General features: G+C 33.6%; 3 protein-coding genes, 1 long non-coding RNA gene and 2 pseudogenes across 6 annotated transcripts; 5 read left to right on the forward strand and 1 right to left on the reverse strand.

The window, feature by feature from the left end:
• The first annotated feature begins 1,189 nt into the window (after nt 1–1,189).
• On the forward strand, nt 1,190–3,173 carry LOC144575647 (momilactone A synthase-like). The gene is made up of 3 exons (XM_078325857.1): nt 1,190–1,303; nt 1,761–2,017; nt 2,434–3,173. The coding sequence occupies exons 1-3, from the start codon at nt 1,263–1,265 to the stop codon at nt 2,955–2,957; spliced, it is 822 nt and encodes a 273-aa protein (XP_078181983.1). The 5' UTR covers nt 1,190–1,262; the 3' UTR covers nt 2,958–3,173.
• An 11,222-nt stretch (nt 3,174–14,395) lies between these two features.
• Nucleotides 14,396–18,011, reverse strand: LOC144575813 (uncharacterized). The gene is made up of 4 exons (XM_078326058.1): nt 17,836–18,011; nt 15,679–17,658; nt 14,761–15,577; nt 14,396–14,689 (listed from the first exon to the last, which is right to left on the reverse strand). Exons 2-4 carry the CDS (start codon nt 17,641–17,643, stop codon nt 14,505–14,507), a joined length of 2,967 nt encoding a protein of 988 aa, XP_078182184.1. The 5' UTR covers nt 17,644–17,658; nt 17,836–18,011; the 3' UTR covers nt 14,396–14,504.
• A 15,413-nt stretch (nt 18,012–33,424) lies between these two features.
• On the forward strand, nt 33,425–34,911 carry LOC144575570 (uncharacterized). The gene is made up of 2 exons (XR_013518469.1): nt 33,425–33,728; nt 34,198–34,911. It is a non-coding gene; the product is annotated as an uncharacterized LOC144575570 (long non-coding RNA).
• Nucleotides 34,912–47,849: 12,938 nt separating this feature from the next.
• On the forward strand, nt 47,850–50,483 carry LOC144575542 (G-type lectin S-receptor-like serine/threonine-protein kinase At2g19130 pseudogene; annotated as a pseudogene). The gene has a single exon (XR_013518466.1). The product of XR_013518466.1 is annotated as a G-type lectin S-receptor-like serine/threonine-protein kinase At2g19130 pseudogene (transcript).
• A 7,421-nt stretch (nt 50,484–57,904) lies between these two features.
• LOC144575545 (G-type lectin S-receptor-like serine/threonine-protein kinase At2g19130) lies at nt 57,905–59,136 on the forward strand. The gene has a single exon (XM_078325730.1). It carries the CDS (start codon nt 57,981–57,983, stop codon nt 58,962–58,964), a length of 984 nt encoding a protein of 327 aa, XP_078181856.1. The 5' UTR covers nt 57,905–57,980; the 3' UTR covers nt 58,965–59,136.
• Nucleotides 59,137–64,703: 5,567 nt separating this feature from the next.
• Nucleotides 64,704–67,355, forward strand: LOC144575543 (G-type lectin S-receptor-like serine/threonine-protein kinase At2g19130 pseudogene; annotated as a pseudogene). The gene has a single exon (XR_013518467.1). The product of XR_013518467.1 is annotated as a G-type lectin S-receptor-like serine/threonine-protein kinase At2g19130 pseudogene (transcript).
• The last annotated feature ends 2,042 nt before the right edge of the window (nt 67,356–69,397 follow it).

Here is a 69,397-nt window from a genome sequence, read left to right on the forward strand (position 1 = left end):
ATGTAAAATTCGTACAATTTTTTGTTAAGCGCTATACATATAACTTTGAAATTAAATGCACATGACCTATTTAAGCGCGCATATTTGAATTTGTTTTTGATAATAAATAGAGATGCTCCCAATTACTAACAGCGCCAACGACGATTCCCTGTATTTGTACAATTCGGATCCTCTGTCACTCTAATCAAGCAATAAATGTCATTTTTTTTTTGTGATGATGATATTATGAGTTGTTTTGTGCTGCTTTTTACTTTTTTTTTTTTTCCTGTTTCTGTTTCGAGGTGACTGTTCTGGACTGATTGATTTAGTTTTTAATTTGGTTTAATTCAGTGCCTTCTCAGCTGATGGGTGACTGTCTTGGTCCGGTCGATTCTGTTCTCGGTCTGGTTTAGATTCAGTGTCTGCTCGGCTGTGATATGCTTACAGATAACACTATCGCTAGGCTCCTATCACTCTAATCAAGCAAGAATGATCAATTTACATCTACATGATGTACATATCTCTGTGTTTTTTATTTTTTTTAGCTGTATATTTTTCACAGACACTGATTGTCTAATCTCATGTAACAATTACTCTGTAACTTTTTCTATCAATGAAATAAAACTGTCTACAAGTTTTCAGAAAAAAAAAAAATTCAGATCCCCTAAAGTAAGCAAGTCGGATTGGCCCGAATTTTTTATCAACGGTCCGGATCAAAACTAAAAAATTGGGTTACTTTAGGATAATGCTAAGGACTCGTATTTCTAATGCAATAAATCCTTATTACTCCCTTGAGATCCGTGATGCAATAAATGTATTAATTTGTTTCGCAGAAACAAACTTCGAGGAACGACAGATGAGCTAATATTTTAGTACCGTCCTAACATGGATTTGCTCGGTCCCGCTGATCCAGTAGGCACTTGCGCACTACTCGAAGTCAACTGTTGTACAATATAATATTATTATATAGAGTAGATCTACAGTGTCTACGATGGGCAACATAGGGAAATAAATCTGCTGTGATTCTAAAGGGATCGCAGGACCCTGTGATTCCAAATCCATCCTTTCACTTTTTGGAATGCACAAATCTCAACAAAACTTATTTTTTTATGCACGAATCGTCAGACAGATAAATGGATGGATTTGGAATAACAGGGTCCTGCGATCCCTTTAGAATCACAGCAGATTTATTTCCGGCACCATAGAAAATATATGGAAAGCATACGACTAAAAGTGAAAACTGAAAAGTACACAAGGTATCGATCCAGAAGTGATCTCCAGCCATGGCAGCAACAAGCTTGGACCTGCCTACCAGCAATCAGAAGTAAGCTACTAACTATATTTTCATTAGCGCACACATTTCGAGAGATGAATACGAATCGCGAAACAATCTCAAACGACGGATTCGAATCGGACGGTCCCGATTCAAAACCCAAAGATTGGGTTACTTTAGGGGATCCGGAACCGGGGGGGTTGGGTGGGGTGGGAGGAGTTGTTCTAACCCTTACATGTAACAAAGGGAAACAAAATAATGACATACCAGTACCAGTAAGGGAAACTTCAAGTTCCCAGTATGGGGTGCCAGATTAAAATCAGGAATTATATATATTTTGTTTTTATCTTTTGATAGAGGGTGGTTCAATCCCTTTTCCTACCATCTCATAAATACCTGATTTAGTGCTACTTTGAAATTCATACAATAACAGGAAGGAAACAATATCAATAATTCATGCAAAACATGTGCAAGTTGATGGTATTAAACTATTAATTAATCATTACAGGTTACATGGCAAAGTAGCATTGATAACCGGTGGTGCGAGCGGGATAGGTGAGTGCACGGCCAGGTTGTTCAGCTTGCATGGTGCAAAAGTGGTTATTGCCGATATACAAGACGAGCTTGGTTGCTCTGTTGCCGGTGAACTTGGTGCAGATGCTTGCTACGTTCATTGCGACGTTACTAATGAGGATGATGTCAGTAAAGCTGTTAATCATGCCATCTCAAAATTCGGGAAACTCGACATAATGTTTAATAATGCTGGTAATTAAGCCTCTTACATGAATTTATTTTGTGTACAAATTTGCTAGATCGTTGAATTTGTTGAGTGTTTTTTGTCTTAATTAATTATTCCAATCTCCAAATTAGTTTGATTGAATGGTAATTGTATTCATGGAATTGCATTTTCTCTTAAAGAAATTTATTGTAACTATTTCTATCAGCTCTTTTTTCGGTTCAGTAACATGCCGGTTTTAATAAATAAATGGCCCCATATATTTTTGTTAAGTCAAGCAAAACATAGTATTTCTTCATACCATGATCTTAAAAGAAACAATTAATCGGTTCAGGAAATAAAGACCATGCATTATTTGATCCACTTTTCATTCTTATGTAGTTGTGAAACCGCAATAACTGCACTGCCAAATAATTAACGGTTAAACCGTAATTATTGTATACAGGTATTGGAGGTGAAGGGGTACACAATATAACAAAGACCTCAAAACAAGACTTCGACCAGGTAATCTCTGTCAATCTGGTGGGCCCATTTCTCGGTACAAAACATGCGGCACGTGTCATGATCCCTTCACGCTCTGGATGCATCATTACGACAGCAAGCACGGCATCGGTAATAGGCGGAGCCGGCTCATACCCCTACACATGTGCAAAGCATGGCATAGTCGGGTTGATCAAGAATGCTTCGTCCGAGCTCGGTATTTACGGCATTCGGGTCAATTGTATCTCACCTTCGACAGTGGTCACACCATTGGCTACAAAATATTTGGGCCTCACAGGGGAGGAATTTGAGGAGATGATAGAGCACAACGCGAACTTAAAAGGGGTTCGGCTGACGGTTGATGATGTGGCGAAAGCGGCATTATACTTGGCAAGTGATGATGGGAAGTTTGTAAGCGGGCATAACCTTGTGCTGGATGGCGGGTTCTCGGTTGTGAACCCAACATTTGGTATATTTAAAGAGGAATGATGCTATTCATCTGGTTTAATTTTCTTTGGGTTGTGTTTTAGGTGCTGAATATCTGGTATTTAGATTGCACAAAATAAGTATGTTACCAACTGGATTTTATTTTTCATTTCCGAATAACGAGCGAGAAGGTGAAGTTTGTGGAATTTACTTAGGATTAATTCATGTAAAATGACAAGACCGACAGAGTGAATATTAAAATTTTTTCAAGCTCTGAAATTGGTTTAGAGATTTTTTACCAAGTTTTTTTGTTTGGAAGAATTCTGTATACTTGTATTTGGGCCTTAAGAAGAAAATTGGGCTTTCTCCATAGGCCCATAAAACACAGACACTGTACAGACCCAATCTGTCATTACCTTTCTTCATCTGCTTCATTTATTTTTGAAATTTAAATTCCTTTTCTTTTCCAATATTTCTCGTACCTCTTCTGAAAAAAAAAACACACAACTTCTGTACAAGCCTTGAATGACATAATTTGAACAATTTAACAAGTATAACATGAATTAAAAATCAAAGATGTCATCATGTACGCCACCCCCCTAATTAAGAGATTTGTATCATGTAAGCAGTAAAAGAGTACTGGGACAGAGAAAAGGACTTTGACCAATATATTGCTGCAAGTGCGTAAATGATTTTTGGAGGACAGTGCAAACATTAAAAGGATAATTAAAATGATGTTATTATGGTTGCATCTAAAATGGCCAGCAGCATCAAATTTTGTATTAATTAAAATGGTGGGGATTTTAATGGGGGGTTTAAATAGGGTGTGCCTGCTGTTCTGTTGCTCTCTTAATTTTCTCTTCTATAGGCTGGCAGCACAACAATTGCCATTATGATTCTCTGTACTACCTTTGCTTCTATCTACCATTCATGCACATTGCATATACTGTTTTTTTTTACCTATAGTGCCCTTGTTAATAGGTCTCTTGTCTCTAGTTATTTGCACATCCCTAAAATGGAGTGTTTAGTTATGGTGAAATAGCTTAATTTCTAGGACTCTACTTCATGTTTTTCTCAATTTTAAGACTGTTTATGAGTATGGTTATAGCTATCCATAATGCAAATAACCCTATGCTATGACAGGCACCTCAATTGATTCAGCACAAATTTGAAAAAAAAAAAAAAAAAATGTTGTCATAGCTTCCAATAAAGTCTGCTCAGGTGTCTTTATAGTGGCTTATTTGATTTTATGAGAGTAATAGAAGGACAGCGCAGAGCAAGCATCTATTGTACCTCTCTATTTATGTTGCAACATTGTTAAAGAAAGATCCTGAATCCTAATATTATATCAATGAATTAGGAGGAAATTCATACTATCTTCGTATCAGAAGAATATAACAGTTGATTCTAACTGTTAAACATGATCTCCATGTAAAATGTACTTGTAGAGCAAATTTGATATTTTTTTTTAAAAATTTGTTTTACTTTTTTTTGTTAAATAGTTAGTAAATCACTATTTTTGAATAGTTCATCATTTTCAAATAATGTGATTTCACTTATTGGAAAAAATAGTAAAAAATTTGGTTAACTAATATATTTTCATATGAAGATCTTGTTAAACGACTTAGACTGACTGTTTAAACTTTAAAAGACAGAAACATAAATTTATTGCGTGGACCATTGTGTAATATGTATATTACTGTAATGAAAGAAGAAATATGTATACTTCAGTTTTTTTTTCTTTTCTTGATCAAAGATATAGTGGGAAGTGGCGTAGTCAAGAATAACTAGCAGGATGGGACAAAATTTTAGAATAACATAATTTTATAATTATTTTTTTGAGAAAATTATAGAAATATAGAAGCATATTTTTGAAAAAATATTTCCAAGAATAGACAGAGTTTTATAATTTTTTGAGTTTATGTATATTTCTATAAATTTTTCCAACAGAAGTATAAAAAAAGAGAAATTTTTTGAATTTTTTTTAGTCAGGAGTCGGCAAACTGTGCCCACTCTCAAAATATGATTTTCATCCCCGTAGAATAAATAGTTTATCAAATTCAAAATGATTTCGAGTGATCCCACAATATAAAAATGCAAATGCAATAAATTATGTGAATCAGATGTTAAGATCATTTGCAGACCTATTAGATATTGGCTACATTTATGATCCACATGCGATCGAATTATCAGATTATGCACACTGTTTAAAATGTAACTTTATGGACCACATATTCTTCTATAATACACAACCGCTTGCATAAGACCATTCAATATGTATTCAGTAATATAGTCTATTTTTTTTCAAAAAAATAATAATAATTTTTTGAAGTTAGACATAAAATTTGTGAAATGAATCTATCACATTTTTTTTTGAAAAAGTGGTCACCCACCGATTTCAATCGAAACCATAATAGTGTTTGCTTCCAATCTCCAAATAATCGGAGAAGGAAACGCATACAGTTTGTACCAAGAAAAAACAAACATAAAAAATCAAAAAGGCTGGTCCACAGAAACAACCCTAGGCTAATAAACGTCCAAAGAATAGAACTGAAACATCAAAAACAATTAGCAGGCAATAACAGAAACTCCTAGCAATAGCAGACAACAAAAAATTCCTAATAATTTAGAAACTCTAACCCAAGCATATGGGTTAAATCTTCTTGTGTCAGCATAGGGTGCTTATATACATCCCATTGTGTCATCATTTAGAATGAATCTATCACATAATAACGTTTAAATTATACTTATATACATCCCATTGTGTTTTTGTTATTTTTGATTAAATTTAAAAAATATATTAAATTCATAAATAACTAGAACCAGTCTTTGGTCTATTAGCAAAGACACATGATATCTATGTGAGAGGTTATGGTTCGAAATCCAGATAAGATAAATCCTTTGTTGTAATAGCAAGGTATTAAATAATTGAATGACTTGACCTCCAACTTTTACTAAAAAAAAATAGAAGAAATTCATAAACAACTAACACTTTTATTTTGTTAAAAATATACATATGCATTCATATATATATCTTATACACTATCCAGTGTATATTGGAATCATATTATCTAACATTGGGAGTATGAATATATGTTAATAGATCTAGCCATACGCCTTCATCCATAACGCAGTTTGGTTGAAGGTGCTAATTAATATAGTTTTGTGAAAATTAGAGGAAAAATTTCAAATCCTAGCAAAGCTAGAATCGAGATTATAAATTTAGATTGAGAGAGCTAAATATAAAATGAACAATTTGTGATAATTGAAACTTGAATTCAAGTTTTTAAAAAGTAGAATTCTAACAATCGAACAACAACTACGTATTTAGTATTTTAAGAGGAGAATGAATTATATAAATATTTTTGATACTTGTAAAATATAAAAGATAAAATTACTAATTTGTATTTATGGGGGGTGGGGGCGGTTTAGTCACTCCTAATACTAACCTAAATCCAATCCTGACTAGCTAGAATGATTGTATCTACATTTCTTTAATGATCCTTGGAAAAATTTTCAGCGTGCTTCTCCTTAGATTGTTGAGGGGAGGGAGGAAAGGTTTTACTGTATGCATAGGCAGAATCAAACTTTTAAGTTATGGAGTTGAAATATATATCATAATTAATTATATAAATTTTTTATACTGAGTATGAAGATTAATTTGACAGTACCAATCATATTTTATTGTAAACTATATAAAAAATAAGGGGCTCAAATGTCCCGTTGTTCTCATACATCAATCATATTTCACATCATTATCTTTGATTTTAAAGTCCAAATAGACGATTTGAACCATTCAATACGATATCCACATTAAAATGTGCTTGGAGACCAAAATTTTATATATTTTTTAAATTCTTTATTATTTTTTAAGATGGTTACAAAATTACTTTTTAAAAAAAAAATGGACTATCTGTGTGGATAGGGGTGTCAATGATACCCTTTTAACCGTTTATTCGATCCGTACCGTATTCGATAAGACGGGTATGGGTCAGGCTTTTTTTTGTTAACTTATTGGATATGGGTAAGTATTTTTTTCATTAGCTAAACGGGTAAGGATACGGGTAAAGGCTATTTCGTACCAGTTATATAATTATATAAAATATAATAATAATATGATAATGTTTGAGCACTAATTAGTTAATACTTTTGTTATTATGTATTATTTTTATTGTAAGAAAAATATTAAACATATTATTTTTATTTGCATGTCTTGTTTTTTAATTAAATAATTGAATTTGTCAGAAGATATATTCTTGTTTTTGAATTCTCTTGTTTTAGAAAAAAAATACAATTTAGTTAAAATTGATTACACATTTTTTTTATTTTTATTTTTTTTATTAATAATGTCATTGTATATGTGCGAAATAAATGAGTTTTGATGTTCTATTTGTAAAATATAATAAAACTAATTATTATACTAGTATTATTCGTTATTCACCAGCTACCGTTTTGTTACCCGATAATTTTAACGGGTAAGGATAGGGTAGGGTAGAGTGGGAAAAATGGAACGACAGAGCCGGCTCTGTCATGGAACAACACGATAACGGCATGGAACGCCGTGGCTCGCGTGTCTCGTGCTGTGACCATCCTTTGAAACTCTGGCACGACACGGCACGGCACGTCACATGAAAAATCTAGTCACAGCACGGCACGGAGTCACGTGTAACTAGGATCATTAGATATTGATTAAATAGTGAATTTTGAATAAACTAACTTAAATTATGATTAAATGGTCACATGAATCACAAAAGGCACGTTTGGGCACGGCGTGACTCACATGGCATGACTACCTCTTAATATTTTAGTCACGACACGTAAAAAATTAGCTTGGTCACGACACGAGACCAAAGTCACGGCATGTTAGTCACAGCACGACACGACATGACACGACACTTTTTTTCCACTCTAAAGTAAAAGTCAATTCTTAATAAATAAAGGTAGGGATATGAACGGCCATTTTTATTAATACCCAAAAAAAAAAACATTTTTACAATAATAACCTGACAATTTTTTTTTTTTTAAATCTGACCAGACCGCCGGTAATTGGGGCGGTCCGATTCCATACCAGACCGCCAGGACCCTGGGCGGTCCAGTAGGGACCAGACCGCCGGTAATTGGGGCGGTCCACTATGCTGCCAGATACCCGACCCGTTAGCCCCCCCTCCCCTTCTTCCTTTCTCTGTTTACCGAACCAGAACGAAAAAAAAAAAGAAAAGCGCAGCGCCGCGCCCCCCACCCCGCCCAGCTCCGCCACGCCCGCCGCTCGGCTCCGCCAGGTGCACTCTCTCTCTCTGCTGCCCCTCTCTCTCTCTTCTGCCTCTCTCTCTCCCTCTCTCTCTCTTTCTGCCTCACTCTCCCTCTCTCTCTCTCTAACCAATTTTGAATATTTTTGCCCCTCTCTCTCTCGTAGGGGTGTCTTTGTGGTACATTGATCGTGATTTGGTGCTTTTGGGAAGGTTTGGAGGCGAAGCGAAGGATCTCGAAACCGACCGCAACCCGCTGACTCGTTGTGTGTTCAAGCTATCTCAGGTAATTATCTAAATCAAAACTCGTTATGAATTGGTTGTTCCGAATTGCTTGTGACCTTCCCGGGTTGTTGATTTTCCCGGAAGGCGACCCGATTAGGGTTTAGGGTTTGGGTTAATTGGTTAAATTTGTAAATGAATTGTGTTAATTGGTTGGTTTTGTAAATTAATCGGTTGAATCTGTAAATTAATTGGTTTAGTTCGTAAGATTGTTGTTGGTTGAATTTGTATGGAATTGGGGCCATGACTTTGTTGTTGGGCTATATTTGAATAAAATTAGTTGGATATCGGCTTTAGAATTGTAAAATTGTGGTCGAATTTGTCGAATTGGTTAAAATTTGGGTTATTAATAAAAATTTATGGTTAGGGTTTACGGATAAAAACTCAAATTGATAGTTTAGGGTTTTAAGAACAAAATTGATAATTTTTAAGAATTTGTAAGAATTGATTAGGAATTATAAGTCATAACTCTGTTAAATTGTATGTTTATGGAAGCTTCTCCTTTAATAACTATTTATGTATCTATTATTCTATTTATGCACTTGTAATTGGTTATACTTATAATTTTAAGCCTTATATATCTGATATGAGGACCCTACTATTTGTAGCTTGGATTGACCACTTAAATACAAATATTAATATATTATATCATTTAATATAATGGTTCCGAATATTCTTAGGAAAATCATAATTTTTTTTTATATTATGCAACATTGTTGTTTGAATTTAGAAATTTAAAAATTGTAAGTATGTTATTTAGTTAATTATTTTTTAAATATTTCTTTTAATTATTTGTAAAAATTGTAAATATTTCTTTTAATTAATTTTTAAATATTTATTTTAATTATTTTTAAAATATTTATTTTAATTATTTTTAAAATATTTATGTCAATTATTTTTTAAATATTTTGTAATTATTTTCTAATTAGTCGTTGATTACTGTACAGTTAGTATTTAATTACGCACATAATTAGCCTTCCTAATCAATTACTGTACAGTTAGTATTTAATTACGCACATAATTAGCCTTCCTAATCAATTGTTGTCACTTGAAACCCTAGTTATAATGGCACCCAAAGTTGGAAAAAATAGAGGAAGAACTGAAACCGAACGCGAAGCAAAAAGAGCACTCATTAATAATTTTTGGACGGCTGAAGCCTACGCGATGCGGAATTTGGAAAGATTGTTTTCACCCAAAAATAATGAAGAATTTCTGAGCACTCTTGATTCATCAATTAGAAAAATGCTGATGGAAGGCTGGGTGGACAGGGTCCCTCCACCTGGATGGGGACAGTGCTGCTTATGTGAGCTGAAGGGAGATATGGTGGATATGTTCTTCTGTTATAAATGTGGCAAAGCTGTTCATCCCAATTGCATGGACCTGCATGCAGATCTGCTGAATGACGCTCGTCTCACTACGTGGGAGTGTCCTGCGTGCGTGCGTCGGGGTGAGGAAAAAAAGGGAGCAAGCTCCTCGTCTCGTAAGGCTTAGACCCCAATTGTATGTTGTTGTAGTATTTTATGTTTTAACTGTAACGGTTTGTATAATTGCTATTTGAACTGGTTGTTGCTGTATTAATTTTATGTTACCTTATTCTATGGACTCGACGGTTCTGTATTATTTAGTAATGTATATGGATTTTATGAATTTTAAATTCCTGGTATTTTAGTTGAACATGAGCTGCATTATTTTTGAATATGCTAGAAATAAGTGTATGTGTATGTGTATATTATACATATAGTTCACCAAACAAATAAAAATAAAAATAAAAATCAAAGTTATAAAAATTTACGATATCACTTCGTAAATATATCAAATATTTTATCTTTTGGCATACACATACACATATACATAATATTTTATTTTTTGAACTGTTTAATTTTTTTTTTTTAAATGTAGTATGCCTAAATCTAGACGGTGGGGACTACGGCCTACGCCTGGAGCGGGTCCGGGTGGAGCGGGCCCGTCGTCTGATGAGGATGTGGCTGGAGATGGAGCAGGATTTGAGCATCCGACTGGAGCGGGTCAGTCGTCTGAGGCCGAGCCTAGTTATCGCTGCCACGATCCTGACACCTTCAGTCCTCTTCTGTGGACCCATCATGTTAAGCACCGTGTCTCATTGGCATCTCTTGAGGTACGTGATTATTATGCGTAATGTACATATTACTAAAAAAATAACACGATTTGAGTCTCATAAATTTATAATAAATACAGGACGATGGCTTACTTATGGTGAGGCACCGCAGGTCTGAGATTCCGTTTGTTCCCCATCCGCTGATGACCCAATGCCTCTTGCAGCTTGGGTTGTATCAGATTGCCATGATGCCACAGAGTAATATCAATCCGTATCTGATGCACGGTCTAGCGGAGAGATGGCGACCTGAGACGCATACATTTCATCTCCCGCCTGGGGAGATGACAGTCACCCTCGGTGATGTGAGCGCATTGTGGGGATTGCCTATCGATGGCGAGCCCATAGGTGGCGTCTCAGACCATCCAGACCTGCAGAGGATGATACCGGAGTTGTTAGGGTGTCATCCGAATCAGCTACAGAAGAAGTTCAACAAGAAGAAGGGGGAGGAGGAAGAGGCCCGGTCTTCTGCTTACTGTATTTCTCTGAGATCACTCCGGGCTCACTTCTTCCAGAATCAGAATCAGATATTCCCTGAGACAGACGATGTTGAGGCGGTCAGGAGGTACCATTACGCTTTTCAATATTGTTAATATTGTTCATATTCGTAATCTCAATAATTTCAATGTTTTATATTGATTGTTTCATGTTGCAGGTATATTAGGGCTTTTGTGCTGGATCTGTGCGGTGCCGTCATGTTCGTGGACTCTAGCGGTGATTCGGTCCCGATTATGTTTCTCTCATTGCTGAGGGACCTTGATAAGCCTAAGAGGTGGAACTGGGGTGGAGCCGTTCTCGCCCATTTATACAGATCCCTGTGTCACGCTTGTTTGGTAAGTCTGTACTAATTTTGTTGTTACTTTAAAGTTGAAAATTCATACCGAGTTCATATTTACAGTTAAAATTTCAGGTGAAGAACAAGCAGATTCAAGGGCCACTTCTTCTACTCCAGCATTGGTCGTGGTCACATCTGCCCATATGTCGGCCAGATATACCACATCCACCTCCCCGTTGGAGAGTTCCAGACCCAGACAGATGCCCCGCATATGCTGCTATATGGGGCAGGGATCACGACTACCAGGAGACGGGCAAGGGGGTTTCTTATGTCCGGGGTCAACTCCAGATGCTCCGACATTGTAACATCGATTGGTTCCCGTATCGTGCATTTTATCGTAGCGGTCTTCTGAGTCGGTTGACATTGGAGCAGAGACCACTCTCGTTTTATCAGGGACCGTTAGTTTGTTACTGGATAGTGGAGTACCATTATCCCGATCGGGTGTCCCGACAGTTCGGCTTGGATGCCTTCATCCCGGAGTACCCGCTGATTGGTCAGGATGAGACGGACAGGTTCCACAAGTAAGTACTATCGTCAAAGGAACAAATATCGTTATCACTTTACTATTGTCATTTTAATTTCGTTTCTGGACTTTCTAATTAATTGTACTTGCAGAACGACTCACTGCAAGCCCAAAGTCGACTGGAGGCAGCGTTTCAGCTTGGAGTACGACTGGGCTGGACATCCGGAGCAGCACTTATGGAGTCCGCCATCTCCTGAGTCAGTGCCTGTAGGTCCCGGACGTTTGAGATATGAGGTCTGGTACCAGAGACACGGCATGCCGTCAGTCTACCTTACAGGCCATTACGGCGACACCCTTCGACGTAGACTGATGGAGGATTCATCTAGGAGTTTCTTGCCTTGGGGTCCGATCCATGCTCGTGCGGTAAGTACAACTGAAATATACTTTAATTAAAAATTGCAAGTTTTAATTACTTATTGTTGTCATAATCATGATGATATGTTGTGTGCAGTTACTGGCAGCTGTGAGAGGGGTTGGACACAGTTTGGTCTGCATGGCGAGGGATGCTTGGCGAGCCATAGGATGCCAAATGCTCGAGCACACGGCACCAGTCGTGGAGGTAGGCGGTTGGGAAGGCCGCCTCATTGGCATGATGCGCGATGCTGGAGAGAACATCAATTGGCGGGAGGCGATCAAGACTACCAGGCGAAATCCGGATGAGCCACCAGTCCCTATCTACGCCTCCGAGATGCCGCCACCTCCTGCAGGTGATTACAATTTAATATTACAAGTAGGACACACATAATCATTTCATTTTCCTCGAATTCTCGGTTCTAATTAAGTTAACTTTCAATTATGCAGCTGATGACTCAGGTTGGGCATTCCACGAGTGGATTCTGAATACCCAAGGATGGGACGCTTACTACAATAAATATGGAGTTCCGGTGGAGATTGGCCCGGTATGTCAGCTTTCTACATTCTATAGCAGAGTTTTTTTTGTATATATTAGATCTGACCTTATTTAAATTTAGGATGGAGTACCTGCTCGGCAAGACCCCCTCGGTTTTAGCACGAACGACCTTCCCTGTGAGGATACAGATGACGAGGTGATTGCCTCTTCGAGACCGAGATACAGAGATACGATGCAGCACGACTATGAGTCTGGTGGGAGTGCATCTCAGACCACAGATGGATTTGTATCTGCATTATTTGGCGCACCGCCTCCTGCCACCTATGCACCTAGCTGGGCTGAGGATCCATGGGAGATGCGTACGCAGACCACCGATTCCAGATCAGTCATTCCATTTGATCCATGGGGAGCCGATACGGGTACGCCGTACATGTATACACAGGGCCCGGGGGAGGTTGACCTCACTGGTGATGAGAGTCAGGGTGGAGAGGAGGACTTAGGAGATATGAGTCCTCACTCCCAGCAGATACCGAGGCGTGTGCAGCCGGACAGGGAGCTCAAAGGCAAAGCAGCTGCTAGGTTCAGTCCCTCGGGGAAGAAGCATAAGAGATGATTGCAGTTTTTAATGATGTTTTTATTATGATTGCAGTTTTTTATGATGTATTTTGGACTGTAGTATTATTATGATTGCAGTTTTATTTTATGTTGATCCATGGTTTTTATGTTTTTTCTACTTTACATCGAAACGGTCTTATGAAACTACAACATATCTGTTTCGTCAAATTATAAGTAATCAAGTGTTAAAACTAAGCAATTTCATCGAAACGGTCTTATACCTGTAGCAATCGCCTCAAAATCGCCCAAAAATATGTGCATTATCAAATCAAATTACATCAAACTTATAAAGAGTTATGACACCACTTATAATTATAGTCTACCATAGTCTAACAAGTGAAGTTCACGAATACAAAATCAGCTGCTACGGACCAGACCGCTGGTATCCCTGGCGGTCCACTAGCTGTCCTACAAAATCAGCATTTTCTCTCTCCAACACACACTACAAAGAAGGAGAAAGAGAGCGCAGACGATTGTTTCGGCGATTTCAGACGATTTTCTCCACTACTAAATCCGCAGGTATTTTTTTTTATTTTATAATTAGTCTATGTTTACTGTACAATTAGTCTATGTTTGTGGTTCTGTTCAACAGGATGGACAATAGCGAAAGATGTACTCATGCTACCAAATGTCACTGTGATGCAATACTTCTTTTGAAAAGAGTTGGTGTCAAATGTCCCATTGAAAATCCACCCCTTTCAGACGATGACTTTGTGGAAAATCCATATGGATATGGTATGAAAAAAAATTCGGCGAGCACATCGTCGGGTGTCACCAATCAGAAGCCGGCGGCTAAGAATACGGCTGTTAAGAATTCGGCTGCTACGAAGTCAGTTAGTAAGAAGCCGACTGCTAAGAAATAGGATTTTAAATTCGTCAATTTGGTTTTTTCGTTGTGAGATGTTTCTTGATGTATTTTATCATCTTGTCAGACAATTTATCAGTTATCTCTGAATTAATTATTGAATATGCTAGATAATATAACTGTAGTTCGGAAGTAGTCTAACATAGTCTAACAAGTAAAGTCCACGAATACAATTAAAGTTCAATGATACAACTGAAGTTCACCAATATTCATAAGTTAGTTCAAACCAAACAAAATAAGTTCTCCCAAGCAAAATAATAAGTTCATCTTTCACGACGTCGGAATAGACCCAATAGACGGGAAGATTTTCTGGTGCCAGCTGCAGGTGCAGCAGTACTTGTAGACCCTTGGCTACTAGATGATTGGGTCGCAGGAGGTGGTTGTCTTCTACCAGTTGCTTCAGCAACAACTCTCGCATTTTCTCTTTCATTGTGTTCGTTTATGGCATCTGAACATAACAACAGAGTTCAGTTATCAATATAATAAAAACATAAATTAATTCTGAAAAATGCTACCTACCTGCCCTGCGCCTGTCAGAAACGGAACGGCGAGCCTGATTTCCCGATGGCCTCCTACCACCCATCTCGTCCATGGTCATTATAGCACGTTTGTGTCTCCTCCTCCCCTTCCTTATCCATCCTTCTGAAGGGAGTATTCTATCACCGACATACGCAGGCCACTCATGCTGGTTGGGATAAGAATGGAAAGATCCACCCCAAGTAGAAGCAAGGTAATCGGTACGATACATGTCGGCGACATAGTGATCCTCGCAGAAGTTTCTCACTCGGCATACCGCCATCACGTGACTACAAGGTATTCCAGCTAGTTGGGGTCCTTGGCATGTACAGGTCACCTCTCTTGCCTCTCCGAATTGCACTACGTACTTGAAAGCCCTCTTCACAAACTCCATAGTGCCATCTGGTCTACGGCTGGAAGGAACGTACTCATTTGGATTGTGCACTTCGAATTCTGTACCGTCATTACCCATCGGGATCACGGTCATAGTTGCACCTTTATTCCTGTGTTTTTTTAGTTTCTCCTCCACCCTTGTTGAAAATGACTGGTTCATCCTTATTAATTCTGCGGCCTTAGCACGCCGTTCCTGAAACCATGTATTTAACTTGTAGAAAGTGTCTTCTACAACTGCAGCCACAGGCAACGTCCGGCTCTCCTTGAAGACTGCATTCAGCGATTCAGAGCCGTTGGTGGTCATAATTCCCCAACGGTAACCTCCATCACGTGCTTGAAATATTTTCTCGTATGCTGGTGGCTCTTGGACATCTCTGGGGTTATTTTTGCCCACCTTCATTAAGTACAGATTTGCTTTCGGCATATACTACATATAAATAAGGAAATAAAATAATATAAGTAAACAATTAAAATAAAAATATGTTAACAAAGTACAATAAGACATGTAAACAATCAACAAACACATACCTTTGCAAATTCTCTACTCATCTCTTCCACCCTTCTTGGCTTCTTCTTTTTGCAATTACGTCTGAATGTTTCTAGGACCCAGCTATTGTTTCCGGTTGCCTTGCTAAGGTTCTCCGCAACGTGTTGCATACACAACCTGTGCACACACTCGCCAGTATGTGTTGACCAACCGTATTCTTCATGATCAAAAACATATTTTATTCCTTTGTGCTGGTCTGATATTACAGAGAAAAACTTTGTTGGCCCAACCACCCGTCTTCTTAAAAATTGCATAAAGAATCCCCAGTTCTCACCATCCTCTTTCCGAACAATTGCAAACGCCAAAGGCAACAGCTGGTTCTCAGCATCATATGCACATGCTATCAGTAGCCTCCCCTCGTAACGGCCAGACATGAAGCATGCATCAATGCTGATAACGGGTCTGATGAATGGCACAGCTTGGATACAAGGACCAAAAGCCCATGCAATGCCCTTGAATTGTTGAACTCCCTCTATTAGTACTCCATTCTTATCATAAATGGGGCCATGCCACCGCTGAAATACAGTGCCGGGATTTGTACTTGCCATAGCCTGGAGCAATGGTGTCAGATAGTTGTATGAATCCTTCCAACTACCGAATATTCTGCAAATCGCAAGTTCACGACCTCTCCACAACCTGTTATATTTTGGGATTACATGTATGTATTTGTGTCTGACGGCCATAGCCACCGCCTTGATGCTCATCGATGGGTCCAACTTAATGTCTGCCTCAATTGCATCGGCAATTAGTGATGCTGTCAGGTTTGAATGGTCTGTCCTTGTGGACGCAGACTTGCATGTATGAGGTGGTTCACACTTTTTAATTATCCATGCTTCCCCCGAACCCGCAGGGGTTGCATAAAGGCGAAACTCACAACGAGGGGCATTTTTGCATATCACAACCAATCTTTTTGATTCTCTTTTTTCTAATATACATTCCCAGTTGCCGTGAACGTGAGTCTCATAGATTTTCTTTACAAGTTCATCTATGTTGGTATAGACTTGCCCTGGGGCAAGTTCACGATTGTATACAACACGAGGACCAAAGAAACTAATGTCAGCCTCTTCAAAAGCTGTGGTATCGTTGAATGTGGCGACAGGATGCCTATTCCCTCGACCCCTGATTGGGAATTTTTCTTCCCTGGACAAACCTGGTACATTTGCATCACCATCTGATAAGTCATCAGATTCCCAAATTCCTTGGTATTCATCTCCGGTTTCCATTTCTCTTTCCGGTATGGCATCAATAGCATCAACATCAATATTAGTATCATTTGGATTAACGGATAACTGTATCGGTAATGACTCTGGTATAGCTGGAAATGTAGGGATTATGGGTGTCTGTCTGGGCGGTGGTGGTGGTGGTGGTACAACTTCAGTAAACTCACGGGAGTTATGGTACCCCGGGTTGTCATAACAGGGACTGTGGTACCCCTGGTTGTCATGAGGGGAGTGGTGGTACCCCTGACTGTCATGAGGGGAGTGGTGGTACCCCTGGCTGTCATGAGGGGAGTGGTGGTACCCCTGGCTGTCATAAGCCGAATTGTCATAACCTGAAGGTCCAGCAGGGGGAGCCCTAGAAGGTCCAGCCCCAGCCGCACTAAAAGGTCTAGCCCCGGCCTGGGGAACCCTCCTGGAATATAAGTCTATCATAGCGACCCCCCTAGACTCAAATTGTTGGTACACAGCCTTCCACAACTCCTCATCTGTTATAGGAAAACTCACAAAGTAAGGTCTACCCGCCCCAGCCCGTTGTGTGTCAATTCGGGTAGCCAATTCTAATTCATACCGGTCGGGGTTCACACCAGTCTTTTCATATACTAGTTGCTTAAGTTCAATAAATGTGGTTCTTTCATTAACCTGCAAGCCGAATGAGGCATCTTTCGAGTAATACACGCCATCTGCACCCTTAATTAGCCTACCGCCCACGTACAGTGCAACCAGCATTTTGTCCTTAACAAACTACATTTAAAAAAAAACATTCATAAGAATTACAGTATAATAGATTCATTATTTTTTGGAATTTAAAAGTTAATTATAATATTACTTAAAGCCTAATTTATAGTTTTTACAGACTGCGGGTATAATAATTATTAATTAAAAATTAAACATAAAATAATTAAATAAAAAATAATATACCTGTAGCAATCGCCTCTAAATCGCTTAAAATCGCTTCAAAATCGCTCTCTCTTTCTTCTCTGTGGTTTAATAAATGATACTGTGCTAGAGAGACAGCAGACAGAGCTGCTATATGGCAGCATAGTGGACCGCCCCAATTACCGGCGGTCTGGTCCCTACTGGACCGCCCAGGGTCCTGGCGGTCTGGTATGGAATCGGACCGCCCCAATTACCGGCGGTCTGGTCAGATTTAAAAAAAAAAAAATTGTCAGGTTATTATTGTAAAAATGTTTTTTTTTTTGGGTATTAATAAAAATGGCCGCTACTTGAATAAGATCATTTTTAATAGATATGGTATGACAATACTTCTACCCTACTCATATCGGAACGCTATCCTCTACAGAGCTTTTAATTTGGTCCGTTCGTTTTGATTGGACGAACCAGATCAGATCTCAAAATTTGGGCCCCCTCTGACCTGGTCCGTCCGATCAAAACGAACAGACCAAATTAAAAACTCCGCACAGCTCTGCAGAGGATACTCTCCCACTCATATCGTACCATTGACACCCCTATGTGTAGAATATAATTAGCATGAAAAAAACAGGGCATTTAAACCCTCATAAAAAAAAAACCATGTTACGCATAAAATGTCAATTTGGAAAGAATGTGTGTTACGGAGGGTTTGGAAAAAGAAAAAAAATGTATGTACTGAATCGTGTCACGGCCGACTTGAAATTAAAAATTATAAAAAAAACAAACATGTCGTACAGATTGATTTAAATCAGAATAAAAGGAGCTGACAAGTCCGGCTAGATGTCCTTACCCTCTTTACTGCTAACCAAAACAAAACAGTTATATATGAGAGAAGGTTTTTTTTTTTTTTTTTTTTTGAGAAAAAATAAGGATCAAAGTCCTTATTTACTTTATTGATGATAAAAAGGTTTTAGGTTACAAATTGGAACCTAATTGAACAGATTACAAAACTAAACAGATTCAAAATACTGAATCTTGACCTTAGCTTTGAAAATTTTAAATAAAATTCTAAAAATTAAAACTCTTCTGAGTAACCAGCCTTGAAATCACAGCTCTTACTATTTTTTCAGTCATTTCAACCATGACATTTGATCTATCACTTCTTGCTTCATGTATTCTGTAGATTTAGACTCTTCCTTGAATATTCTTCTACATCTCTCCCTCCAACAAATAAACATTGTAATTAAAATTATGTCCTCCATCTTACTTCCTCCTCCTTTTCTGACAATCCAGTTTTGAGCTTGCATTTCCTGCAATGTTCTTCTCCAATCCCTTTGTGGAAACTTGAAATGAAAAGAGACCTTGTCATATACTTCCAGAGTTAAAGTACACTCAGAAAACATGTGTTTAATGTTTTCACAAGCATCTCTGCATAAGAAGCATATACTTGCTAATTGCCATCCCCTTTTAGCAAGATTGTCCCCAGTAAATATTTTGTTGTAAAATACGAGCCAAGCAAAAACTTTCATTCTTGGGGGCACCTTCATCTTCCAAACTTTGTGCACATTGCAAGATATAGTAGGTTGGTTCTTCATGCCTAGGTAAGCTGATTTCACTGTAAAATTTTTATGATTTGTCTAATGACCAAAATACCCTATCTTGCTCTTGAGAAAGTGGCCAGATTGCAGAAACCATGTGTTGTAGTTTGTGAAATTGTAGTCTTCCTTGATCTGAATCTTGTATTAGGGAAAAATCTGAGAACAGGTCAGCAAGATTCTGGATATGTAAAACCTCTTTTACATATCCAGAATCTTGCTGACCTGTTCTCAGATATATGAGAGAAGTTATTCCCAGCGTTCTGTTTTCAGCTGTAATTTTTTTTTTTAATTCTAATTCCACAAAATGGAGATGTGAATTAATTACCAACGTTATCATTTTTAAGTAAAAATTGGAGATATACCATCTAGCAATACGACTATACGAGTGAGGTTATGATAATATGCATATTACGGATTAATCCGTGCTATGAAATTATATTTTTATTTTTATAATTGAAACAATCGATCTAAACTGTAAAACATAATTTTTATGTGAAAATGTACTTGTAGATTTTCTTTTACCATTTTTAGATCAAATATTGAAACTTTCTTTTACTATATTCCACACATAGGGGGTCGATCTAAACTTATTGTTTTTGAATGGTGTAGAATTTCAAATCAAAGTGATTTTCTATCTATCTAAAAAATAATAAACTATTTTTATAAAAAATGTTAAATTTAGTTTTCAAATATATTTTCACATAAAGATAATTTTCAATTTTAGATCGACTATTTGCTTTAGACTTTAGGGTTCAAAGATATAAATCTATAGTACAAACTGTTGTATAATATGCATATTATCATAGTACGGACTGTTGTGTAAATCCATATTATCCTAACTATATAATATCTGTAAAGAACTTTGTTACTAGATTAAATGTTGATTCTCAATCAGTAATGTTATTAAAAAAATGCTTATATTCATATCACTTGGACAAATGATTTTGATCGATCATACCTGATTTGAATTCAAAGAATGGATTAACGAATTTGATTATCTAATGAATAATCAGCCTCTGCAGGGGCGGACTTAGGATTTTCGTCCGGGGGGTTGGGGGGATAAAAAAATATCGAATCAGATTTAAATAACTTATCGGATTTAAACTCATTAACTAATTAGGTATTCGATAAAAAAATAATGTTTTGACTTATATTTTCCAATACTATGTCTTATAATTTCTGATCCTATAACTTATAATTAATATTATCAATCATAATTCAAGAAATTTATTTTGATTTTAACACTAAATTTAACCCGAATTACAAATTAAATATCCAGAGGGGGGAAATTTTTTTTTCAGGGAAAGGCAAAGTCGATTGGTACTAATAGATCACCACTAAAACTCGAAATTCAGAGAGGGGGGGGGGGGGGGGGGGGGGGGGGGGGGGGGGGAGCTGCCCCACTGTGCTGATCCGCCCCTGAGCCTCTGCCAAGTTTTCAAAAAGATTATCTAATAAATATTTATTTTGGACAATATTAAAATAGTGATTCTTGACTTTATTATATTAAATCACATTTTATGTGATCAGGCTGCCTGTAACAAATTTCCTCTTTTGAACTTGTAATGAATCACATCTATATATTTCTGTCGATACGAGCAGTGGCATTAGCAGCATGTCATTTTAGAAAGAGGAGGATGTCCCTGTTTGGGACAAGGGAGAAGAATAAAACACAACTATTTGGGACAATTGAGTTTGAAGCACTTGAATCAGGTCCATTTAGAGAATGTTAGGTGTAGATTTAATAAGGATGAGTTTATCGTCTAAATATACCAATTTTATATCATATAATATAATCAATTTATGTGAGAGAGGAGATTCATTTACTATTTATTATGACTTGTTCCTAATAACACTATAAATATTAAAGTTGGGGTCAGACCCCCTATTGTTTTTAATAGGATTTCCAAACATTATATATATTATATTAATATTTTAATCTTTGCAAAATTTAATGACAAATGCGAACCTACATGTTCTATAGCAAATAAGAGCAATGAATACGAATAAAAAATATTAAATTAAAATTTATTTACCATAAAATTAAACATCGAAAAAAATCAATTTTAGTTAAAAATTACTTGGCTGAATTTAATTTTTCCACTTTCAAATTATCTTGTATCAAATAAACTTAAAATTTATAACTTTCAAATGTACCAATAATTTTCGTGGCACTGAAGAAAACCTTAGTTTGGTCATATGAATTTCAAATTTGAATAAGGAATACTGCAAAGCATGTTGTCACGACAAAATAAAAAAGAAAACTATAATTTAATCTCCTTTTTTTCAACTGTATAGATTTACTTTTGCACGAAATAAAAATGATTTGATCTATATATTCTCAAGAAAAGTGTTTTTTTTTCAGTAGTTACTTTCCATACTATTTTTATTTTTTTAAATAATTTTACTGATGTCCATTATAATACTTTAAATGTACCTAGAAAATATTAAATCATATTTAACAATTCTGAATTTTTTTTTGAGATAGAAAAATGAAGATCTAGCCTACTAATTAACTTTTATTTAATTGTCTATAAAGAACTTTTCATCCGGTTTTCAAATCCATGACATCTCGTACAGAAGGTGTTATTTTTATGTCATTAGACTAAAGACTGATTCTTAACAATTATGATTTATTTACTTGAACTTGTGTATTTTTAGTATCATTCTATAAAATGGAGTCTCGAGACAGAAAACTGTCGAGGCAATTGAATTCACAAAGAAATGTGCTCTTAGAAATGTCATTTTGAATATATTTACAAGAATCAGATTCTTGTAGATTTTATTCAAGAAAATTACTGATTAAAAGTTGTAAACGATATTATTCCATGGATCAGCTGCTACCAAAGTTTCACAAAAAAAAAGAGAGAGATTATTCCATGGGTCATGCATGCACACTAGCCATTTATTTAAGTGAAATTACTTTTACACCTTATGTTTTGTATTTTTTATCTACAAGTATATATTTAATTTGTAAGTCATGTTATCTCAATTTGTAAGTTTTTATATTAATTATCCAAAAGCGTTGACTCAGGGCCGGTCCTGAAGATTTTGGGGCCCAGGACGGGAGAAAATTTTGGACCCTTTATATATACAATTTTTTTATGAAATCATATGCCTATTAAGTCATTTTTGCATTTTCAAAGTTCAAACGGTTGATCCAAATCGTTCAATATGATATTCATATTAAAACGTGGCTGGAGACCAAATTTTACAATTTTTTGGATTTATTTTACTATTTTTTAAGATGGATAGAAAACTCATTGATTCAGAAGATTCTGAACCATAAAAAATAATGAATTTCTACCTACCTTAGAAATAGTAAAAAAAAAAATGTAAAATTTGGTCTCCAAGCACGTTTTAATATAGATATCATGTTGAACGATTTGGATCGACTATTTAGACTTTTAAAATGCAAAAATTACTTATAAGAATATGGTATTAAAGTATTTATGAAAACGCTTAGCCGATCTGATTTTTTATTGACATGCTAATAAATCATACTTATATATAAAAATATTTGAGCCATTTATACATACAAAATTTGAGCCTTAATATTTTATTTATTTTTAATATATACAAATTAAATTTTTTTTATATATACACAAACATTTTCATTTTTGAGGCCCCTTGGATCTTGGGGCCCGGGGCAGTCGCCCTGGCTGCCCATGGTCAGGACCGGCCATGCGTTGACTCTAATATCGAACTTTAAATAATTTGTCAAACAAGTAAAATAAAAATACATTTAGAGTTTTTATTTTGTGTAACATAAATTATAAATATTTTATGATCAAGTTATAACAAAAAATATATACACAACTAGAGTATGGAAGCTGCATTATCACTGTTCTTTATTTTTAATTGATGCATGTGAAGTTAGTAATTATTTTAGCAACTTAATAACTATAAAGGTCTTACTTAATATAAACAAATGATGTTACCAAGAACACAATATTCATGGTCCATGGACCTAGTCATATCTGAATTTTTTTTTAATCCAGGCACTTAATTAGATTTGAACATGCAAGAATAATCATGGTTGTAAAAAAAAATAAAACTACTATATTAATAGAATATTAATACACAAATAAAATTTCTTCATCAAATAAAGTGAAACAGAATATTACTCTATTAGAAAAAGTATTAGTTCTTTTTCAAAAAAGGATGGAGAATGTTGCTTTTTGTTATTAAATCAAAACTTGATTCATAAAAAGAGTATTAATTAAATCGGTAAGGCGATACAGACGAGAAAGAAAAAAAAAATGGGGAATATTTATTTTAGATTCATGCATTTAGGCACGTCCGTTTGGATTATATTATATTATCTACCTCGATATAACATTTGAAGATCAGAATTTTTTTTTTTTTTTACGAAATTAGATTTTGAGAAGCAAAATTGTTTTGAAGCATGAAATTAAGTTGGTTTGATAGTCCGTTTTACTTTAAATGTACCATTTTTTTTTGTTTTGTTTAAAACTATTTTCATTAACCAGGACAAACCAATTACACATAATTTTGTATCAGTACATACAACATTTGTACTAGTATATTAAATATTATAACTAAATTCCTTTATAAAAGTAGACAAGAAAAATCATAAAATAAAAGTAGAACCAAGAATTTATGCGCTCAGATCGGTAGATATATATTGAACTTGCAGGATTTTTTGTGCTCGTGCTTAGATTGGTAGATTATGAGCATACATAATTTCTTGTCGTTAGCACAAAACAGTGCTGTTGAAATCAAGGTAAGACAGGGAAAATCCAAGAGAGCCGTCATGCTCATATAAGGTTTGTGTCTGATGATACGGCGAGGACAAAGAAAAGTCAAACCAGAGGAGAACGAAGAGGACGAAGGGAAGAAGAAAGAGAGAAGAAAAGAAGAAAGAGATAAGAAGAGAAGAAAGAAGATCACATTACTACAAACACATTACTGCCATCAACCATAACACGCACCTTATTTATGTATATAGATAGTAGATACTACAGACGAGGTGGAACAAATTTATAGCATCACCAATCGAACCCGGTAAGTCAAGATGAGAGAGTAGCGAGACGGAGCGGTGGCCAGATTCATTAATGGAAGCACTGCTCGAATTGAATAAGGTGAGTTGAACCGGATGGAATGAAAGAGAAAAAGGCGGAGGGCGAAGAATGGAGAGCAGAGGAGCTTCGTCGACTCTCAAAATATTGCCTTCTGATTGCGCGATACTTTCAAGGGGACTGCGGAGGAAATATTTCCGATCTTTTAAATGTACCATTGTTTGCTGAGTTGGGTTGAATTTTGGAATTTTTTTAAACGATCACTAAATTATCAAAAGTTTCAAAATTAACTTGATTAATTTTTTTTTAAATTATCACAACTGAAAATGATTCTCGGTAATGAATTTTGAAAACTAGACTCTATGATCGGTATTGAATTTGAACCTATTTTGACTTCTTTTCTTCATACGATGCCACAAATTAAAAATCCAAAATATAAAAAGCCGGTCTTCATATTCAGTTTGTAAAATTAAAAACCAGGACCAACCACTGTTAAAATAAATAAAAATAATGATTGGATATTAAATAAAAAAACTATTCAAAGTACCAAAGTTTTAAAGAAATATTAGAATTACAAAAATAATGATTGGATATTAAATAATAGGATTGGATTTTTTTTGGCTTGAGCTTTGGACTGGTGGATTGACCTTTCAAAGTACCACAGTTTCAAATATTAATAAATAAAGAGTTCAAGATTTAGAAAATAAGTTCAAATGAAACTGAAAATGATTTTCAGTTTGTAGTGGGAAACCGAACACTATCTTCGGTTTTTTCCAAAAAAAAAAAAAAAAAAAAACCCATCGCTGAAGATAATTTTCAGTATATTTTTAAATTGGAGTGGATCTGTTTGTGTGATCATTTTATAGCATTAATACCGAGAATGATGATCAGTTTTCAAAATTCATATCGAAGATCAACTTCGGTAGTGATGATTTATATATATGAGATGTGCTACGGTGAGACGCGGAGTAAAACGCGTTTGTACTCCACGCTATTTTTTCATTTTGAAAGTCCAAATCATCGATCCAAACCGTTAAATGTGATCTCCATAATAAAATATGCTTGAAAACTAATTTTTACATTTTTTGGAATTTTTTTTACTATTTATTAAGCTACTTTGAAAAATCTGAAAATCCGGGTGAACAGTAAAAATTTCTGGACCACCGGATCGGCGATTTTCAAAGTGGCTTAATAAATAGTAAAAAAATTCCAAAAAATGTAAAATTTGGTCTCCAAGCACATTTCAATATGGAGAACAAGATGAACGGTTCGGATCGGTTGTTTGAATTTTCAAAATGGAATTTTTTTTCCATGGAGTAAAAAACCCCTTTTACTCTATAGCTCACCATAGCTCATCTCTCTCTCTCTCTCTCTCTCTATATATATATATATATATATATATAGTAAGGCTTGGGTGCTATGGATAGCATAGAGGGCTACGGTGCTATGGCTCAATATTCGAGTTTTCAAAATCCTAACGGTCGATCCAAACCGTTTCATCTTGTTCTCCATATTAATATGTGTTTGGAGACCAAATTTTATATTTTTTGAAAATTTTTTACTATTTTTTTAGATAGGTAGAAAATCACTTGATCTAAAAAATTCTGCACCATTGAGATATTTGATTTTCTAACTATTTAAAAAAATAGTAAAAAATTTCCAAAAAATGTAAAATTTGGTCTCCGAATACATATTAATATGGAGAACAAGATGAACGGTTCGGATCGACTGTTAGAATTTTAAAACCTCGAATATTAAGCCGTAGCACCGTAGCCCTCTATGCTATCCATAACACCCAAGCCTTACTCTCTCTCTCTCTCTCTCTATATATATATATATAGAGTTGGGCTATGGTGCATTGCAATGTATAGCCTCTTTTGTACATTGGACTATAAATCACCGAATTCAAAGTTCAAATGACCAATTCAAACCGTTCATTTGGTTCTCCATATTAATATGTATTTGGAAACCAAATTTTACATTTTTTATGATTTATTGAAAATCGCTGCTTTTTATGGTCAAGATTTGTCTGAAAACAGTGATTTTCAATAAATCTAAAAAAATAGTAAAAAAATTCAAAAAAAATGTAAAATTTGGTCTCCAAACACATATTAATATGGAGAACAAGATGAACGGTTTGGATCGGTTATTTGGAATTTGAATCCGGTGATTTATAGTCCAATGTACAAAAGAGGCTATACATTGCAATGCACCATAGCCCAACTCTCTCTCTCTCTCTATATATATATAATGAGTTAGGATAGGGTGCTATACATATATAGTGTCTTATGGTGCTATGCATTTTTCAATCGTCCGATGAACTTTTAGATCCATGTTAAATTTTAATCGCTGATTCATATTTAACGGAGAAAGACAATCCTTCCGTTAGGTTTTACTTACGGCAAGTTCCTCTCTCTCCCTATCGTCTCCTTCTGTCTAGCCCTTATTTTACGAATTACGACCCATTTTTCCCTCACTTACGTTTTTGATCAGGTGGCTCTCCGCACTCTCCCCTCCACCTAATGTGGGGTTTGCACGAATTTGTTCAATTTTAAGGTTTTCTCAAATTCCTTTACAGGACCAAGGTATCAAACAATCAATCAGAAATTATAACTTGAAACGAACAAAAGCAAAATACAAAAGTCAAACCACGACCAATACTCACCTAAGAATACTTCATTTGAGGCCTCGTATTTAATCCATAAACCAAATAAAAAACAGAAAAGAAAATACTAGGTTTGAGGCATACAGGCAGTAGGCGCGAGGGAGAGAGAGTAACTGGTTTGTTTAGAATATTGTTTTGTCGCTTAACGGAGCCTCTTCGCTTCAATTTACCGTCGCTGTTTTTCATCAATCAAATATTGTTTGCACGAATCTTGAAGCGCATCTAGTGGTTGAAAAGGCATAGCACCACATGACACTATATATGCATAGCACCGTAGCCTAATTCTATATATAATATATATAATCAAATTAGTTTCTAAATTTTTAATTATTTAGTGATGGTTTTTAAAAAGATTGTGAATTTTGACAGGAAGACCCTTTACTTAGAAAAGTCTATGATTTGGCAATTGTTTTTTTTTTTAATATATTACAGCTTTGCTTATCAAAATTCATTACTTTTTATTTAGGTTATGATATAAAATTATTCACAATAATCTTTTAACAACAAATATATATCTTGAATCTACTAGGAGAGATAAATTAAGAATTTGCATACTGAAACCAGAATTTAATTGTATGGACCTACTTAAAGAAAAAAATAATAATAATGGCTACTGTTTCTCTTAAATTATGAATTATTGATAATGATTATGATTCTTAGGAGAAAAAAATAAATACTAATTAGTAAATATCTCCTAAAGGCCGGACAAAGAGAATACATTTTTTTTTCCTGTTGCAACCCTATATCTTGTTTCTGACAAGTAATTGTCATAATGCAAGATGAATACAAAATCCTAATATAATTTAACCGAGTTTAGTCAGTAAGCTTCAACTTTTACCAAAAAAATTTCAAAATTTCCCAACAAACTTCTAAGTTTTTTAGATACATTGGATTAGTATATTCTAAACATAGCTTATGTGGTAATTTTTCAAACAATTGAATCATTGAAATATATTATGTCAAACTAACTATTTTGTAGAAATATTTTGAGGAAAAATATTTTATGTTATTTGGCATTTGAAAGTTTTAGAATTTTTCATTTATGAAATTTATGACTAGAATAAAGTTCAGAATTTTTTCTTTATTTAGTAAAGTTGGAGGTCAAGTCATCCAACTTTTTTTTTTTTTTTGAAGAGAGTTCTTATTCAGATTTCGAACCTGCAACATCTCACATAAAAATCATTGTCTTTGTTATTGGACTAAAGGCTGATTCTGAGAGTAAGTTTCGAAGTTAATTATGTATTTCTTAATTTCAAATAATAACTCCGTTAAATTCAGCGTTAATTTTTCTTTAGATGATTAATCATTGTGGAAATCAACATCTTGTGTTTTATGTAAAGAGAGAAGATCATCTATAACCATATGTATTAGAGCAGAAATTTTTAAAAATATACTATGATAAAAATAAAAATAAACCAAATAACTATTGATTTCTGGAAATTCTAAAATTACCCTAACCTCAAAAATTACCCTAACCTCAGATAGCCGTAGCGGACCCCCAGACTAGCGACCTCAGCCTCTAGATGCGGACCCAAAATGGGGGCCTCAACCCCCTAGCTGAGGTCCTTGGGATCTCACCTAGGGGCTGAACCCCCCCTCCTTTTTTTTTTTTTTTTTTTTTTTTTTTTTTTTTTTTTTTTTTTTCTGAAATGTTATTAGTAGTTTGATTTCGTTATATTCGGTTTAGAAGTTTGAATTAGTTCTAAGAAGTTTTTTTTTTTCTGAGAAGTTATAAGTAGTTTGAATTAGAAAAATGTCGTTATGTTGGGTTAAAAAATGAAGAAGCAATAAATAGAACAATATTATGTTTAATTAATTTAAGGTATGTCTAATAAACATGAAATAAATATTCATTACAATAGTAAGTCAAATCTTCAATTTTAAAAATACACAAAAAATTAAGCGTTGTTTTAGATGAATATTAACATTCAATTACTAAAATCACATTTTTTTGGGTAATGACATCAAAGTCAAAGTCGAACGATCCTTTGTAAAATTATTTTAACTAAAAAAGCTTCTAAACGGCAAGAGCTAAAATTCTAAAAATCAAACCTGTATTTGTAATTTTGGTGTTTTGTAGAATTTTTAATGAAGGTCTTATCAGTGTTTCCTCTTGGTTTAGATCATCTCATATTTCCGACATTCGAAATTATTATTATTGTTATTATTGTGAATGTGGCTATGGTAATATGCATATTACACAATGGCTCTTGTTATGAATTTATATTTTTAAACTTTAAACAAATAATTTAAACTGTTCAATATGATTTTTATATAAAAATGTACTTGCATATCAAAATTTATATTTTTTTAGAATAATTTACTATCTTTTTAGATAGGTAGAAAATCACTTGATTTAAAAATACTGGACCATTCAAAGGCACCAATATTCTATTATCTTAAAAAATAGTAAAAAAAAAAATCTAAAAAACATAAAATTTGATTTACAAGTATTTTCATATGAATTTATATTTAACAGTTCAGATTAATTATTTAAACTTAAAATTTAGAGATATAAGGATCGATCAGTATTACCATAGCCTCAATCTTTTTTTTTTTTTTAATATTCAATGTGAATTTCAATTTTTTTTCAGGTGTCTGATCATTCTGAATTCATGGATCGTGTCAAAATTAGTTGGAGACTGAATTTAGTGTCCTGATGCAATGTATTGTCGTGTGGTAATTAATTGATTTCTTTTTTCTGATTTCTTTTTTTTAGGTCAAACAAGATTATTAATCGATGTGGTTAAATGCCTGATGTGTCATCTCAGGCGGGTCAGAAGGGATCAAGTTCTAAAGTCAAGTCAAATATGGTATGTATAATGTACCCGCTCCGGTTTTAATTTATTGGATTTGGATCCGATCAGATTTTGAATTCTTAATTTGCTTCTTAAAAGAGTCTGGCACTCTGTCGTCTGGGTTCAGAATTTGCCGCAAATTTTGGGAGCATTTTGTATTTCATTCTTTACTCTTGTGTTTAGACGAGAGTACATAATTTTGTGTTTCAGGAGAAGGCACGTACATAAATGAATAGAGAACTGGACTTATCCCATCTATGTTTACTTTGCTCTAAAATATTATAGTTTGAGGGAGAGAATTTGGACTCTATATATAAATTAGTGGTGCTATTTTTATTTGATTATCCGGTTCAGATTTGGTACCAAATTGAATACGATTAATTTGAATTGGGTCAGATTTGGTTGTAGGTCCGATAGTTAAATTGCATATTCATATTCTATTTATTACAATATTGGTTCTGATTCGTACCAGATAATTGAATAAAAGTAGCACCACTAATTTATATATAGAGTAGCACCAGATAATTGCATAAAAGTAGCACCACTAATTTAGACAAATTAATATGTGCTTGGAGACCAAATTTTACATTTTTCTGAATTTTTTTACTATTTATTAAGATGGGTACAAAATTCAATGGTCTGAATTTGATATTTTTTAATACCCATCTTAATAAATAGTAAAAAAATTTAGAAAAATGTAAAATTTGGTCTCCAAGCACATATTAATATAGAGAACAAGATGAACGGTTCGGATTGACTGCTTGAATTTTGAAAATAAAAATATGTTCATTTTACAAATAGGTCCTTATGTCCATAGAAGCCTTTGCCAATATAAATTATTCAAAATTTGTCTAAAATCAGAGTGTAAAGGAAGTAAACTCTTTATGCTCTCTCTTTCCTCTCCCCTTATTTTCCCTCTTGTGACTCTTGTTTGGAGCATGGCTTAAGAGGAGAGAAGGGAGATGATGTATATGAGTGATCAAACCTGTTTGAACCCGATTTACTTGCTTCAAATCACTAAGGCTATGTTTGGATGACACAAGAATAGAGGCTACTCTAGAATAGTAGCTATTCGGAACAACAATGTGTATCAAAACAATATTTTTGTTATCCATAATAGCTAAAATAGCTGCTATTCTCTATTCCTTGTAAATGTTGGAATAACTATTATTCAGAAGTGTGAAGAGAGAGATTTTTTTTTTTTGGATTTCCGTCAACACAATCTTGAAATGACAAATTTGACGCCACTTTCGCTATCTCCACATCGTGACAATTCGTTTGAGATCCCACTTGCCTATATTTTCTCTTAATTAACACTTTGTTAACACAATTCTTTATTAGTTACAACTATTCACTATTCCACATGTGCAATCCAAACAATATTTTTACTAATCCGAATAGCACCATTTTCACACTAATATGAAAATCACTATTTTTTTTTCTCTATTCTCATTTACTATTCTCAAATTTCATTATTCTAACTATTCTAGCTCCCATCCAAATTTTGAAGGAGAGAAGAAGAGAATAGAAAAAAAAATGTGAACTCTATAAACAAAAGATTTTAAGTTTGTAACCCTCAAATCGAGGGATAAATCAGAGCATAACTCTTTATGTTGCTTCTCACATGTTGCCTCTCCCCTCTTCCAGCCTGCTCTCTCCGTCCGCTCATAAAATTTCCAAAGCATAGTCTAGTGTCCTCATGACTGATGAGCTGACTAATCCAATTTTGCATGTCAAATTAGTGATTTTGCTTGTCGAACTACTGATTTTGTAAAACCGGTAATTCAATTTGAGGAGGAATCCACTTACACCCTTTTTTAGTGAGATCGTATTACACCCTACATTTTCAATATCCAAAAAGTTGATCTAAACTGTTTAACATGATGGATATATTAAAATGTGCTTTCAGATCAAATTTTATATATTTTTATTTTATTTTTACTATTTATTAAGATGGGTACAACTATTCAATGGTCTGAAAACAATGTTTTTGTAAAATACTTAATAAATAGTAAAAAAATTCAAAAAAAATGTAAAATTTGATCTTCAAGCACATTTTAATATATCAATCATATTGAACGGTTTGGATCGGCTATTTGAACTTTGAAAACTCTAAAAAATTTGGGTTTAATTTGGTGTCACCAAAAAAGAGTGTAAGTGGATCTCTCATTCAGTTTTTATGTTGTTTTATTGCAAAGAGAAATGCATGTCGAATTAGTGATTTTGCAAAACCGGCTAATCTAATTTTATGTTGTAGTATTGCAGGAGAAATCATTTCTTAATTACTTGCGATAAAAGTCCATCAATTTTCGGAATTAGAAATTTCCTTGCATTGCAAAATAATATAACCTTTATGTGAGCTGTTATACGATGTTTTCATTGTTAATATCATCGTTTTACATCCTTAGAATTCAAATTAATATAGTGTTATATATGGTTCATTTTATTTGAATAGGTCTTTTCCAAATGTTGAAGCATGCAGAAAAAAATAACGAAGGAGATAAAAAAAAATGATAAATTTAATAGTGAATGAGCCAAACAATATACATATTTTATATATAATTTTATGAACATTATTATATAATTAGGAGGGTTAAAATGCACCCTCTTTTTGTGCTCCTAACGTGCACCCTTCCCTGATATCTTCATTTTCAAAGTTCAAATAGTCGATTCGAACCTTCCAACATGTTCTTCATATTAAAATGTGCTTGGAGACCAAATTTTATATTTTTTGGAAATTTTTTACTATTTTTTCAGAATTTTTGAAAATAATCACTTTGCTGAATTTTTTATTATTGTTTAGTTTAATAAAAAATTCTGAAAAAATAGTAAAAAATTTCCAAAAAATATAAAATTTGGTCTCCAAGCACATTTTAATATGAAGAACACATTGGAAGGTTCGAGTCGACTATTTGAACTTTGAAAATGAAGATATGACGGGAGAGTGCACGTTAGGAGCACAAAAGGGAGGGTGCATTTTAACCCTCCTCTTATATAATTATAATTTATCGTGAACAATAATAGTCTTATTCGAAAATAGTAAAATATCATGGACAATAGTAGTTTTATTCGATTAATTGATAACAATAATAGCATAAAAGCTATTAATTGATGGATACATTGCAAATTAAGATGATTTGGGGTCATTTACGCAAAGTAATTAACAAATTAATAACGCATTAATGCAAAGTAGGTTATTGTTAATTATAACCCGCCATAATAAACTTCATAGGCCATTAATGATAAAATAATGCATGAACTAATATTGTTTACTTTTACTAAAATTTTCATTTAAAACCCCACAATTAATTGAGAGTCTCATCTTCTCAAAATTTTACTATAAACGCAATGCAAGAAAAGTTTTCCATTCTCCCCCTTATCACCTCCCTTTATTGCAAGGGATCTTTATTTGGTGTCTATTTTGCTTTTCACTATTCCAACTTGAATACCTCAATTCAAATTAAAAAAAAACGACAAAAATATTACAAATAAATAATGCTAGTTTTCATAAAGAAGAAAAATGAGAAAGGTATTAACTCTCTCTGCTCAGACATTAAAGAAAACCATCACTTCCCCCTCAATGCACCTCTCTTTTGTTATATAACCCTACAAAGAGGTGCACCACTATCTCACAACATAAAAAGGCCTCAAGACACTAAAAAACTACATGCATGCAACTATGCAAGTGCCCACCCTCTCTCTCCACAAAGGGCTAACTTAACCCCTCTCTCTCTTTTAAAATTGGGTCACTTGTCTTTCTTTTTATACAAATCACAACACCCTCACCTCTTTGACATTGTGGGTTTTGAGACCTCCAAGTGCGCTACTCTCAATTAAGGTAATTATAATTTCTCTCTACAATTCGATCCATTGTATTGCAGTTCTCATGCATACACATCTTTATATAAGAATTGTACTTCAATTTCCTTGAGGAGGGGATGAATCACAAGTCAAGTCAAGTGCCTTTTATAGAAGTTCGATATATATTAGGTGAAATTTTTTCCTCGTATTATGCATGTGTTTTTTTTTTTTTTTTTTCTTTTTTTTTTTCTAGTAAATAGGGTCCATAAAGTCAACCTAGATGCAAAAGAGAAAAGGGGGTTTTAAAATTTCTTGTTCTAACTTCTGGAAACATCTAAACATGTTTCCATGTAGAAGTCAACATTATGCGCATGTCCACCCCCTCTATATTTTCCCCTGTAATTTTCTATTCTGATTATAAATTGATGGTTTTTTTTTCTTTTAATTTCCCCTTTTGATTTAAAAAAAACTTCTATATATCCTCATATTAATATCAACATCAAAAGGTGAATATCATGAGCCGTAGCAACGGGAAGAACCCAAGATTTGATTGGAGGCTAAATCTTTCAAGAGCAAGAGGTGGGCCTTCCACAAGTGGCCACGATGGAATGAACAACAACAACAACAATAACAACTCACCGCACCGTTCGTCCACGTCATCATCATCTGGTGGAACCGTATCGCCACCTAGCTCATGCGTGTCATCTGACGAAGGAGACCACAGACAGTCAGACAGCCCTGATGCAACTATGATAGTCGTTGGATGCCCCCGGTGCATGATGTACGTCATGCTCTCGGAGCAGGATCAGAAATGCCCCAAGTGTAAGAGCACAGTGCTGGTCGACTTCAATCGAGGCAACGACAGGTCGAAAAAGAATTAAACGGCAGTCAATTCGGCGTTGTAGTAATTCTTGGGTAGACTTGGTCTATCGTTAGATCGGTGGAATGGGAGTGAAACTCAGTAGGCTGTTGTCCTTTTTATTCAACCCATTCTATTTCTTTGTTCATGACCTTTGGTCATTTCTCTTAGTTATCCCCTTAGAAATTTTGCATGGTCTACGTACACCGCCTACTGGTTTTCACTCCAACAAATATCTACTGTGTACTGGTCCATCATCTAATTCAGGCCAAGTCTACCTAAGAATTTCTCGTTGATGCTCTTTTTACTAGCATATTTTTTTTTTCTTGTTATGGGAGATTTTAGTTTATACATCAAGTTATGAACTAGTTTGCCTTGTCTCCATGAAATCGTATTTCATGAATATCATGAAAAATCTGAAATTGTGATGGACGTTGTAGAATATATCATTATCTCTAATTTTAATTTTGGTTTGTTTAATTATTATTTTTATTCTTTAGTCTATTAAAACATGTTGCTCAAATCTTTGAGACATGTTAAAGGTTTACATATTCTTTTTTTCATTTGATATCTAGCTTAGATTTGTTCTATAGTACTAAATAATTATCAATAATGAAATGAAATGTTGAAGGTTGGAAGAATGATTATTTTGATATACTGATCATAAAGATATGCATTAATATAAAGGGGAACAATGGTGGTTAGAGGCATTGAAAGGGAAGACTATTGAGGATTAAATCCATAATAAAACCAAATAAATGCCCGAGTAATTGAGACAGTTGAGCTCGAATCAATTCTAGGATGTTACGTCAGATCCATTTCATGTCAAGTTTTTCTACTCCATACGCTCCAGTCCTTGCATTCACTGGATACTGCTTTTTATTTTGCTTCTTATACAACCTGTGTATATATATATATATGTATACTGGATATATAAAGATAATCATTCATTTTGTATGTTTCTGAGAACTTGCCGACGACGATTATTTGGAATTATTATATTTGTAGATAGTGCATCAATTAGAGCGCATAACATCATCTTCCATTTTCGTTTTTAAGTATCAATTATATATGCATTGATGGAGTTGGCTACGGTGCTACGCGTAGCATAGAGGGTCTCCGTGTAATGGCTTAATATTTGAGTTTTTAAAATTTTAACGGTCGATCTGAACCGTTCAACATGTTCTCCATATGAATATGTACTTGCAAACCAAATTTTACATTATTTTAGATTTTTTTTATTTTTTAGATATTTAGAAAATCACTTGATCTGAATGGTGCAGAATTTTTAGATCAAGTGATTTTCTACCTATCTAAAAATATAGTAAAAAAAATTCTAAAAAAATGTAAAATTTAGTTTGCAAGTACATATTCATATGGAGATCATGTTGAATGGTTCGGATCGACCGTTAGAATCTTAATTAAAAACTCAAATATTGAGCCGTTGCACGGAGGTCCTCTATGCTATGCATAGCATATTAGCATTTTCCATGCATTGATTCAAATTTATATAAAATTAATATTTAACAATACACTGACAAAAATCATTGATTCCTCTAATTAATTATAAATATGGTTCTAGGATCAACTTTTATTTTATTAATATATAAAATACTCCTTTAATATAATTAACAGTCGACATGTGTTAGTATTTAATTTTAGAAAAATTTCACGGACATATTGCAAGAATTAATATTTTAAGTATGATTTGCATGATATTTAATTATCTCATAAATATACCAAATTTATTGAGGTTTGATGTTTGTTTAGTTGATCAACAAATAGTTTTGAACTTCTAATACATCATTAACGCGTTACAAATTTAGACTTAAAATAAGAATCAATTTTTGATTTGGTAACAAATGCAATGCTCTTTCCGACTGAAAATAACGTATAATTTGGTAAGTACGCTTAATATAATATGAGGAGGGATTAAGTTACAACAATTTTTGAGTTACAACAAGTTACAGCAAGTATTTTCTACATTTTCAAAGTCCAAATTGTCGATCCAAACCGTTAGATGTGATCTCTACAATAAAATGTTCTTGGAGACCAAATTTTACATTTTTTAGAATTTTTTTACTATTTATTAAGATGGGTACAAAAACTAGTCAAATTCATACCATTGAATTTTGTACCCATCTTAATAAATAGTAAAAAAATTTCAAAAAATGTAAAATTTGGTCTCCAAGCACATTTTATTGTAGAAATTACATCTAACGGTTTGGATCAACGATTTGGACTTTGAAAATGTAAAAAATGCTTGTTGTAACTTGATCTCTCCTCATATAATATATAGACCTTACAATTTAAATAAAAATTTATGACTTGAATAAATTTCCTTCTTCTTTGGTTCGAAAATGTTATAAAAAATTGACTTTACTGATCTATCTTTTGACATCCATCATATTTTTTTTTAATATGACTCGGCAAACTTTACTACTATTATGTGTGGAAATGATACAATTACAAGGACATCAGGGCCTGCATTGTACGTTAAAGGACAAGTCCAGTGAGATAAACTGGAGAGGACAAAAAAGTAGATACGAATAAGAAGTATTTATGCATGACAGCCCAATTCCATCTTATCTGAGGCTTGCACTTGAATGCTAAGGTGGGAGTCATGATTCATTACGGCAATACTAAATGCAAGAATGGCTGTACGGCATCTCGTTTAGAATTGAGCGCTCCATATGGGGCCACAAAAGTTATGCCCTTCTTAATGATCATAACTTCTTTTTATTTTTGTTAAATTTATAACAAGTCATAAAATTATTTCAGTGTTTTAATAGTACGGGTAGAACACAATTCCATCTTAGTACTGTCACAGTAACAAATGAATTATTCAGATTCGTTTCAACGGGATAAAAATTTTGTGATTCAGAAATAATTTGAGTATAATTTGAAAATAATTATTACCAAAAAAAAGAATTGCATTTTTTTTTGCGTTTTATTATAAATAATTTTGTAATTTGTGATTTATTCGCTTTTAGTTTGCGAATAATTCGATCAGCCATTTTATTCGCCGTTCGGTACAAAAACGTCAAAAAATACGTTTTATTTCCAAATTATTTGTAAATAAAATATGAATAACGTTACTATGGTTACTGCTGTGTATTGCAGTTGGTAGAGGTATTGGCACTTTAGAGGGAGGAATGGAGGATTAGGGTTTGTATCTTGTATATACAAGAATGTGTCGAGTTTGTGTATGTGAGTGGGTAAAGCTTACATGCTATTATAAAAAAAAAAATGTGTTCTTAGTTTGTTATGCTTTAAATATGTGTTCTTAAGTTTGTTATGCTTTAGGTTTAGCTTTAAATTTTATCAAATTAATTTCAAACGATAAATTTAAACCGTTAAATCTACTTATTTCAAGAGTGATGTATTTAAATGTAAAATTAATATTTTTTTTTGAATTAGTTTAACATAAAATCAAAGTAGTCAAACCATCATAAAAATAAATACATTAAAATAATTCAAAAATATATAAAATTAATTTAAATGCATTATTAGTAAAGTATATAGTTTCAACTATTTAGATTCGTGGTTTGAACTCAATTCAATAGATTTTAAAGTTAGATTTGTTAAAATTTATTGAGCTTTTAAGAATACCCTAGTTGTACTCTTTATAGTACTACCAAAGCACAGAGAATATTTAAAAAACCAGTTTCCAGCGTATATTCAACATTTTTTTTTTTTTTTTTTTTTTTTTTTTTGATAAAAGGCATATCATATGCCCGTTTCAATATATTGAAACTGGAAGGTAACTTACAAGGTAACGAGTTTGTTATCTAACATAGTGAGAAATAGAAGGTTCTAATTAATATGCTACAAAATACAAATGCATGACGCTTAACAGTCCACCAAAATACTATAATAGTAAAGTCATTATCTAACACTAAGCCTCTCAAGTGGGGGCTAGGGAAACTAACAGATCCACCCAATGGATCATTACAAAATTGATGGTGGAGCTTCATTCCTTCAAGGGGCTGGAGGTCCAGCAACACTTCCTACATTGGGAGGTTCTTCGATCAACATCACCTAAGAGCATCATCGGGGCTGTCTCATTGAAACCATTGTCAGAAGACGACACAACTAGGTTGCTAGCAGGGTCCCACATCTGAAGAGGTCATTCGGGAGCCAAACGAGAGCAGCTTCTTTAATCTTCTTATCCATGTGCCCTGCCCCTAATATTCAAAAACTGAAACAATCAATATAATGATAGATCTAACCGTTTTAGGTGAACCGGATTGGAAGCATATCTCATTTCGATACTTCCATAATATCCAACTTATTGCACTTAGAATAACTAAAAAACCTTTTTGTTTTATAGCAGTAAAATTAGATGAAAATTGAAAAATATCAACAAGGGTTGTCCACGTATTAAAGAAATCTCGAGTTTTTCCTAGTCAAAACAAGATTTTTTGTGCTTGTTGGCCCGTATATTCAACATTATGATATGTTTATTTGATTATTTAACCATTTATCATAAATAATTGTTTGAATAAGCAAATGAATTCGTAATTGTGTTATCCATCATTTAAAATATGATTCATATATCAATATGGCCGATTTTTTTTATTTATATCCAAAAAATAAATAAAATTTAAAAAAAATATCCCAATTCTGACTGAAATTCAAAATTTACCCAAACCGGTTATCCGATAACCGGATTTGGGACAAATGTCCGGTTAGTGGATTTCCGAACTCAAGAAATAAAACCGGTTAACCACTAACCGGAAAGTTGTGTTTTTTTTATAACCGGTTAATCACTAATCGATTTTTTTTTTTAAAAAAAACAGAAATTTCTAATTTTTTTTATTAGAAAGACTGCAACAAATAACCCGGATCAATATTTTTCAGGCCGGATTTTTCGCGGCTGTAAGAAAAATTAATATATTTCTATATGTGTTATTGGAAAAAAAATAAAAATGTTTAGATTCTGAGTTATTGATTCCGGTCAAAAGTCACTTCTAGGTAATCCAGAAAATATTGTGATCTTTCTAGGACATTTAATTTATGAAAAGTTGTATCTATTTTTGAAAAAACAAAAACTTTAATTTATTTAATGATTGTTTTTCAAAAAGAATTCTTAAAATAGATACAACTTTTTATAAATTAAATGTACTAGAAAGATCACAATATTTTCTGGATTACCTAGAAGTGACTTTTGACCGGAATCAATAACTCAGAATCTAAACATTTTTTTTTTCCAATAACACATATAGAAATATATTAATTTTTCTTACAGCCGCGAAAAATCCGGCCTGAAAAATATTGATCCGGGTTATTTGTTGTAGTCCTTCTAATAAATCAAATTATATTGTATTCCATCTATTATCAAAGAAATATATTCAACATTTCTAATATTTTAATACAAAAAATAAAAAATTTCTGTTTTAAAAAAGAAAAGAAAAGAAAGCAAAATGCACAAATGCAAAAATCTGGTTAACCAATAACTGGACTCAAATCAAATTTCCGGTTAATGGTTAACCGGACTATTTCAACGGGTCCGAGAAATGGTTAACCGGAAATTTGATTTGAGTCCGGTTACTGGTTAACCGGTTTGGATAGTTTTACAATTTTAATAGCTAGTTGGTTATTTTTTAAAATTTTATTTATTTTTTGGATATATATAAAAAAATCGGTCAATATGGTTTAATACAATTTTTTTTTCTTCCTTCTAGGTAATATTGTTAAAAGTTTAAATTTTAAAATTATTTTGTAAGTGCTGCAACGACTTTTAAATTGGGCCTAATTTTTATGTGCTTCATATTCTAAATATTGGAGAAATTTAAAATTTTTAAGAATTGAGGTCTCTTGGCAATGAACTAAAACATTTTCTATTAAATTTCTTACACCAAGCACTAGAACAAAAATAATAAAATTTGTTCTATGATGGGTGGTATATTAATTGAACTCCATGCATGGATGATGAATATTTTCTAAATATTTCATCAATGCCCGTTAGGTATTGGCAAATTTCAAGCGTTCGAAAAATGGTAGAAATTACATCAGCTTCATTGATTTCTCATGTCGACAAACATGTTGCATGAATCTCATATTAAATATTGAATTTAAGAATAATTATTATGTTTTACAATTGTTAATACTGTCAAGATAATTCGTCATCAAACATAACACAATCTTTTTTTTTTTTTTTTGTAATATTATCAAATATACCAACATGATTTACCATAAAAACGGATGTACGCATAAATCTCTACAAATATAAACTATTATATTATCTACAAATGTAGGGTAAAAAGAGCAATTACTCATGGTGATTTAGAATATATATGGCTTATGCCATATATATGAAAAGTTGAATAAAATAAAAAGAATTTAATATTTACATCAGTGAGTGTGTGTTGTCCAAGGGAAACATTTTTTAAAACATCCACCACCGTCAATAAATAGGTTCAAATGTTTATGGAATGAACGTGTTTATAGTAAAATATCATGGAAAGACATTAACGGAAAAAGGGAGACAATGACGGTCATATGTGCTGCGCTGTGTAATAGTTTTTTTTTTTTCGATAACAAAAACATAGACTTTACCAAAAAAAAAAAAAAAAAAAAATTAAATATTTAGGAAACGATGATGAGGGCTTTAACTAGAACAACAATTACCGTTGCTTTATAAAATTCGAATTCACAATATAATATAACATTATATATTAGTGATCATTATTTACGAATACTTTGCTGGTTCGATGACCGGTCCGGTTCAAATAACATTGCTTTCAACTACGTGCTAAATAAACGGTGGATATATAGGCCAGAATTTCATGTATATCCTTTAAAAACATGGAAATTATGTATTTTCTCCTCTATTTTTTTAAGATCATATTTACCCTTCAAAATTATGTATTTTCTCCTCTAATTTTTTTAAGATCATATTTACCCTTCTAAACTCACAAATTTGCTCAACTTATTGCATTTTCTATTAATTTTTTTTTTTGTAGTTTGTGTAAAAAAAAATTCAATCTTCTAATGAATCGGTTTCTGAGGACATACACATTTTCTCTACATGGGATGCTTGATTCTACAACAAAAAAAAATCACCATTTGCCCTCACAACTAGCTAATTAACTCTTATTTATATATTAAATGTTAGTTTGGTATTTTTTTTCCGAAAAAAAAACCCCACACACTTCGTTAGTCTTATAATATTATATATATATAAGGGTAGATTCGACACAACAGACAATACATTTTTATGCGTGATTTACATATGAATTGCCATAATTGTCCTTCTCCGTTTAGTTTTTAATAAAGAAAAAAGAAGGTGAGGACATAAATTATATTTTAAGAAAATTAAATAAAAAAAGTTATATTTTTTGTTTAAAGAAGCAAGAATAATTATGTCAATTCAAATCATAAGCTTGTTGTATGTTAACCAAATTTGTATGCTTATTTCATTTCATGGGCAAATGAAATGATTTAAAGAGTTAAATGGTATGCAAAAATAAATGGAAGAGTTAATCAATAATTATGAAAGGATTTAAAGACTCTAGATATAAAGAGTTAATCAATAATTAATTTCATGGGCAAATGAAACGATTAAAGAGTTGAATGGTATGCAAAATAAATTGAAGAGTTAATCAATAATTATGAAAGGATTTAAAGACTCTAGATATATTCAAGAGTTGATGGAACAAATTTCAAAGAATTTTAAAAGTTAATGGATAAAAATAATTAATAATTCTAAATGTTTTCGATGGATAAATATAAAGGATTCAAAAAGTTGAAGGATATATAAGATATATTTAAAAGTTGATGAGTGAGTATTAAAGGAAAAATTGAACGTACGTTGCATAGGATACTAAAATCCACGAATTACATATATCTACATGAATCCTTCTTGTCAAAATTATAGTGATATTTAAATTTAGAGGAGGGTTCAAATGTCTTTATTTTTTGTGTCTCCATCATGTCTCTATTTTTAAAAAGTTAAATATCTCAAAGTTTAAAACTTAAACATTAAAATAAAACCGTTAGATATGATCTATGTTATTTTCTTTATGTGCTCATAAAAAATTATCACATTTTGATTTTGCTTTTATGTGAATCAATAAGTTAAAAAATCGACGTCTAGAAATTATCCACATTAGTATACCTTTTTACAAGCTCAAGATGACAACCAAAACAAAGTTGAAATGTCATAATTTTTTACACGTGCATAGATAAAATAATGTAGTTTATATCAAACGGTTTTATTTTGAATTTTAAGATTTAAATTTCAAATTATTAAAGTTTTAAAAAATAGATGCATGAAAAAAGCACAAAAATGAAGATATTTAAACCCTCTTAAATTTAATATCTCTGCTAGATTTTATCTCGTGCTAAAAGTTATATATATTGTGGCTAGTTTGTACTATGCAGAGCAATTTGTTCGTTGGGTCGTAGTCATGCCCCTGCAAGCTGACGTTTAGCTTATACAATTGATTATCCAATCCATATACAATAGTTGGAAACAATCACCTAATATTGTGCACAAAACTTTCATAGTCAATACGTATCATACAGTTTTTTAAGTAAAGATTAATTGCTATTCAACTATGTAATATTCAAAAATATATATATATATATATATATTTTTTTTTTAACATAATATGTCTTACACAAAGCACATTATCTTTAGCTGATCATCTAATCAACCCATATGCTCACAAAATTAGAAGTTACGTAAATTAAGTGTTAAAAATTTAGCTACTTCAAAAGCGATTCAAAAAAGATAGAATTTTTACAGCCGTCCCCATCCTTCTTCTCCTTTCTCACTTCACAATTTTCACACTTTGTATCTCTCATTCCAAACACCACATCTCTCATTTCTTTCGATTCTATCTTCTCGAGTGAAGAGGAGAATGAGAGAGAGAGGAGAAACCAGAGCTGAGCGGAGTCGAGAGTGCGGTATCGTTGGAGTTCGAAGTATAGAATTCCCATCTCTATTGGAGTACGACGGTGAGCAAATCCGACCGTTGTCAGAGTGCGGCGGTGGTTGAAGAAGTGGATCCAGTCGTAAATCGAGATGATGATTAATTATAGTGACCAACATCTCAATTGGAGCGTGACGGTGAGTATCCGATTGCCATCAGAGTGTGGCGGCAGTCGAAGATGCTGATCCGGTCGTGGAGTGAGATGGTGGTTGGAATACTATATTAGTTTAAAATATTTTATGAGAATAAAATAGTAGATTCAAAGACTATGGTCATTCGACCTATTGTAAATATGTTTTTTTTATTAATGAAATTGTTAGTTGGCATTTAAAGCCGCTAACCTTAAAAAGTGTTAAAAATTATTATAATGTGAATTGTAGATCTCTTTGAATTAAAATATGTGATCGAGTGAGGCTATGGTAATATGTATAATGGTTTACGGTTTCGTGCTATGGACTAGTTAGAGGTGCAAACAGATCAGATATAGTAAAATTATATCCGTATCTTCTTTTAATTTTTGAATACAGATAAAATTTGATAATAAATAGAAACATATTGGATATCCATTTTTCGATACTATTATCTATTAAAAAAATATCAAAATTCATAATATTTATCAAATTATAATGGTGAATAATATATTTTTTTTATAATATAAATTAAACTATATAGCATATATCAACTATTCGAATATAGATAATTAAAATTAAAAACCATAACCGTATCCGTATAGCAATATCAGATATCTTTATCTAATTTTTGCATACGAATCCATATTCGGACATATTATATCCAATTTGTTTGCACCCTTACTATTGACTCGTATTTTTATTTTGTTTTAAAAGTTCAAATAGTCAATTCGAACTGTTCAACATGATTTTCATAATAAAATATATTTATAAACCAAATTTGATATTGTTTTGGAACTTTTATTTTTATCTTTTTAGATAGGTAGAATATCAATAGATTTGAAATTTTTGGACCATATAAAAGCCCAGCGTTTTCAACCTATCTAAAAAAATAGTATAAATTTTTTTAAGAAGAAAAAAAAATAGTATAAATTTTTTTAAGAAGAAAAAAAAATTAAGTCTTAAAAGTACATTACATATGAAATCATGTTTAACCGTTTGAATTGACTATTTAAAATTTGAAAAAAAAAAAATATAAATTCATAACACTAATCAATCCGTAACACTATATATTGTTCCATAGCTTCACTCTGTGATTACAAAATAAAAATAAAAATTCGAGTATATAAATTCATATCACTAGTCAATCCGTAATATTACATATTGTGCCAAAGCTTCACTCTGTGATTACAAAATAACTCGACTCTGGACTTATTCCTAACAGCTCGAATAAAGCCGTCCATGTTAAACTATCAACCTTGACTTGGGCTCAGAAACAACTTGGACTTGGGCTCCTAACACATCCAATGATCATAAGCCAGCTTGGATCCTCTTTCTCTGCTCGATCTACTATCAAGGTTAATGCATCTTGGACGAGAGCGAGAACTTACATATACTGAACTTGTTTAAACACTTAAAAGGAACTTGGGCTTTATGTCAGTTTTAGCAGAGAATTTAAATGTTTTCATTTTTTTAAACCTCCATCGTAATTCTATTTTATTTAAAATAAAACCGTTATATATGATCTATATCATTTTATCTACACACGTTTAAAAAATTATGAGATTCTAACTTTACATCAAGAGCTTATAAAAAAATGTACTAATGTTAGAGGTATAAACAGAGCGGATAATGCTGTTACCATATCCGTATCCGTCTTTCAATGAATGGATACGAATACAGATACATATACATATACGGAATGGATAATCCATGAATATGAATTCGAATACGGATACAAAACGAATAATGATCGAATAATCGAGTCATATGAATAATTCACTTAAATAATCCACTTATTTTATAATATAATACAAATATTATAATCAAAACATAATTCATTTTGAAGTAATACCGCAGAGAAAAAAGAAGACAAAAAATAGAGTTGTTGTCCAATTTTATATTTAATCAATAGTCCCACAACTTATAATTAAACATGTGTTGTGAGCTTATCTTATATAGTAGCTTTTTGGTACGTTTGGATGATACATGAATAACACTAATCTAGGAATAGCTGCTATTCTTAGTGAGTTATTCTCACTATTTCACGTTTGAGGCGAAAAAAAAGTTATTCTCAACACAAGAAATAGCTCGAGTTAACTGTTATTCCGCTATTTCATTAAAATGTTCAATTAGCAGCTATTCTGAGCTATTGTTTGTTTCGTCCAAACTACCCTTACAGAAATTTCATTAACTTCACGAGCATCAACTGGATTGGAGGAAATTTCTCTAACCCACGTGATGAGCTGAGCTGGATTCCACTACCAAGTCTTTGAAAAATGATAGAATGAGGTGGATTTCCAATTTTCCATACCAAGTATTTCAAAGGCATAGCGGATTTAAATCAACAGATTATGATACCCACTTCGGATAGTTACCGGATATCCGCTCCGTTTTTGAATAAGATAGTATATCCGAATCCGTATTCGAACCAGTTCAACATATTCATGAGAAAATATCCAGATCCGTATCCGTATTCGGATTCTAAGCGGATATGGATCGGATAATTCGAATCCGTTTACCCCCTAACTAATATAGATAATTTAGAGACGTTGATTTTTCAATTTATTGGTTCACATAATTTTTTTTTAAAATGTGATAATTTTGTATGAGCACATAAAAAAAATAACATACTTCATATCCAACTGTTTTATTTGAACTTTTAAGTTTTAAATTTTGAATTATTAAATTTTTTTAAAAATGAGAGCATGATCGAGACAAAAAAATCGAGGCATTTGAACCCTCTCTTATAAGTAATAGGTGATTTGTTTTTCAGAGGTATAATAGATCAATTTATATCAGATAAAATTCTGCTGCTGTTAAAAGAAGACTCAAAAAGAACAAAAGAAAGTACCTTCGAATTTCTAACCAGAAAAGTCTAAGCTCCAAGTCAAATTATGTCCCAATCATTAGAGTTACGATTTCGATATACTAAGAGCTGGACTGCAGGGCAAAAATTCACTAAATTGTTGTTCATTTGTACAAGATGTTATATGTATTGTTCTTTTTACGATTGGCGCTTTATAACTTGCACTGCTCCTTATTGAATTTGCAAAGATATATAGCTAATGGAAGTCGACGGCTGCACTGATTGCGAACTTGTCCGACGAATTCATAATATAAATTCCATTGGGTGTCTCAGGTCAGGTGGTGAACAAAACTTCTTGTCTCAAATCCAATAAAGAAATAGAGTTAAGAGTATTTTAAGGAGTATTATGTCATATAAGAGAGGAGTCAAGAAAACATATAAAACAGGCAAAAGGAAACGACTGACAAACTGTAAACGCTCCGGCCAGTGGTCCCTGCGCGCTACACGCAACCATCTCTACCTCAAGTATGTTTCAACGCCTATTTGATCTGTTTTGACTTCAAAGTCTTTTGCTGCACCTTGCATCAATCCAAGCAATTCAGAAATGATGATCCAAATGCCTCAGAAATGCATCCCCAATAATTTAACACGTGACACCGGCCCAGCGGAGTGCGTATCCTCTGAGATATCTCATATTTTGTGTGACCGACGTGTCCGGTGCCTATTCAGGGTGACGCAGGGGGCCAGTATTATTTGAGCTTTGAGATTCGCGCATAACGGATTGGAACGGTTGAGATTCCAAAAAGTCACGCAAAATATATGAGATATCTCAGAGGATGCGAATTCGGCCCAGCGGCCCGTTGCAACAAGCACATGCTTGTCCCTCTTAAAACCACATGGATCCTTCTTTCGAAAGGGCATAATTTAGTAAATCAAATGGCTGATATTTACTCTGTTTAAATATAACGAAAGGCTACATTAATCTGTCCCACAATGACAATTGTTGTGAACTCTAAATGCTGATTATTCTAGATCATAGACCTTACATTTTTTTCATTTCAAAGCATCGGTGGAATTCCAACTTTCGTTGTTTTGTGAGAATCATATTGACCCCAATAGCAACAACCAAAGTTTCTAAACACTTGTAAAAGTAGACAAAATAATAAAGTTACGATGAAAAAAAATGCCTTTTGTCCTGTGGAATTCCAACTTTTGGTACGAGAAAGTCAAAAAACAAAGATATTGTTATAACCTATAGCAACGTCAGATAATGGCATTATGACAAAGAGCAATCAGTTCCTATTAATCACAATAAAGTACAAAAACAAGCATTCAACATACGCATGTTTTTCCTTTACAAAAAGTTGGAATTCCACGGGGAAAAAAATTGGAATTCCACAGGCTATCAATTCAGTTTAGTCCTACAAAAAGTTGTGTAACCCAAAAAAGTTCAAATTGTATCATTTTTTCTTTCATTAGCCATGGCTTCTCCAAAATCTTACAGCTTCCTTCACTTTCTCTTCTTCCTCTGCCTTAACATACCATCTATCTCGTTTGCTTCCGATCACATCTCCTTCAACAACTCTCTCTCTGGAAACAAGACTATAAGCTCTCAAGGTGGAAAGTTTGAGCTCGGTTTCTTCCATTTAGGTAACAAATCAATCTCTCCAAATTACTACCTTGGTATCTGGTACAAGAAGGTTCCCCAGTTAACTCCTGTTTGGATTGCAAACAGAAATAAACCAATCTCAGACCCAAATACTAGTGAGCTAAGGATTTTACCCAGTGGAAATATGGCCCTTTTGGATGATAATAAAACCCATATTTGGTCTACAAATGTGACATCTCTAAGCTCAAACTTCACAATTTGTACATTGTTAGATACTGGAAACCTTGTGTTAAAATATAGTTCCAATAAAACTACCACATACATATGGCAAAGCATGGATCACCCGACCAATACATGGTTGCCTGGTGGTAAACTTGGGATAAGCAAAACATTGGGCCAACAAAGCTTAGTTTCATGGAAAAATTCCAACGATCCGGCAGAAGGGATCTTCTCACTCGAGCTAGACCCAAATGGCTCTAGTGAAATTTTTCTTTCCTGGAACAGATCGAAATATTATTGGACATCCGGAGAGTGGAACGGGGAAATATTTAGTAACATACCGGAAACAACTTCAGGCACCCCATTTTATAATTTGGTGTATACTTCAAATGAAAACGAGAGCTATTTCACATACTCATTGAATTCGAAGGATGACGTTACAATTGCATGGTTTGTGATGGATTTATCGGGGCAAATAAAGGTGCTAACATGGCTGGAGGAATCACAACAATGGTTCCTTTTATGGACTGAACCACAAGTACAGTGTAATGTTTATGCCTTGTGCGGTCCCTTTGGGTATTGTGATGCAAAAAGCTTACCATATTGCAGTTGTGTGAAAGGTTTTAAAGAAGTAAATTCCACAGATTGGGAGCTTGGGGATTCAAGTGAAGGTTGTCATAGGAACTCTCCCCTGCAATGTGACCTGACAAATGGTTCGTCACCAAATGAAGACAACGATCAATTCTTTGAAATATTAGGTGTAAGCCTACCAGATAAGCCATATATGTTTAACAATGCTAGTGTAAAAGATTGTGAAAGAGCATGTCTACAAAATTGTTCTTGCAAAGCATATGCATATAATAGTAATAATTGCTCTATTTGGTATAATAGTTTGCTTAATCTGTATCAAGAAAGAGATGGGTCCACTGGAGATACACTATTTCTTCGTCTGTCAGCATCTGAGTTCAAGAAGCCAAGCCACATGAAAAAAAATATCATTTGGGTTATCTTTGGATCTCTCATAAGTTTTCTAGCTTGCACGGTTGTTATTCTTTCATTGGCCATGAGGTACAAAAGGAGAAGATTTGTTCTAGCCACCAGTGGATCAGAAAGTAGCATGGTTGTATTTAAATATGATCATTTGCGAAGAATGACAAATAATTTTTCAGAAAGGCTTGGTGGGGGTAGTTTTGGTTCAGTGTTTAAAGGAACATTACCAAATTCTTTTTCTGTTGCCGTGAAAAGGCTGGATGGGGTTCTCCAATTAGGGGAAAAACATTTCCGAAATGAAGTGAGCACAATTGGCGTTGTTCAACATACAAATCTAGTTCGGTTGAGGGGGTTTTGCTGTGAGGGGGACAAAAGGCTACTGGTTTATGATTACATGGAGAATGGGTCACTAGATAAGCTACTATTCCGAGAAAAATCTACTCTTTTGAATTGGAATAGACGATACCAAATTGCGCTCGGAGCAGCACGAGGATTGGCATACCTCCATGAGAATTGTAGAGATTGCATAATACATTGTGATGTTAAACCTGAAAATATTTTGCTGGATGAACTCTATGTTCCAAAGGTAGCTGATTTTGGCATGGCGAAGCTTGTCGGGAGAGAATTTAGTAGGGTTTTAACCACTCTAAGAGGGACAATTGGATATCTTGCTCCAGAATGGATATCTGGAGTGCCAATTAGCGCAAAAGCAGATGTTTACAGCTATGGCAAGGTTCTTTTTGAACTCATATCAAGAAGAAGAAATTCAGAGCATCTAGAAGGAAAAAATGTTGATTATTTCCCTCTGTTTGTTGCTTTAGAATTATACAAAGGAGATATGCTCGCAATACTGGATCCCGATTTGAATGGAAATGCTAATTTAGAAGAAGTTGAGAGAGTGTGTAGAGTTGCTTGTTGGTGTATTCAAGACGAAGAACACAACCGTCCAACTATGCGTCAAGTGGTGCAAATTTTGGAGGGTGTTTTGGATGTGAGCCAACCTCCAATACCAAGATCGCTTAATGCTTTGACAGAGGATTCAACGAATTTGAATTTTTTTGGAGAGAATTCCCTATGAGAGTAAAGGTGTCTAACTTGTAGTTTTGATTCCTAAATCCTCTTGTTTATTTATAGTAATTTGGGTATTTTTGAAATATCAGTATGAACATTTTTCTTTTTATTGAGGTGATTGTAAATTGTATTATAATTAATTTTGCTTTTGGTTTGGCCTTTTCAGCTGATATTATTTAGTAATCAATGTTTTGTTGTAGTAAAATTATATCTAGGGGTGCAAACAGATCAAATAGTAATAAAATTATATATGTATCTTCTTTTATTTTTCAAATACGTATACAGATCTGATAATAAACAGATACATATCGGATATCCGTTTTTCGATACTATTATCTATTAAATAATATCAAAGTTCATAATATTTATCTAATTATAATAGTGAATAACATAATTTTTTTATAATATAAATTAAACTATATATTATATATCTACTAATCGAATATAGATAATTAAAATTAAAAACAATAACCGTATCCGTATGGATATTCAAATATCGGATATCTTTATCTAATTTTTGTATACGGATTTGGATTTGGACATACTATATCCAATCTGTTTGCACCCGTACTATATATGGACTCATATTTTTATTTTGTTTTAAAAGTTCAAATAGTCGATCCAAACCGTTTAACATGATTTTCATAATAAAATATGCTTATAAACCAAATTTGATATTGTTTTGGAATTTTTATTTTTAGTTTTTTAGATAGGTAGAATATCAATAGATTTGAAAATTCTGGACCATCAAAGAGCCTAGCAGTTTTCTACCTATTTAAAAAATTAGTATTAAAATATTAAAAAGAAAAAAAAAATTTGGTCTTAAAATACATTACATATGAAATCATGTTTAACTGTTCTGATCGACTATTTAAAATTTGAAAATAAAAAATATAAATTCATAACACTAATCAACCCTTAACACTGTATATTGTGCCATAGGTTCACTCTGTGATTTCAAAATAAAAATATAAATTCGACTATATAAATTCATAACACTATGCAATTCGTAATATTACATATTGTGCCATAGCTTCACTCTGTGATTACAAAATATCTCAAACTCTTGGACTTATTCCTAACAGCTCGAATAAAGCCGTCTATGTTATACTATCAACTTGGACTTGGGCTCCTAACACATCCAATGAGCATAAGCCAGCTTGGATCCTCTTTCTCTGCTCGATCTACTATCAAGGTTAATGCATCTTGGACGAGAGCGAGAACTTTATATATACTGAATTTGTTTAAACATTTAAAAGGAATTTGGGTTTTATGTCAGTTTTAGCGTAGAGTTCAAATTCCTTCATTTTTTGTAACACAGTACTTCTATTTTTAAAAGCTTTAATAACTCAAAAATCAAAAATTTAAGAGTTAAAATAAAACCGTTGGATATGATCTACATCATTTTATCTATACAATACAAGTTTAAAAAATTATGAGATTCTAATTTTATTTTTGTTGTCATTAAGAGCTTGTGAAAAAAATGTACTAATGTGGATAATTTTGAGACGTTGATTTTTCAACTTATTGATTCACATAAACAAAATTGAAATGTGATAATTTTTTATGAGCACAGAGAAAATAACATAGATCATATTCAACGGTTTTGTTTTGACTTTTAAATTTTATTTTTTGAACTATTAAAGTTTTAAAAAATGAGGACATGATAGAAGTAATAGGTGATTTGTTTTTCAGAGGTATAATAGATCAATTTATATCAGATAAAAATCTGCTGCTGTTAAACGAAGACTCAAACAGAACAAACGAAAGTACATTCGAATTTCTTACCAGAAGAGTCTAAGCTCCAAGTCAAATTATGTCTCAATCATGAGAGTTACCATTTCGATATATCAAGAGCTGGCCCTGCAAATCAAAAATTTACAAGTTGTTGTTCATTTGTACAAGAATACAAGATGTTGTATTGTTCTTTATACGATTGGCACTTTATAACTTGCACTGCTCCTCCTTATATAATTTGCAAAGATATATAGCTAACAAAAGTCGACGGCTGCACTGATTGCGAACTTGTCCCACAAATTCATAATATAAATTCCATTGGGTGTCTCAGGTCAGGTGGTGAACAAAACTTCTTGTCTCAAATCCAATAAAGAAATAGAGTTAAGAGTATTTTAAGGAGTATTATGTCATATAAGAGAGGAGTCAAGAAAACATATAAAACAGGCAAAAGGAAACGACTGACAAACTGTAAATGCTCCGGCCAGTGGTCCCTGCGGGTTACACGCAACCATCTCTACCTTTCAACGTTTATTTGATCTGTTTTGACTTCAAAATCTTTTGATGCACCTTGCATCAATCCAAGCAATTCAAAAATGATGATCCAAATGCCTCAGAAATGCATCTCCGATAATTTAACACGTGACACCGGCTCAGCGGCCCATTGCAACAAGTACATGCTTGTCCCTCTTAAAACCACATGAATCCTTCTTTCGAAAGAGCATAATTTAGTAAATCAAATGGCTGATATTTACTCTGTTTAAATATAACGAAAGGCTACATTAATCTGTCCCACAACGAAAATTGTTGTGAACTCTGAATGCTGATTATTCTAGATCATAGACCTTACATTTTTTTCAATTCAAAGCATCGGTGGAATTCCAACTTTCGTTGTTTTGTGAGAATCATACTGACCTCAATAGCAACAACCAAAGTTTCTAACCACTTGTAAAAGTAAACAAAATAATAAAGTTACGATGAGAAAAAATGCTTTTTTTCCTGTGGCATTCCAACTTTTGGTACGAGAAAGTCAAAAACAAAGAAATTGTTATAACCTATAAGGAACGTCAGACAGAGACCAATCGGTTCCTATATTATGGCTGTCAATTCAACATACGCATGTTTTACAAAAAATGGAGAGAAATGGACGAGAGATGGCAGAGAGGAAGTCGTTAGAGATTTTGACTGGATTTGGGGATGAGACTGCGGATTGAGGTCCGGATGACTGAATAATTTCTCTACAAATTATTAGAATGTATATTGTACGTGGATCACTTGCAATCCAAATATGTAATTGAGCGAGGCTATGATAATATGCATATTAATTATACAAGTAAAGCTAGGGTATGATGTGCTCACCAAGAGCGTTTGGTGAGCACAACTCCAAAAGTTCATCGGATCGACTTTAAATGCCGAATCCAAACCGTTGAAATCAATGTGCTTCATGAGTGATGCATGTGCATACAAAATTTTGAATGTTTCGAGTTCATTTGCTACACGGTCAAGCGGTCAAAGAAATGAACATTTTATTAAATTAATTTATAAGTTGTTTTATATAGTCAATTTTTATTATTTCTTTGATCGCTTGACCGTATAGCACATAAACTCAAAACTTTCAAAATTTTCCATGCACATGCATCACTCATGAAGCACATGGATTTCAACGGTTTGGATTTTGCATTTGAAGTCGATCCGATGAATTTTTGGAGTTGTGCTCACCAAACTCTCTTGGTGAGCACATCACACCCTAGCTTTACTCTAATTATACAATGGTCCGCGTTGTAGAATAATATTTTTATTTTAAAAGTTCAAAGAGTGAATGTGAATTATTCAACATGATTTTCATATGAAAATGTACTTGTTAATCAAATTTGATATTTTTTAGATTTTTTTTTTTATCATTTTACTAGAGAGAGACAGGTCTACGGAGATTAATGGACGAGAGTTGGAAGAGATGAAGTCGTTAGCGAATATAGTTTAAGTCGATAGCGACTTTGACTGGATTTTAGAGATTAAACGGGGGATTGAGGTCTAGGACTGAATAATTTCTCTAAAAATTATTAGAATGTATATTGTAGATCTCTTTCAATCTATATATGTTATTTAATGAGGCTATGGCAATAAGCATATTACACAATGGCCCGAACTCAATTTTTTTATTTTAAAAATTCAAATGGTCGATCTGGACCACATGATAAAAATATACCTGTACCACAACCACATTCTATGTGATTACAAAATAAGAAAACTTTTTGGCTTTTTTTTAAGAGTTAATTTTCTCTCTGTCCTTGAAAACTTCTTCAATTTTCTATTTACCCTTGTACTATTTATTATATTTAATATATCTCTGTTTATCTTATTCTATTTACTCATAGAGATAATTCTTCACTGTTAAGTATTGTTAGAATGTACTTTTTTCCATTTAAATAGAAGTGTGTTGAGTTCTAATTATTTTTATAGGAGCTACCCTCCAAAAATCTGGCCAGCGTCACTCGAGGCAGGTACCTAATTAAGGAGACAAACTTTGGATCAGGTGAGAGCTAGGTGACGTTAGATTATCAGTAAATGGTAAATTAGCTATTACAGTAGATATTGGGTTTGAGTTTTTCTGTAAGGAGAAGAGACTCTTTTTGCTTCACACTAGATTTTCTTCTTTACAAGGCCAAGGGTTGATTCATTTAATTAAGCACATAAATATTACCTCTATTTGCTAATGAACTAGTTCTTCTTCTTATTATTTATTTGAAGTTGAAGACTTAGATTGATTACGTTAGAATCTGTTACGTATACACACTATATGCTTCATCGCTGGCTGGATGTGGAAAATGTCTTCTTTTTTTTTTTGGTTAAAATTATTCTGGTACAATCAGTGATAAATGGCCAACATTATTTGTTAAAATTTGTTAATAAATGACCAACATTATTTGCTACAAATCAATTTAATTAATTTGAGTCACATTGATTATCCCATTTGAAAGAATTTGGTTCGAAAAATTATGCTGGTACAATTTTATGAAATTTAATCATTTTTCTTTGCTTTATATTAGAAAATTTGAGAATAAAGAGAGATGAACTATGCCTCAAAACTATTCTGGCACCAGGCTCGCCTACGGTCCAAATGAAGACTTTTGTCTTTTATCTTTCTTCTGCATTTGTTTGTTTTCGTCTGCTTTCGATGAACTTCTCAATTTACTGATCTTAAACTTAAGACAGGAGAAAGGAAATACAGGGAGAGGGTATAACTGGAAAAATAAAATTTATATTTCCTTGTTGGACTTAGACTTGGACTGATACTTCGCCGCCTAACTATCAACTTGGACTTGGACTTGGACTTGGACTTGGGATCAGAACAAAAATTGGGCTTGGGCTCCTAACACATCAAGGTTAATGCATTTTGGACCAGAGCGAGAACTTATTCTGAACTTGTTCAAACATTTAAAATGAATTTTTGCTTTATATCTGTTTTATCAATTGGTAATTGATTTTTGAGAGGTATAATATATCAATTTATATCACATAAAAAATTGCTGCTGTTGCTTCTTCCTCGTCTCAAAACCCCATAAAACAAGAATTCGTATCCCCTTACCTGACTGAGTAGAATTGAATCGGACGGTCCAAAAATGGATTGGCATGCATCTCAAAGCACAAATAATTTGTTAATAAATGACCAACATTATTTGCTACAAATCAATTCAATTAATTTCAGTCACATTAATTATCCCATTTGAAAGAATCTGGTTCCAAAAATTATGCTGGTACAATTTTATGAAATTTAATCATTTTCATTCTTTGCTATATATTAGAAAATTTGAGAATAGATGAGAGAGACAGGTGCGCGGAGATAAATGGACGAGAGTTGGAAGAGATGAAGTCGTTAGCGAATATAGTTTAAGTCGATAGCGACTTTGACTGGATTTTAGAGATTAGACGGGGGATTGAGGTCCGGGACTGAATAATTTCTCTAAAAATTATTAGAATGTATATTGTAGATCTCTTTCAATCTATATATGTTATTTATTGAGGCTATGGCAATAAGCATATTACACAATGGCCCAAACTCAATATTTTTATTTTAAAAATTCAAACGGTTGATCTGAACCACATGATAAAAATGTACCATAAAACCAAAATTGATATTTTTATATTCTATTTTACAATTTTTTAAATATGTAAAATATCTCTTAATTTGAAAATTTTGAACCATTCAAAACCTGTGATTTTGTATCAATTTTAAAAATATTGCAAAAAAATCGAAAAAAAATAATATTTCATATTCAAGTACATATTTTTATATGGAGATCATGTTTAACTGTTCGGATCAACTGTTTAAATTTTAAAAATAAAAATATATATCCATAACATGAGTCAATCTGTAATATACTTACTACCACAGCCTCATTCTATGTGATTACAAAATAACTCAACTTTTTGGCTTTTTTTTAAGGGTTAATTTTCTCTGTCCTTGAAAGCTTGTTAAATTTTCTATTTACCCTTGTACTATTTATTATATTTAATATATCCCTCAAGTATGTTTATCTTTTTCTATTTAATCATAGAGATAATTATTCACTGTTAAGTATTGTAAGAATGTAGTTTTTTCCATTTTACTCTCGCTCTTTCTCTTCTCTCCTTTATTAGATCACAGTTAAATAGAAGTGTTTTTAGTTCTAATTATTTTTGTAGAGGCTACCCTCCAAAAATCTGGCCAGCGTCACTCGAGGCAGGTACCTAATTAAGGAGGCACAAATTTTGGATCAGGTGAGAGGTGACATTAGATTATCAGTAAATGATAAATTAGCTATTACAGTAGATATTGAGGTTGAATTTTTCTGTAAGGATATATAAGAGACTCTTTTTGCTCCACACTAGATTTTCTTCTTTACAAGGCCAACGGTTGATACATTTAATTAAACACATAAATATTACCTCTATTTGCTAATGAACTAGTTCTTCTTCTTATTATTTATTTGGAGTTGAAGACTTAGATTGATTACGTTAGAATCTGTTACGTATACACACTATATGCTTCATCGCTAGCTGGATGTGTAAAATATATATATATTCTTTTTGTTAAAATTATTCTGGTACAATCACTGATAAATGGCCAACATTATTTGTTAAAATTTGTTAATAAATGACCAACATTATTTGCTACAAATCAATTTAATTAATTTGAGTCACATTAATTATCCCATTTGAAAGAATTTGGTTCCAAAAATTATGCTGGTACAATTTTATGAAATTGAATCATTTTCATTCTTTGCTTTATATTAGAAAATTTGAGAATAAAGAGAGATGAACTATGCCTCAAAACTATTCTGGCACCAGGCTCGCCTACCGTCCAAATGAAGACTTTTTGTCTTTTGTCCTTCTTCTCCATTTGTTTGTGTTCGTCTGAAATAATGTATTTTCTTTCGATGAACTTCTCAATTTACTGATCTTAAACTTAATACAGGAGAAAGGAAATACAGGGAGAGGGTATAAGTGGAAAAATAAAATTTATATTTACCTCTTGGACTTGGACTGATACTTGGTCGCCTAACTGTCAACCTGGACTTGGACTTGGACTTGGACTGAATGCTGATTATTCTAGATCATAGACCTTACATTTTTTTCAATTCAAAGTTTCTAACCACTTGTAAAAGTAAACAAAATAATAAAGTTACGATGAGAAAAAATGCTTTTTTTCGTGTGGAATTCCAACTTTTGGTACGAGAAAATCAAAAAACAAAGAAATTGTTATAACCTATAAGGAACGTCAGATTAATGACATTATGACAGAGACCAATCACAATAAAGTACAAAAACAAGCATTCAACATACCCATGTTTTTCCTTTATTATATATGGCTGTCAATTCAGTTTCCTCCTACAAAAAGTTGTGTAACCCAAAAAAATTCAAATTGTATCATTTTTTCTTTCATTAGCCATGGCTTCTCCAAAATCATACAGCTTCCTTCACTTTCTCTTCTTCCTCTGCCTTAACATACCATCTATCTCGTTTGCTTCCGATCACATCTCCTTCAACAACTCTCTCTCTGGAAACAAGACTATAAGCTCTCAAGATGGCAAGTTTGAGCTCGGTTTCTTCCATTTAGGTAACAAATCAATCTCTCCAAATTACTACCTTGGTATCTGGTACAAGAAGGTACCCCAGTTAACTCCTGTTTGGATTGCAAACAGAAATACACCAATCTCAGATCCAAATAACAGTGAGCTAAGAATTTTACCCAGCGGAAATATGGCTCTTTTGGATCATAACAAGACCCATATATGGTCTACAAAATTGACCTCTCTAAGCTCAAACTTCACAATTTGTACATTATTAGATACTGGAAACCTTGTGTTAAAATATAGTTCCAATCAATCTACCACATACTTATGGCAAAGCATAGATCACCCGACCAATACATGGTTGCCTGGTGGTAAACTTGGGAGAAGCAAAGCATTGGGCCAACAAAGCTTAGTTTCATGGAAAAATTCCAATGATCCGACAGAAGGGATCTTCTCACTCGAGCTAGACCCAAATGGCACTAGTGAAATTTTACTTTCCTGGAACAGATCGAAATATTATTGGGCATCCGGAGAGTATAATGGGCAAATATTTAGTAACATACCGGAATCGCTTAAAATTTCCCAATTTTATAATTTTAAGTATGTCTCAAATGAAAACGAGAGCTATTTCACATACTCATTGAAGGATGACAGTATAATTTCGAGGCTTGTGATGGATATTTCGGGGCAAATGAATATTCAATCATGGACGGAAGAACACAACCGTCCAACTATGCGTCAAGCGGTACAAATTTTGGAGGGCGGTTTGGAAGTGAGCCTACCTCCAATACCAAGATCGCTTAATGCTTTCACAGAGGATGCAGCGAATTTGAAATTCTTCGAGGAGTATTCCCTATGAGAGTAAAGGTGTTGAACTTGTAGTATTGATTCTTAAATCTTCTCTTATTTAGTTATAGCAATATGGCTATTGTTGAATAAGTAGTATGCATATTTTTCTTTTTATTGTGGTGCTTTTAATATAATTTTGCTTTTAGAAAAGTTGATATTATTTTGTAATCAATGTTGTTGTTCCACTTGTCATGAAGTAATATTTGAATGATTTGAATGTACCTTCGAGGTACGTGACTCTGTGCACAGAAAAGTTTATTTATTGGAAATATTTTTCACTTGGGAGTTTGATGTATAATACATATTTACAATTAAAATTTGTCAAGGGTTACCACTATATTAGTCAGATTGCAATCAGAAAATCAACTTGTTTGTGGAATCTTCATTTTATGTTGACCAAGAGATGAAAATATCATATCCCTCTTGTTGTCAAAAGTGGACAAAAATGGCACGAGATCGAAAATCAACAGATAAGTCAAAAATAAAAATTGGAAATAGAAAGAAAGAAGATAAAACAGTAAAAATCGGGTAGCACTGGTGTTGGATGAAACTCTCTCCATTCATTTACAATATATGAACGGCTGGCAACGCATAAGAGTTTGACTCATGCCTAAAAATTGCATTATATATCTTCCCATATATGGAGAAGTATAGGAATAACAGTACTACATACCTAAAGTAGTTTAGTGCAGATACTGGTAACACCTAGTAGCCTTCTTGGTAGAACATAAGTATCCCATGAACACACTCTATAGCTCTGATAAATAAAGGTTGTGGTTATTGTATGGACATAACTACATAAGCATGAAAACCTCGCACAACCAAGTACTAAAAAAAACGACAATTTGTACCTAATTGAAGAGACCATGAAATGGAAATATTAATAAAGGAAATTGACAATAAAAAACAATTTACCAGAAAGGCAGTCACTGAAACTATCAGACGAAAAGGCGGCAGAGTGCCTTGAGACATCACAGCAAAAGAAGTTGAGTTCAACTACATGCCATGCCAGTTCTTGCATTCTGCTCTAGATTCAAGTACCTGCGTGTAGGAAAGAGACAATGAAACAGCATCTCGATAAGAGAATTGACCAGGTCAAACTGTCTCTCATAACTGAAGCAGTTATACCAGTTGGCACAATGGATCATCACATTTGTAACTGAATCTATTAAGCTCAAAAATGTTCTGTTGCCATCTATATAAATAAAGACAATGGTTCAAATGCCTTCATTTTTGTGTCTCCATAATGCATGCCTCTATTTTAAAATTTAAATGTTGAAATAAAACAGTTAAATATAATCTATCATTTAAAATTTAAATGTTAAAACAAAAAAAGAGGCTTTGGGGTGAAGGTTCGGACAGTGGAAAAAAAAATGGGCATGGCTTGGTGCAGAGAGAAAGAGGTGTGGGGAGAGAAATGGACGAGAGATGGCAGAGAGGAAGTTGTTAGAGATTTTGACTGGACTTGGGGAGATGAGACAGCGGATTGAGATCCGGATGACTGAATAATTTCTCTACAAATTATTAGAATGTATATTGTAGATCACTTACAATCCAAATATGTAATTGAGCGAGGCTATGATAATATGCAATTATACAATAGTCAGCGTTGTAGAATCATATTTTCATTTTAAAAGTTCAAACAGTTAATGTGAATTATTCAACATGATTTTCATATATATGAAAATGTACTTGTTAATCAAATTTGATATTTTTAGATTTTTTTATCATTTTACTAGAGAGAGAGAGACAAGTGCGTGGAGATAAATGGGATGAGAGTTGGAAGAGATGAAGTCCTTAGCGAATATAGTTCAAGTCGATAGTGTCTTTGACTGGATTTTAGAGATTAAACAGGGGATTGAGGTCCGGGACTGAATAATTTCTCTAAAAATTATTAGAATGTATATTGTAGATCTCTTTCGATCTATATATGTTATTTAGTGAGGCTATGGCAACAAGCATATTACACAATGGCCCGAACTCAATATTTTTATTTTAAAAATTCAAACGGTTGATCTGAACCACATGATAAAATGTACTTATTGTAAACCAAATTTGATATTTTTATATTCTATTTTACTATTTTTTAAATATGTAAAATATCAATTAATTTGAAAATTTTTAACCGTCCAAAAACGGTGATTTTGTATCTATCTTAAAAATAAAATAAAAAAATTTCATATTCAAGAACATATTTTTATATGGAGATCATGTTTAATTGTTTGGATCGACTATTTAAATTTTGAAAATAAAAATATTTGTCCATAACACGAGTCAGTCTCTAATATACTTACTACCACAACCTCATTCTATGTGATTACAAAATAACTCAACTTTTTGGCTTTTTTTTAAGGGTTAATTTTCTCTATCCTTGAAAACTTCTTCAATTTTCTATTTATCCTTGTACTATTTATTATATTTAATATATCTCTCAAGTTTGTTTATCTTTTTCTATTTACTCATAGAGATAATTATTCACTATTAAGTATTGTTAGAATGTACTTTTTTCCATTTTACTCTCGCTCTTTCTCTTCTCTCCTTTATTAGATCACACTTGAATAGAAGTGTGTTTAGTTCTAATTATTTTTTCCAAAAATCTGGCCAGCGTCACTCGTGGTAGGTACCTAATTAAGGAGACACAAACTTTGGATCAGGTGAGAGGTGACATTGGATTATCAGTAAATGATAAATTAGCTACTACAGTAGATATTGGGTTTGAATATTTTTGTAAGGATAAGAGACTCTTTTTGCTCCACACTAGATTTTCTTCTTTAAGAGGCCATGGGTTGATACATATAATTTTGCACATAAATATTACCTCTATTAGCTAATGAACTAGTTCTTCTCCTTATTTTTTATTTGGAGTTGAAGACATAGATTGATTACGTTAGAATCTGTTACGTATACATACTATATGCTTCGTCGCTGGCTGGATGTGGAAAATGTCCTTTCCTTTTTGTTAAAATTATTCTGGTACAATCACTGATAAATGGCCAACATTATTTGTTAAAATTTGTTAATAAATGACTAACATTATTTGCTACAAATCAATTTGAGTCACATTAATTATCCCATTTGAAAGAATTTGGTTCTAAAAATTATGCTGGTACCATTTTATGAAATTTAATCATTTTTATTCTTTGCTGTATATTAGAAAATTTGAGAATAAAGAGAGATGAACTAGGCCTCAAAACTATTCTGGCACCAGGCTCGCCTACGGTCCAAATGAAGACTTTTGTCTTTTGTCCTCCTCCATTTGTTTGTTTTCGTCTGAAATAATGTATTTTATTTCCATGAACTTCTCAATTTACTGATCTTAATTAACTTAATACAGGAGAAAGGAAATACTGGAAGAGGGAATAATTGGAAAAATAAAATTTATATTTCCCTCTTGGACTTGGACATGGGCTGATGCTTCGTCGCCTAACTATCAACTTGAACTTGGACTTGAACTTGGGATCAGAACGAAAATTGGACTTGGGCACCAAACACATCAAGGTTAATGCATTTTGGAACAGAGCGAGAACTTATTCTGATCTTGTTCAAACATTTAAAATGAATTTTTGCTTTATCTGTTTTATCAATTGGTAATTTGTTTTTTTAAGAGGTATAATAGAGTAAAACTAGGGTGTTCTTAAGCTCACCAAAGTGTTTGGTGAGCTTAACTTCAAAATCCATCAAATCAGTTTTAAATAACGAATCCAAATTGTTGGAACCTGCTTACCTTACGAGTGATGCGTCTACATGTGAAAATTTTAAACATTCGAATTAATTTAGTATAAAGTCAAGCGGTCAAAATTAGAAGGTTAATAAATTAATTTTAGTGCATTCATTTTTTGAACGTTTTTTGACCGCTTGACTTTATACTAAATTAATTCGAATATTTATAATTTTCACATATAAACGCATCACTCGTAAGGTAGGCGGATTTCAACGGTTCGAATTCATCATTTGAAACCTATTTGATGGATTTTGTAGTTAAGCTCACCAAACACTTTGGTGAGCTTAAGAACACCGTAGTTCTACTCGGTATAATATATCAATTTATATCACATAAACAATTGCTGCTGTTACTTCTCTCTCGTCTCAAAACCCCATAAAACAAGAATTCGTATCCCCTTACCTGACTGGGTAGAATTGAATAGGACGGTCCAAAAATGGATTGGCGTGCATCTCAAAGCACAAATAATCCTGCTTCCTTTGTCATCCCGAATCCCAACCGGCTGAGAGTAAATCTGAGCCGTCTGTTTCAATTGTCTTGAGTCAGGTACCTGGGAGGATACGGATCCATAAAACAAGACTCAAAAAGAGGAAAAGTAAGTACATTCCAATTTCTAACCAGAAAAGTCGTAAGCTCCATGTCAAATTATATCCCAATCCTGAGAGTTACAATTTGACTAAATTGTTGCTCAACTGTACAAAATGTATTTTTTTTTTTTTTTTTTGCAAGTTGGACTAAGCCCCAACATTTTCATTAATTAATAAGAAAAATTGTTATAATTATAAGATCCTACGACTCTGGTTTGTCAAGCCTTGTATACAACCTGCTTATATTGATACTCTATTTACAAAATGTAAGCACAGTGCTGTGACAAGTAACAACCCCATATTCGCTAACTCCTAGGAGTTACCCAAAAATGACCCAATTATGCACGTCCATTGGGCTCATTAATTAGTATGCCTGCTGGCTTGGTCTTGTTTGCGAACCTGATGTGTTCTCTCCAAAGTGTCCATGTCGCTGCTGCCCAAGCCGTATCCCTTTGTACAAGATGTTATAGCTCACGGGAGTCGACGGCTGCACTGACATTGAACTTGCCCCATAAATTCATAATTTAAATTCCCTCCGTAATTGAATGTCTCAGGCGGAGAACCAAATTTCTTGCCTCAAATCAAATAAAGAAATAGATCAGTTCCTCTTGTTTCTCAGTCTAGAAATCTCTTCAATAGAGAAGACTATTTATTTATTGAGTAGCATGTCATATAAGAGAGGAGTCAAGAAAACATAGAAAACAGGCAATAGAAAACGGCTGGCATGCTATAAACGCGCTGGCCTGTGGTCCCTGCAGGCTACACGCAGTCAGCTGATGTACTTATAAACCTTGTATCAATCCAACCAATTAAAATGATGATCCAAATGCCTCAGAAATGCATCCCCAATAATTTAACACGTGACACCGGCTTCGCGGCTTGTTGCAACAGGTACATGCATGATTGTCCCTCTTAAAACCACATGGATCCTTCTTGCGAAAGAGCATAATTAAGTAAATCAGATGGCTGAGATTTACTCTGTTTAAATATAACGAAAGGCTACTTTAGTCTGTCCCACAACGACAATTGTTGTAAATTCTGAATGCTAATTATTCTAAATCATAGACCTTCCATTTGTTCCTATTCAAAACATCGGTGGAATTCCAACTTTATGGTATGTATGTATATTTCTCAGAAACGTTCATATTTTGTTAGAATCATATTGACCCTAATAGTGACAACCTAAGTCTCTAACGACTTGTAAAACTAAACAAAATAATAAAGTCACGATGAGAAAAATTGTTTTTTTTTTACCGTGGAATTCCAACTTTAGGTACGAGAAAGTCAAAAACAAAGAAATTTTTACAGGCAATAGGGAAGGAACGTCAGATTAATGGCAAAATGACAGAGACCAGTCAGTTCCTTTTAATCACAATAAAGTACAAAAACAAGCATTCAACATATGCATGTTTTTCCTTTATTATGGCTGTCAAGTCAGTTTCCTCCTACAAAAAGTTGTGTAACCCAAAAAAATTCAAATTGTATAATTTTTTCTTTCATTAGCCATGGCTTCTCCCAAATCTTACAGCTTCCTTCACTTTCTCTTCTTCCTCTGCCTTAACATACCATCTATCTCGTTTGCTTCCGATCACATCTCCTTCAACAAATCTCTCTCAGGAAACAAGACTATAAGCTCTGAAGGTGGAAAGTTTGAGCTCGGTTTCTTCCACTTAGGTAACAATTCAATGTCTCCAAATTACTACATTGGTATTTGGTACAAGAAGGTGCCCCAAACTCCTGTTTGGATTGCAAACAGAAATGCACCAATCTCAGACCCAAATACTAGTGAGCTAAGAATTTTACCCAACGGAAATATGGCTCTTTTGGATCATAACAAGACCCATATTTGGTCTACAAATGTGACCTCTCTAAGCTCAAACTTCACAATTTGTACATTGTTAGATACTGGGAACCTTGTGTTAAAATATAGTTCCAATCAAACTGCCACAAACTTATGGCAAAGCATGGATCACCCGACCAATACATGGTTGCCTGGTGGTAAACTTGGGAGAAACAAAGCATTGGGCCAACAGAGCTTAGTTTCATGGAAAAATCCTAATGACCCGGCAGAAGGGACATTCTCGCTCGAGTTAGACCCAAATGGTTCTAGTCAATATTTACTTTCCTGGAACAAATCGAAATATTACTGGACAAGCGGAGAGTATAATGGAAAAATATTTAGTAACTTACCATATACAAATACAAGTTCCCCATATTATAGTTTTGGGTATGTCTCAAATGAAAATGAGAGCTATTTCACATACTCATTGAAAGATGACAGTATAATTGCGAGATTTGTGTTGGATTTATCGGGGCAAATAATGGTCCAGACATGGCTGGAGAAATCACAAGAATGGTTTAGTTTTTGGATTCAACCAGAATCACAATGTGATGTATATGCCTCGTGCGGTCCTTTCGGGTATTGTGATGCAAAAAGCTTACCATATTGCAGTTGTGTGAAAGGTTTTAAAGAAGTAAATTCCATAGATTGGGAGCTTGGTTATTCAAGTGAAGGTTGCCAAAGGAACTCTCCCCTCCAATGTGAGCTGACAAATGGTTCGTCACCAAATGAAGATAACGACAAATTCTTTGAAATATCAGGCGTAAGCCTACCAGAGAATCCACATATGTTTAACAATGCTAGTGTAAAAGATTGTGAAAGAGCATGTCTACAAAATTGTTCTTGCAAAGCATATGCATATAGTAGTAATAATTGCTCGATTTGGTATGATAGTTTGCTTAATCTGTATCAAGAAACAGATGGGTCAACTAGAGACACACTATTTCTTCGTTTGTCAGCATCTGAGTTCAAGAAGCCAAGTCACATAAAAAAGGAGATAATTTGGGTTATCTTTGGATCTCTCTCAAGTTTTCTAGCTTGCGCGGTTCTTGTTCTTTTATTGGTCAGGAGATACCGAAGGAGAAGGTTTATTGTAGCCACTAGTGGATCAGAAAGTGGCTTGGTTGCATTTAGATATGGTGATCTGCGAAGAATAACAAATAATTTTTCAGAAAGGATTGGTGGGGGCGGTTTTGGTTCAGTGTTTAAAGGAACATTACCAAATTCTTTTTCTGTTGCCGTGAAAAGGCTGGATGGGATTCTCCAATTAGGGGAAAAACAATTCCGAAATGAAGTGAGCACAATTGGTATTGTTCAACATGCAAATCTAGTTCGATTGAGGGGGTTTTGCTGTGAGGGGGACAAAAGGCTACTGGTTTATGATTACATGAAGAATGGTTCACTAGATAAGTTATTATTCCGAGAAAAATCTACTATTTTGAATTGGAATATACGATATCAAATTGCGCTCGGAGTAGCACGGGGATTGGCATACCTCCATGAGAGTTGTAGAGATTGTATAATACATTGTGATGTTAAGCCTGAGAATATCTTGCTGGATGAACTCTATGTTCCAAAGGTAGCCGATTTTGGCATGGCGAAGCTTGTTGGGAGAGAATTCAGTAAGGTTTTGACCACTCTAAGAGGGACAATTGGATATCTTGCTCCAGAATGGATATCTGGAGTTCCAATTAGCGCAAAAACAGATGTTTACAGCTATGGCATGGTTCTTTTTGAACTCATATCAAGAAGAAGAAATTCAGAGCACCTAGACGGAAAAAATGTTGCTTTCTTCCCTCTGCTAGCTGCTGTAGAATTACACGAAGGAAATATGCTCGCAATACTGGATCCTGATTTGAATGGAAATGCTAATTTAGAAGAGCTTGAGAGAGTGTGTAGAATTGCTTGTTGGTGCATTCAAGATGAAGAACACAACCGTCCAACTATGCGTCAAGCGGTACAAATTTTGGAGGGCGGTTTGGAAGTGAGCCTACCTCCAATACCAAGATCGCTTAATGCTTTCACAGAGGATGCAGCGAATTTGAAATTCTTCGAGGAGTATTCCCTATGAGAGTAAAGGTGTTGAACTTGTAGTATTGATTCTTAAATCTTCTCTTATTTAGTTATAGCAATATGGCTATTGTTGAATAAGTAGTATGCATATTTTTCTTTTTATTGTGGTGCTTGTAATATAATTTTGCTTTTAGAAAAGTTGATATTATTTTGTAATCAATGTTGTTGTTCCACTTGTCATGAAGTAATATTTGAATGATTTGAATGTACCTTCGAGGTACGTGACTCTGTGCACAGAAAAGTTTATTTATTGGAAATATTTTTCACTTGGGAGTTTGTTGTATAATACATATTTACAATTAAAATTTGTCAAGGGTTACCACTATATTAGTCAGATTGCAATCAGAAAATCAACTTGTTCGTGGAATCCTCATTTTATGTTGACCAAGAGATGAAAATATCATATCCCTCTTGTTGTCAAAAGTGGAAAAAAATGGCGCGAGATCGAAAATCAACAGATAAGTCAAAAATAAAAATTGGAAATAGAAAGAAAGAAGATAAAACAGTAAAAATTACTAAAGAAAAGTAAAAATCGGGTAGCACTGGTGTTGGATGAAATTTTCTCCATTCATTTACAATATGAACGGCTGGCAACGCATAAGAGTTTGACTCATGCCTAAAAATTGCATTATATATCTTCCCATATACGGAGAAGTATAGGAATAACAGTACTACATACCTAAAGTAGTAAAGGTTACGGTAAACTGGAACAACCTCTTTCATTGATTTTGAGTCTGTTTACATATACACACATAATCTTACAGTTTAGTCCCTATAACTATTATATTCACACGTTTACTTAAATACCCTTAACAATACAATATTCAACACTCCCCCTCAAGATGATGCATAGATATTGATCATGCTCATCTTGCCTATTACATTGGAGAAGTCTGTGACACTCAACCCTTTTGTGAAGATATCAGCGATTTGCTCCTTGGTTCGAACGAAAGGCATACATATAATGCTCTCGTCAAGTTTATCCTTGATAAAGTGTCGGTCAATCTCCACATGTTTAGTTCTATCATGTTGTACTGGGTTGTTTGCTATGTTTATAGCCGCCTTGTTGTCACAATACAACATTATGGGTTTGTTCTCCAACAACCCCAATTCTGATAGCAATCTTCGTAACCACAAGCCTTCACTCACACCTTGGGCCATGGCTCTATACTCAGCCTCTGCAGTGGACCTTGCAACTACATTCTGCTTCTTGCTTCGCCAAGAAACCAGATTACCCCCAACAAATGAACAGTAGCCTGAAGTTGACTTTCTATCGTCAAGACACCCTGCCCAATCGGCATCTGTATATACTTCAATCCTAGTGTGCCCATTCTTACTGAATAGCACACCTTTTCCTGGGCAGCTCTTGAGATACCTCAGGATTTGATACACGGCCTCATGATGTGGAACTCTGGGGTCGTGCATATATCTGCTCACTACGCTCACAGCGTATGCAATGTCAGGTCGAGTATGTGCCAAGTAGATTAGTCTGCCTACTAGGCGCTGATACTGTCCTCTATCTACTTGATCACCTATTCCTCCCTTCAGCTTATTATTAGGGTCTATGGGTGTATTGACAGGTCGACACCCAAGCATCCCTGTGTCTCTCAGCAGATCTAGAACATACTTTTGCTGTGAAAGAACTACCCCTTTTGTTGAACGAGCAACCTCAATGCCTAGAAAGTAACGCAATTTACCCAGGTCTTTCATCTCAAACTCTGTGGCTAAGCTGGCCTTAAGCTTCTTCATCTCAACAGGATCATTACCTGTTAACACTATATCATCCACATACACAACCAGAATACAAATCTTCTCTCCTTTTCTTTGGATGAACATAGTGTGATCGGCATTACTTTGCTGATAGCCTAGTTTTTTCATTGCCATAGAAAACCTGTCAAACCAGGCTCGGGGTGACTGTTTCAACCCGTACAGGGAGCGCTTCAGACGACACACTTTACCCTTCAGTTGTTCATTTTCAAACCCAGGTGGGATCTCCATATATACCTCTTCTTTTAGGTCACCATGAAGAAAGACATTTTTAACATCCAACTGGCACAAATCCCACCCAAAGTTTACCGCACACGAGATGAGGGTTCTAACAGTATTCATTTTAGCCACTGGAGCAAAGGTCTCCTCATAATCCACACCATATGTCTGTGTGTAGCCCTTCGCCACCAATCGGGCCTTGAATCTGTCCACCTTTCCCTCTGGAGTATATTTTG

The sequence above is a fragment of the Carex rostrata genome, chromosome 24, assembly GCF_964058835.1.
Source record: "Carex rostrata chromosome 24, lpCarRost1.2, whole genome shotgun sequence".
Classification (NCBI taxonomy): Eukaryota; Viridiplantae; Streptophyta; class Magnoliopsida; order Poales; family Cyperaceae; genus Carex; species Carex rostrata.

Bases quoted from the DNA above. Each gene is read 5' to 3' on its own strand.
- LOC144575813 (XM_078326058.1), bottom strand. From the start codon at position 17,643: ATGCTGGTTGCACTGTACGTGGGCGGTAGGCTAATTAAGGGTGCAGAT. The intron at 15,578-15,678 runs GTATGTGTTTGT...ATTTATATGTAG, and splicing joins TGAGTAGAGAATTTGCAAAG to TATATGCCGAAAGCAAATCT. The intron at 14,690-14,760 runs GTAGGTAGCATT...TGTTATGTTCAG, and splicing joins TTCTGACAGGCGCAGGGCAG to ATGCCATAAACGAACACAAT.
- LOC144575647 (XM_078325857.1), top strand. From the start codon at position 1,263: ATGGCAGCAACAAGCTTGGACCTGCCTACCAGCAATCAGAA. The intron at 1,304-1,760 runs GTAAGCTACTAA...TAATCATTACAG, and splicing joins CTGCCTACCAGCAATCAGAA to GTTACATGGCAAAGTAGCAT. The intron at 2,018-2,433 runs GTAATTAAGCCT...TATTGTATACAG, and splicing joins CATAATGTTTAATAATGCTG to GTATTGGAGGTGAAGGGGTA.
- LOC144575545 (XM_078325730.1), top strand. From the start codon at position 57,981: ATGGCTTCTCCAAAATCATACAGCTTCCTTCACTTTCTCTTCTTCCTC.